Raw genomic sequence first — 72,089 nt, 5'->3', positions numbered from 1 at the left:
AAGAACCAAGATAGTCTACACTTTACTATTACCCTTTCTGTCTTACGTGGTGCGGCACAGCCGCACTTGAAGAGAGGATCGCTCGACCCTTTGGTCACGGGCTCTGGCTCTCTCGACCCCTCGATCGTGGGCTCTGGCTCGCCTGACCCTTTGGTCGTGTCCTTGTCTCGCCCGACCTCTTGGGTGTAGTGTCCATTGAGGGCTGGGGGAATATATACTTTTCCCTTTCCTTCCTGATGGCTATCTATGATTTTAGTGGCCGTTGGGGGCTGGGGGTATATATACCTTTCCCCTTCATTCCCAATGGTTACGAACCAGCTCTCTTCTTCCTCACTTCAGCATACCCAAAACAGAGCAAGAGCTCTCTCTCTCTCACTCCATTGTTGACCTCAAACCCTCAAGCAAATTCATTGATTTTCCCATCAATCCTTGAGAAAAAAGGGTCCCAAACTCGATTTGAGAGCAGCTCCATTGATTCCCAAACTCCAAAGAGCACTTGGTTCATATTTTGGTCGGTGGTTGTGTTTGTTACTCTTGGAGCTTGGCTCCTAGCCAGCTAAAGCATCGCCCATGGAGCTTGCCAACTTGTGTGGCAGCCCCGGGAGATTTATAACCATCTCTTGAAGCTACTAAACTCACCCCTCATCTCAAGAGTTAAGTCTCTTGACTTGAGAACAAGAAAGGGCTAGAAAGCTCTAAGTCTTAGTGGCTAACCTCAACAACGTGGAGGTAGGCAAGCCTTGGTGGTGAGCCGAACCATGGGATAAATCATTGTGTCACTTGTGCTTGATTTATATTACTTGCATGGCATATTGTTGATTGAGGTGATTTCTAGAGTTTGAGGATGATCTACTTATGTGTGGTGTTTCCACCACTTTCAGCTATCAATCTATGATCTACTACCCTGTAGGAAGCTAAGAAATATACCCAATCTAAATTTTGTTGGGAAGATTTTGAACTGTGAACTAATCTCTACTACAGGTGTCGTAGTGCCGCGCACACAGAGCGGCAGTCCCATGGGTGAATTTGACTTTGGTTTGAGTTAAATTTTTATAGGCCTATTCACCCCTCTAGGCGTACCAGAGATCCTACATTCCTCTTCTTCTTTCGATGAGCCTTGACGCCGCTTCCCTCACTGTAGCTTCGATCACTGCTTTGACCGCCATTTCTTCTCCTCGTTTTCCTTCTTCTTCCGCTGTTCATCCACGACATGGTTCGTCGCCCTCATGCCCGCATGCTCTGGCTGCGGCATGATGGAGTCTTAAAACACTAACCCTGCCAGTAGCACGATGAAGCCCATGTCCAGCCACATCATAGGATGCCCTGGGGTTGCAAACATGGCGTTGGCCTCCCTTGTGGCCTCCTTGATGAGCTGCGTGACCTCATTGTCATGGAGTGGCCCCTGGGCGAGCATCATCCCGATGAGCTATGCACCGGGCGTCATCCCGTACAGCGGGAGGACGCACGCCATCAGGGGTGCCACCCTCCTCGCGTGATACCCCCCGATGACGCTAGCCCGCAGAGGTCGTGGATCTTTAGGAACGCAATGGCCTCGAGGAGAAAGCGCATCCTCTTCTTCTCCTTGATGGGTGGCCCCCATGACCATGACGGCAGAACCTCCTTGATCAAACGCCCAAAGAAGACATGCAAGGGTGCAGCAGGGTCATCCTTCAGGTAGAACTAGTGTGAGTGCTACCCCTTGTTGGATCTAGAGAGCTGGTAGGGCATGTACTCGGCCGCCCGCTACCCCCAGAGGTGGTGGCCCACGCATCCCATCGGCACCGAGGTCTCCCGGCCTCTCTCCTTCTTCTTCATCAAGGAGATGGAGAAGAAATATCTCTAGAGCTTGAAGTGGGGCTCGATCCCTAGGTACCCCTCACAATCGTGATGAAGGCCGCGATGTGCTGGATCCCATTAGGGTTCAAGTGTTGTAGCTCGATCTGATAATGGTGCAGCAGAACCCAAAAAGAACGGGTGAGGAGGAACCATGAGTCCACGCTCGTGGAAGAGTGCGAAGGAGACAACGTAGTCGTCGGGTGGTGCCAGTGCCTCCTCGTTGCCGGGTACAAGCCACTCCACCGCATCGGTCCTCCCGTGGAGAAGACCACGCTTGACGAGGCCCTCCATCCACGCATAGGTAACATCAGAGCAATGCTATGAATCTATGGAGGATGGAGGTGGCTACGGAGAAGCAAAGGCGGTGGCGGAGGAGCGGGGGCTACAGATCTAGGGCTCCAATGGTGGACTAGCAAGCATGGTAGATCCAAATGGCAGTGGCGGAGAAACAGAGAAGGTAAAGCTGTGGTTTTGGTGTGCAGGAACGTGAAGGGGGAGGCCGCTATTTATAAGGTGGAGTGGGCGAGAAGACGAACCGTCCACCTAGATTCATGCGCCCACTGCGCCACATCACGTCACCTCCCTCTGAAGATCGTGCGCATGCAATCTCTGTTTGTGCCTTCAAAGGATACGTTGGATGACAGTTTGCCCATTCAATGGGGCAAGAACCGTCGTAGGTAAGGTGGGATACGGAGCTGGAAACACTCCTACGGCCCATTTAAGGCCCAAGAGTTCAAAGGCTGGCCCTCCGATGGGTTCACAGCTGCTCCGGGGCGCCCTTAGAGTGAGGGGTGGAAAGGGATGGGCCCATTAACGGCCAGTACCCGGGTGCGCGAGTGCCACGGGCATCCTGGCCCACATTCGAGTTATGGTCGGTTCCCAGTCCATGGTTTTTCCTCGAAGAAAGGCAACGAGCCCTCGTGATCGATCGAATGGACCCAAGAACTATATGGATTGGACACTGAGAATCTAGAGTCAGTCACCAGCTGACCCATGCTGGACCCCCACAAACGGGAAGCCGAGGCCCCACTCGGACTAGCCCGTTAACAGCTCACCAAGCACCATGTTTCGTCTGTTGAGGAAAAACATGGCATGGCTCAGCCCCTCTGATATATTGAAAAATGCTTGAGGGACGATGATCACAAAGACGAGCTGACCCTTGACCGGACCCATGCTGCGCGCGGGGGCTTGAGGAAAGTTGGACTCACAAGAAGACCAAACGCACTGTGGCAGTACGACGACGGAATGATCGGATCCTAGGGGACCGAAATCAAGAAAAATCTTTCTGACCACCCGAATCTTACGGTTGCATGCCCCCAAGAAGACCGGCCGCGACTAGAGGGAACCGCCGTCCTACTAGGACACGCCATGGGCTACAAAAAGAAGGCCAAGGCCCTTAGAGTCCTTCTGTTTGGAAAAGCCTCCAAAGGAGTATTCTACTCCTCCACAGGCTCAGGGGCTACTGTCAGGTATCGATATTAGGGATACCCAAAACAAGACAGTTAGCGCCCACGCTAACTTCCTTGGATGGAGCAAGATGTATTAAAAGGTCTCGCCCGACCCCTTGTGTTCGTGCTCCGTCTCACCCGACCCCAAGGATGCGGTTTCCATCTCGCCTGACCTCGAGGCCACAGGGGTCTCGCGCAAGGCCGTGGGCTCTGTCTCGCCCGACCCTAAGGCCGCGGGCTCTGTCTCGCCTGACCCCTTGGGTTCGCACTCCGTCTCGCCCGACCCCTCGGGTGAGAGCTTCGTCTTGCCTTACCCAAAGGCTGTGGCCTCCGTCTCACCCGATGGGGACCCATACCGCCGCCAACCACTCCAGATTCAAGCGTATAGGCTTGGGTCAAAACTCTGACACCAGAGAAGAGACTGGCACGCCTCGATATAACCCGTGGCCATAACATGCCATACCTAAGGGTTCACATCAAGAACAGCGTCGGGCGTGCCGGTGCTATTCTGCCTAACCTCCATACGAACGCTGACAGGCGCGTCAGTTCACCATGATGTCCGCTAGGACAGAATGGAACGCCACGACCGCCAGATGACGCCTACACATGGCGCCAGTGATGAATAGGGCCGTGATGTGGTGCCGTCCCTGTTGACATCTACAGGATCGGTGGGACCCGTATGAAGGAGAAAAAGGACCCGACGATCCTGGAAGCCTTCTTCTCTCTCTCGTTCTTCTCCTTTTCCTCCGCTGTAACCCACGCTTTTCCTTCGCCTATAAAAGAGAAAACAGGGCGCCCCATGAAAAGGGAATCCAGAGCCGAACCACGAGATAAAAACACAAGAGCAGGATACGAGCACACGGCTGAGCAGCGATCGAGCTCTCAGCACCCGTTCACTCATTCCATCAGAGACTTGGGATCCTTTCCCTCTCTTGCCTGTTTGTAACCCCTACTGCAAATCAAGTGCCGGTAACACGAGCAGCAGTAAACTAGACGTAGGGACATTTCGCCCGAACCAGTATAAACCCTTGTGTCCTCCGAGTACACCATCCGAGCCAGACGCGCAAATACAAATTTATTCGTCGGTGGTCCGAAAACACCGACACATTCCTACTGAGCACATTTAAAGAATGGATAAGATATTTTTGAATGGCAATTGGGTGGGATCTTGTAAAGATTCAGCTTCATTTGTATTTCGATTGAGGTGCATGAGACGCAGCAGTCTGATTGATTCTCAGGTTCCCTCTCTTTCCCATGGCTGCTCACTCTCTGCTTTAACTTATTTACAGCCTTTACTAAGATGCTTGGTGTGCAGGTTCCATATATGCATTGTTTTGTTTTAGAAGAGTCCCAATTTCCTGTCATTGATTTTACAAAAGTCAAATTTCATCTTTAGTATACATTGATCCATATAACTTGCTTATAAAGCCTGCTTGAATAATAATGGTTTTCCTTGGCTCCTTTGCAATCTTGATGCTCTGTCTTATATCTATTACCTATTTTTTGAGGATAAATGTTTTTTGCAATTTGATTAATGAGCGAGTATAAATAGGTTAAAACCATTTCCTTTGAAGTGACCAAGTTGTTATATTAGTTTGTTTATTACCAATTTCCCAAATTGTGTTGTCTTTCTTTTCTGTTTCAGTTAACTGCTGAACATTTCCTGCCTATCTCTAATGTTGTGTTTGAGATATGTAATTTTAGGTTGCATCCTTTTCTCAATGCATAAATGTGAGGATGTCGCCGTCGTGGGATGGCCCCGGTCGGGAGTTCGACTCCCGGCTGCCGCGGGCACAGCTGCGGTAATGCGCAGTTTGTGCAGAAAAAAAAACCATCGCCTGTCCTACGTCCTAAAGCACAGGTAAAAAGGTTCTGGCTCACTCACAAGATTACGGGCCCCTGTGTGAGGGCGAGGCATGGGGTTTGGGGGTTTCTCGGCCTGTGTGAGAGGTCTTCTTCCTAGCACAAAAACTGCAGGGGCTGTCTGCCCACCGCAGGGAAGTTTTTTTAAAAAAATGTGAGGATGTCGGTTGCTTTTAGTTGTTGACACCTTCTCAGTACTGTGTACTAATATTCCACACCAAGATGTTCTTTATAATGTTTCTTATGTTTCTCGTTTCATCTTATTAGGTTGAAATTAAATGGGACAAGTACAACAAGGAGGTTCGTGTTTTTTCTGATGCCGGGCGAATCCTCAGACCCCTTCTTGTGGTTGAGAACCTTAAAAAATCAGAAAACCAAAGGGGCGTTCATTCTCTTTCCAGGAACTAATGCAACAAGAAATAATTGAGTTCATTGGTGTTGAAGAGGAGGAAGATATACAATGTGCGTGGGGAATCAGGCATTTGTTTGAGAGTGAAGGAGGGATGTCTAATTATACTCACTGTGAACTGGATCCTTCCTTTCTTCTGGGATTAAGCTGTGGTATCATTCCTTTTGCAAACCATAATTTTGCTCGGAGGGTATTATACCAATCTGAAAAACACTCGAAACAAGCTATTGGTTACTCAACGACAAATCCACACATCAGAGTCGATACTCTTTCTCATCAACTATATTATCCTCAGAGGCCTCTTTCAAAACAGTTATAGCTGACTGTCTTGGCAGATCAGATTATAATACTTTTGGTAGAAAAGATGACTTTGCGAGACCAGAATATTTCAATGGACAAAATGCAATCGTAGCAGTCAATGTTCGTCAGGGGTTTAACCAGGAGGATTCCCTGGTTATGAATAGGGCTTCTCTTGAATGAGGTATGTTTAGGACTGAACACCTCAGGAGCTATAAGGCTGATGTAGAAAACAAGGATGGAACAAAACGACTGAAATTGAAGGAAAAGATAGACTTTGAAAAAACAGAAAGCAAAAGAGGACGTGTTGACAATCTTGATGATGATGGCTTACCTTACATTGGTGCAAGTCTTCAGACCAATGACATCGTTATTGGAAAAGTCTCAGAATCTGGAGAAGACCACAGTATTAAGCTGAAGCATACAGAAAAGGGAATGGTTCAGAAAGTATTGCTTTCAGCAAATGATGAAGGGAAGAATTTTGCTGTGGTTACTCTAAGACAGGTAAGGCCTTTTTTTGGCTACACCTCATTCCACATGTGCTGGGAACTTAGGATGAATTGGTGTGGAAAATTAACTAATTTTCCACCCCAATCTATCACAACACATGTGGAATGAGGTAGATACAGAGTGCATAAAAAAAAGACCTAAATGACATTTGTCTTAGCAAAAAGAAGTATTAACCATTAACCAATTAGTACATTCCTTGAATTTTGGCTTCACTTGCGAGCGTATGGACCTTATTTGACAATGGAATGCTGCACTCTTCTCTTGACTGTTCTACCGATTGACAGAAACCATCTGTAGCTGCATTGATTGTCAGTTAAGCCTGTTACCTGTTTTGTGTGCCTGGCATTGTTATTTAACCCAGTAGTTATCTTGCTCTTGAGCGATTATTGTTGGCCTTCTTGATATTCCTTTTTTAACCCAATAAGATTAATGAGTTATCTATGTCTATATTCTTGCCATGCAATTAAGAGGAGATCATGGTCTCATGGATGATTAGAAAGACAAGCATCAGTGTGCGCTCATGGGTTACTTTACTTCATCCTTTATGGTTAAAATAAAGCTTGTTTTGACTTTATTACCTCTCTTTTCTTTTGCAACACTTGGCACTATTAACTTTTAGGATGTAACTTCGACACATGCAAATATTTCTAAGTACATATATTCTTTGGGTACCATTGTTAGCAATTCTAAAAATGGTAATTTCACACTATTGAACCATATATCTAAAAAAGTACAGATAATTAGAAAATCAAAGCTGACAAGTATTATGAAACAGGGGTAGTACCTTTTTATGGGGTTCAGCACTTTACATGATTCCATTGATCGACCCCACGTCCCCATACCCCAAAAAAGTAATAATAAGAATTTGGCTTCTCCTTGTTCTTGACTTTTAGGAAATGGATGAGCCCAGATAGTCTGCTGGCTTGGTTGGGCCAGCAGTTCAACTCATCCTTTTCCATTTCACCACATATGTTACTTTTTATTGACCACTTAAAGTTTTCTTTGTTGATCTGATTTTAGGTTCGGACACCTTGCCTTGGAGATAAGTTTTCCAGCATGCATGGCCAAAAAGGTGTTGTTGGTTTTCTAGAATCTCAAGAGAACTTCTCATTTGTTAGCCTACAGGATCACCGACTCCGGTGAGTTGATCACTCACCAGTTTTGTCGAGCACCCGCCAGTGTTGCCAAGCACTCACTAGCTAAGCCGTCCACAAACAAGCGGTGTCCGACCACACACACTATGGCTAGAGGTTGAAGAAGAGGGAGAACAGAGCATACACACACAATACAAGTATCAGCGTTGGCCGGAGCCCTATATAGGAGATGGCAAAACTGAACTCTCTTTGTTGAGTTGTAGTGGCAAACTATATACACAACTCTATCCATCTAGTCCTAGTACAACTCCCATGCTGCAACATTGACTAGATAACACAGCAAGACTGACTTCTGCGCATGTCCCTGCATGTGGCTACAATACGGCAGGTGGGCCGTTCGGCGCCTGCCTCTACAGCGACTACAGTACAACAGCAGGGGGCCATTTCGGCGCCACCTTCCCTTGTTGTGTGTTCACACAAGGAAGCAGTAGATCATCTAACAATTCTTTCCCTAATCCTACTGGTATCCCTTGTACCATCTCCATGCCGATCATCTCCTTCAGCACCAAGACTCGAAGATGTCCGAGTGGCTTGGTGAGGACATCCACGAGTTGCCGACCAGTTTCGACGAACTCGATGACGATTTGCCCTCCATCGACACAGTCCCTAAGGAAGTGGAACTTCACGTCGATATGTTTGCTCCGGTCGTATAGAACCGGATTCTTCGCGAGGGCGATGGCGGGCTGGTTGTCCACCATCAGTGCTGGTGGGTGAGCTTTCACACCGATCAGCTCGTCCAGCAGCCAGCGCAGCCACACAACTTGGCACACCGCTGTGGCCACCGCTACGTACTCTGCCTCGCACGTAGATAGCGCCACCACCTTCTGTTTCAGCGACAGCCATGAAATTGGAGCCAGCCCAAGGAAGACGAGCACGCCAGAGGTGCTCCATCGTCCGTCGATGTCCCCCACCATGTCTGCATCGCTGAACACAGTGAGCTGCAGCCTACTCCCGCCGGTTTTGGGAAACATGATCCACTGATCCACCATCCCCTTGACATACCGCAGTAGCTGCTTCACCACAGCCCAGTGATCGTCTCTGGGATCCTCCATGAAGCGATTGACGTAGCCCACGGTGAATGCAATGTCCGACCTCGTGTGGATTAGGTAGCGCAGACCACCGACGATGCTCCGGTAAAGTGTTGCATCCACCTTCGCCGCGGTGCTGGCCTTCGTCACCTTCAGCCGCTCCTCCATCGGAGTCACGTATGGCTTGCACTCAGCCATGCTGCTCTGCTCCAACAGCTTTGAGGCATATGCGCTCTAACCGAGCGTGAGTTCCTCCTTCACCTGTCTCACCTCGATACCGAGGTAGTAGGAGAGTGCGCTGAGATCGCTCATTCAAAAACGAGCCGCCATCTCGCGCTTGAAGCTATTGATGTCTCCCATACACGCGTCAGTGACAATCAAGTCATCCACATACACGCCGACGATGAGCTTTTCCTTCCCCCATCGCCGCGCGTAGAACGCGTGCTCGGTTGCGCACCGCTGGAACCCAAGCTCGCCCAGTGTGGCATCAAGCTTGGCGTTCTATGCTCGTGGGGCCTACCACAACCCATAGAGCGTCTTGCGCAGTCGGAGCACCATGTGTTCCTTTCCCTTGACGGCGAAACCTGGAGGTTGCCTGACGAAGACCGTCTCCACCAGCTCGATGTTTAGGAAGGCCGATTTAACGTCCAAGTGATGGATGTGCTAGTCCTTTGCTGCTGCCAAGGCTAGTAGCAAATGGACAGACTCCATGCGCGCTACTAGTGCAAAGACTTCCTCAAAGTCTATGCCCTTGTGCTAAACAAAGCCTCGGGCGATGAGGCGCGCCTTATGCTTGACAATGGCACCGAGCTCATCCCGCTTGACCTTGTACACCCACTTCAGCCTGATCGGACGGCATCCTGGAGGTGGATCGACGAGCTACCATGTCTCGTTTTCCTCGATCGCCTTCATCTCCTCTAGCATCACCCATCGCCAGTTTCTGTCGCGCTCGACCAACGTGAACATGGGTGGTTCCTCTACGCTGACGAGCAGCAGCTCTTGGTCATTGAGTAGCCGACTAGCCAGTCCTAAAGGACCTGTACCACCAACGATGTCGTCTAGCCTATGGAACCACACCTCCTCACCTTCGTGGAAGGCATCCACGAACTCAGTGGTGTCACTTGGAGGTGACATGAACTCGATCGACATCGATGGAGTTCCCTGTTCCGCTGAAGTGCTTGGTACAGTACCTAGAGTGCTCGGCACCTTGGTTGTAGTGCTCGGCACTACTTCTGGATAGCTCGTCACTACTCCTACAGTGCTCAGCATCACTGTAGGAGTTCTCAGCCTTAGTCTTGGAGTGGTCGGCATCACTGCAAGACCTCTTGGCTCTGCTATGGGAGTGCTCAGCACCCGTCCTGGAGTGCTCGCCACCACAGCAGAACCTCCTGGCACCACTCCTGACGTGCTCGGCATCCCTCTAGGAGTGCTCGGCACTCCTCCTTGAGTGCTTGGCATCTCTCCTGAAGTGCTCAGCACCGCCCTAGGAGTGCTTGGCTCTATCGCTGGAGTGCTTGACACTCCTCCTTGAGTGCTTGGCACCTCTTCCCAAGTGTCTCCACCACCGTAGATGACCAGGTGCTCGACAATGAAAGTGCTGGTGAAGCCGCCAGCTTCCCCCATGCTCGAACTGTTCTAGTCCCAAGCCGTCTTCTCGTCGATCACGATGTCGCGCGAGACAAGCACCTTGTCGTCGCATGGGTCATAGAGCCGGTACACCTTGGTACCCTCTACGTAGCCTAGTAACACCATCGGTGTGCTCCTGTCCTCTAGCTTGGTGAGGATCAGCTTTGTCTTCTTGATGTGGCCGATGCAGCCGAATGTCTAGAGGACGGACATGCTTGGCTTGCGCCTAGACCAAGCTTCAAACGACATCTTGCCCATCAGGGCCTTGGTCAGAGCGTGGTTGAGGATGAACACCGCCGTGGTCACCGCCTCACCCTAGAACCTTATCGGCATGCCTTTGGCCTTCATCATGGATCGAGCCATGCCGACCACTATCTGGTTCCGCCTATCCACCACTCCATTTTGTTGTGGTGAGTATGGCGCGGTGTGGTGTCGCACCACACTCTGATCCGCACAGTACGCAGCAAACTCCACCAAAGTGAATTCACCGCCGCGATCAGTCCTTAGTATGTGGAGCTTCTTGCCGCTCTTGGCCTCCGCACGCATCTTGAACATCTTGATCACCGCCGTCGCTTCATCCTTGCTCGTTAGGAGTTGCAGCCACATGTAGCGACCATAATCATCCACGAGCAAGAGGAAGTACTGCCGACCACCATTTGTAGCTGGCATGATCGGCCCATAGAGGTCACCGTGGATGAGCTCAAGAGCGTCCTTCGCGTGATACTTGGTCCCCTTTGCAAATGGTAGCCTCCTCTGCTTCTCGGCTAGGCAGCAGTCACATAGCTCTCCTCCATGCTTGATGTAGGGTAGCTCTTAGACCATCTTCTCCATCAGGAACCGGGAGCAGCGACTTCTTGCCAAGGTGAAGAGGTCCCTAAACCGGTTGTACCTGCTCGACATGAAGGTAGAGCAGCCAGTGTGCCTGGCGGCAAGGCACTCTAAGGAACCATGGATGTGGCATGCCCGGTTTGGACATCTCAGCTTCGACGCGCTTGGTCGGCTGGAGAAGATGGTCTGAGGGCTACCCCACATCAAGCATGGAGGCAAGCTGTGTGACAGCTGCCTAGTCGAGAAGCAGAGGAGGCTACCTTTTCCAAAGGCAGCCAAGTATCACTTGAAGGATGCTCTCGAGCATGTCCACGGCGACCTCTGTGGGCCGATCACGCCTGCTACAAATAGTGGTCGGTGGTACTTCCTCCTGCTCATGGACGATTACAGTCGCTACATGTGGCTGCAACTCCTAACGAGCAAGGACGAAGTGTCGGCGGCGATCAAGAAGTTCAAGACGCGCGTGGAAGCCGAGAGCGGTAAGAAGCTCCGCGTGTTGAGGACTGATCACAGCAGTGAATTCACTTTGGTGGAGTTTGCTGCGTACTGCATGGATTAAGGTGTGGGAAAACACCACACCACGCCGTACTCGCCACAACAAAATGGCGTGGTGGAGAGGCAGAACCAGACAGTGGTTGGCATGGGTCGATCAATGATGAAGGTCAAAGGCATGCTGGTAAGGTTCTAAGGAGAGGCAGTGACCATGGCGGTGTTCATCCTCAACCGCGCTCTGACCAAAGCCCTGACGGGCAAGACACCGTTCGAAGCTTGGTATGGGCGGAAACCAAGCATGTCCTTCCTCTGGACATTCGGCTGCATCGGCCACGTTAGGAAGACAAAGCTGAACCTCACCAAACTAGAGGATAGGAGCACACCCATGGTGTTCCTAGGCTACACAGAGGGTACCAAGGCGTACTGGCTCTATGACTCATGCGGAGACAAGGTGCTTGTCTCGCGCGACGTCGTGTTCGACGAGGAGGCGGCTTGGGACTAGAGCAGTCTAAGCACGGGGGAAGCTGGCGACTTCACCAGCACCTTTATCCTTGAGCACTTGGTCATCCACGATGGCAGAAATGCTGAGGAAAGAGGTGCCAAGCACTCCGGGAGGAGTGTCGAGCACTTCGGCGGTAGAGCCGAGCACTCCTGGGGCAGTGCCGAGCACTTCGAGAGGGATGCCGAGTACTCTGGGAGGAGTGTTGAGCACTCCTGGAGGGCTGTCGAGCATGCTAGGACTAGTGCCAGAAGGTTCTATAGTGGTGGCGACCACTCCTAGACAGGTGCCGAGTACTCCCGTGGCGGAGCCAAGATATCTTGCAGTAGTGCCAACCACTCCAAGACTGAGGCTAGGCACTCCTACGGTGTGGCCGAACACTGCAGGAGTTATGACGAGAAGTCCATAAGAAGTGTCGAGCACTAAACCTAGGGTGCCGAGCACTCCAGGTGCTGTACCGAGCACTTTGGCGGAACAGGGAGCTCCATCGATGTCGATTGAGTTTGTCTCACCTCCAAGTGACATCACTGAGTTCGTGGATACCTTCCACGAAGGTGAGGAGGTGCGGTTCCATAGGTTGAACGATATTGGCGGCGGCACATGCCCTCAGGACCGGCTAGTCGGCTACTCAATTACGTAGAGCTGCTGCTAGTCAGTGCAGAGGAACCATCCACGTTCGCGCTGGCCGAGCAGGACAGAAACTGGCAATGGACAATGTTGGAGGAGATGAAGACGATCGGGGAAAATAAGACTTAGCAGCTCGTCGATCCACCTCTAGGATGTCGTCCGATCAGCCTGAAGTGGGTGTATAAGGTCATGCGGGATAAGCTTGGCGCCATTGTCAAGCACAAGATGCGCCTCATCGTCTGAGGCTTTGTTCAGCACGAGGGCATAGACTTCGAGGAGGTCTTTGCGCCAGTAACACGCATGGAGTCGGTTCGTTTGCTACTAGCCTTGGTAGCAGCAAAGGACTGGCGCGTCCATCACATGGATGTTAAATCTGCCTTCCTCAACGGCGAATTGGTGGAAACGGTCTTCGTTAGGCAACCTCCAGGTTTTGCCGTCAAGGGAGAGGAGCACAGGGTGCTTCGACTGCGTAAGGCGCTCTAGGGCTACGGTAGCCCCCCCCCCCCCCGAGCATGGAGAGCCACACTGGACAAGCTTAGGTTTCAGTGGTGCGCAACCGAGCACGCGCTCTACACACAACGATGGGGAAGGAGGAGCTCATCGTCGATGTGTATGTGGACGACTTGATCGTCACCGACGCGCGCACGGAGGACATCAACATCTTCAAGCTCAAGATGGCGACTCATTTTCGAATGAGCGATCTCGGCGCACTCTCCTACTACCCCAGCATCGAGGTGAGACAGGGGAAGGAGGAACTCACGCTAGGTCAGAGCGCGTATACCTCTAAGCCATTGGAGATGAGCGGCATGGTTGAGTGCAAGCCATGCGTGACTCCGATGGAGGAGCGGCTGAAGCTGACGAAGGCCAGCACCGCGGCGAAGGTGAATGCGACACTCTACCGGAGCATTGTCGACGTTCTGCGCTACCTAGTCCACACGAGGCTGGACATTGCGTTCGTCGTGGGCTACGTCAGTCGCTTCATGGAGGATCCCAGAGAGAATCACTGGGCTGCAGTGAAACGGCTACTACGCTACGTCAATGGGACGGTGGATCATGAGATCATCTTCCCAAAGACCGACGGAAGTAGGTTGCAGCTCACTGTGTTCAGCGATGCAGACATGGCGGGGGACATCGACAGACGACGGAGCACCTCTGGCATGCTCGTCTTCCTTGGGTCGACCCCAATTTCATGGTTGTCGCTGAAATAGAAGGTGGTGGCGCAATCTACGTGTGAGGTAGAGTACGTAGCGGCGGCCACAGCGGCGTGCCAAGTTGTGTGGCTACGCTGGCTGCTGGGCGAGCTGACCGGCATGGAAGCTCACCCACCAGCACTGATGGTGGACAATCAGCCCGCCATCGCCCTCGCGAAGAATCCAGTTCTGCACGACCGAAGCAAACACATCGACGTGAAGTTCCACTTTCTCAAGGACTGTGTCGATGGAGGGCAGATCATCTTTGAGTTCGTTGAAACTGGTCGGCAACTCGCGGACGTCCTCACCAAGCCGCTCGGACGTCTTCGACTCACGAAGCTGAAGGAGATGATCGACATGGAGGGGGTACAAGGGTTAACAGTAGGATTATAAGAAGATTATTAGATAATCTACTGTTACCTTGTGTGAACACAGTAAGGGAAGACGACGTCGAAAAGGCCCCATGCTATGATACTGTAGCCGATGCAGGTGCAGACGTCGTACGGCTCACCTGCAGCACTGTAGGCACATGCAGTGACCGACACAGAGTCAGCCCTGTATGTTATCTAGTTACTGTTACAGTATTTACGCTGTACTAGGACTAGATATATAGAGTTGTATAAATAGACTATCAAGGCAACTCAGTAAAGAGAGTTTAGATTTGTCATCTCACAGACAGAGCTTCGGCCAACGCTGGTATCTTGTATTGTGTGTGCATGCTCTGTTCTCCCTTCTTCCTCTAGTGTCAGCCATAGTGTGGGGACGGACAACGCTTGTTCGTGGTCGGCACGGCTAGTGGACGCTCAGCAACACTAGCGGGTGCTCGACAAGACTGATGAGTGGTTCACTCACCTGAGCCGATGATCCTGTGGACCAACACATGCACGAACGCCTCTTCATGCTTAGTGACTTCTCCCAGATGCACATCTGACAGACATGCGAGCGTGTGGCTAATGTTGTCACGAGGTCTGATCCCGGAGGCAAAAAGATCCGTGGCCCCTACTGCGGCTTCTGCAAGTCTTCGGAGAACATCTTCGGCGTGGGGAGAATCAATGTGCCCTATGGCGCGAAGCTGCTCTACCAGGAACTCTTCGGCATGGGGATCTGACTCAAGTTTGACTGAAGTCTGCTAGAACTTGTAGACCTGATTGTATCCAGACATCCAGTTATGTACATAAAATTACCCTATGAGGATATCGTACAGGCAGCTATGTGAAAACTCGTGCGATGTGTGCTGCTGGCATAGCAAGGATGGGCGAGTCTGATGGAGTGAAATGGCACTGGCAGGTGGGTATCTCCAAGCCGGTGTGGGGATCTACTTCTGTATTGAGAATAAACTCTGTTGAAACTAGAAACCCTGTAGCGTTTATGTGCTGTTTCTCCCTGCTCATGTGATAAGCTATGCTCAAGTGAATGAACACTCGTTTCCTGTTTCCTGCTTGAATTGCGCTGTTGCATGCTTTTTTTGTTTTAAGATTGTGATTTTGTGGAGCACCTGTATTGCTCCGTAGGGATCAGGGAATGTTGCTATTGGATCACAACCCTTGCCACCGGTGATGATCGACGATGTGAGCTAGGCAAATTGGATCATTGATACGATGACAAGGGAGGAGCAAGATATCCTTTCACACGATAATATTTCACAGGCTGGGCTTTAACATGCCGCAGCTGAGAGCTGACACTGACCACATGGCTCCACGCGCACAAACACAAGCTTCCATCCGTCCCACTCCTGCTTGACCAGATGTTGTGAGTTGTGGCACCTGTATTGCTCCGTAGCACTAGTGGAGAAACGGCCTGTATTTTCGGTTCTCAACCGCCTTCAGTTCCGGTTTTGAAACCGGGAGTACGAAATCGAAATTAAAGGTCCCCTCCTTTAGTCTCGGTTTCGCGTCCGGGACTAAAGGCGCACTTTTAGTCCCGGTTGGTAAGACCAACCGGGACTAAAGGGCCTCCTGGTCTGGCCACGTGGGGCGGCTCTTTAGTCCCGGTTGGTATTACTAACCGGGACTAAATGTTTTCTTTTTTTGTTTCTATTTTCAATTGATGATTCGTTTTGGTTTTTGAATAGGTTTTCGAATACGCATTCTACGCTGCTAATAATATACGTATTCTACACGTTTATAATGTTCGAACATTTTGTACAAACTAAAGTATGAAACTAACGTATATATTACATGCATATACATATATTGTACGTTATTTTATGTACATATAATATGTATGCGTGTGTGTGTGTGTATATATATATATATATATATATATATATATATATATATATATATATATATATATATATATATTACAAATAAAGGTTGCATTGTATATTCTATCATATCCTTGGGATAACAAAATCACTCCATCTAGTTTGGCTTCCATGTTTCGTTGACGTCATTGTAGAACTCGCCGGCGGGGTTGAGTATCTGGTCATTAAGAAATCCTGCTATGGTCTCTTGAATTGCTTTCAGTTGATCACGTCGTATGACTTTTTCCTTCAACCATAGAGTCTTCAATAAAAGTTAAAGAAAAGGTATTAATATATATATATATATGTGTGTGTTGATCACTTGATTACTTATATATATGAGCAACAAAAGAAATTATGAATATATGAATATATTTATATAACATACTTTGAGGATCTCTTCAGGAGTTCTTTTTGTGTACGCCCCGATAAACTCGCAAACATAGTATCCGCAGTAGTTGTTCCCTTGTTCTTGCCTCAGAACCCACTTTTACGAGAAAAAAGATCCGATGAATTGAGAGCATGCATGGTGTTAATTGAATTATATATATAAATGTAGATAGTACTTACTTTGTGTGCGATTACATCCAGTGGCGCTTTGCAATGTTTCATGTGGTGATTCTCAATGAAACTTTTCCAAACACTGCGTCCAATAAAATAAAACATTAATTTGGTCTTTAATAATTGTTGCAGTTAAGAGATCGGGGTATATATAGTTGCTAGAGAGACCATATTACCCTTGGATAATATCTATCATGTCTTGGTACTCTGTTTGCTCTTTTCTTAACGAGTCTAAGATTCTCAACCGACTATTGGCCACATCGATGACCATCAATATCCAGTGATTGCTGTATATGTTTTTATACACAAATATGATCGACATTAACTAGAGTCAACATATATGTATATATATGGGAGATAGCTTAGTTAGTAAGCAAATAATTGAACAAATGTCCATATGATCGACATTAATTATTTAACACTAACTTGAAGTTGTAGGGGAAGAGTATGCGCTTGTTTTGTTGGTTCACTAAGAACCTCATGAGATTTTTCTCGAGTTCAGCTTTCCATTGAGGCGAGGGATTAGGGTGTTTGAATACGATATTTGGATCAACGAAACCAACATCATTATTCTTTCTCTTTCTGAGTTCTGTCATCTCATATCTGCATATATAAAAATATAGTGTGAGGATATATAATGTATATATATACATGTAGCTTTATATATACACACTTTAATAGTAGAAAATAATCACACTTACAAACAATAGCAGCTAATGAGACTTTTGTTGAGAGAGTCCAGGTGACATAGTTGGTGTAATTCTTCAAACTCGACATATATAACATCATCGTCATGGAAGTAATGTTGGTTTCTAACTCTGACAGTAACAAAGGCCTCTCCCCGTTCACACGCCGCCACCGCCATGTACCACTTGTTTAGTAGGTACATTTGCGTACCCAGTTCACCTAAGGCCTCAGGGTTGTGTAGACTCTTTCCACGTTCAAATTTCTTCCAAGGATCCACTTTCAGAGCAGATGGTCCTTCAGCGAGCACTTGGGCAAGGTCCAAACCAGTTTCCTCGTAAAACCGAGCCAGCTCCTCAAAATCGACGTCTAAGTCTAAGTTCGAACCATATTCATTATGAACGACAAGAGGGGGGACAGATTGTTGCGATTGTTGTCCGAGTTGTGCAACACCTTTCCCTGGTCTAGTCTTTTTCTACGCCGCCTCAAACGACTTGGTGAGAGAGCGGCCGTAGTCCGATTTTGGCCGGGTCTTTTGAGATTCCCACTTTTTCTGGTCCACCTTCTTTCTTAGAAGATCTGGAGGTAGGTAGAAGTATGATTTCTCCGGGTTCTCCCTCTCTTCTGGTTGCTTTTTTACTTTTTCGAAGAAACTGTCCACATCTTTTTTTACTGTAGCTTTTAACTCCTTTTCACTTTTCTCGAAAGACAATTTTTGGAGAATAACTGGATTAGATGAGGCTTTCTTCTTTGCCAGCTGGTAGGACAACGACTTTGTTTGCGAGGCGGACCTCTTAGGAGCTGGCTTCCTCTTAGTCATCAAGGGAGGCGGGACAGCCATTGGAGGCGTTGGAGACCTCCTTGGAGGCGTTGGAGATCTCCTTGGAGGTGGCGGCGGTGGCGGCGTTGCCACCTGATTGCCCGGAGCACTATGATGATCTGGAGATTGAATAATTGGACTTAGGTAGGCGAAGGCCCTGCTGTGTGATTACAAAAAAGAATAATTAGGTATAAGAAATTGTTATTATTAATCATGCATGTCAATAGAAAGTTTGTGAAAAATTGTTTCGTTCACTTTTGTCCGCACCTATTGTCTGGTAGTTGAGGAAGCGACGGTGGACTAGAGACCCCAGGAATAATGATGTAGCGCTTGTGCCATAGTATGAATGTTTTCTCTGCTTTTCCTAGAGTCTTCTCCCCATCACCTCCTGGAATGTCAAGAGACGGATCACTAAAACCTTTGTTAACTCTATCCACTGAGATACTAACATATCCAGGTGGTATTATTGCCCCATAGATTCTTGGTATCTTGGTAGGATCTAGAGGAGAAAAAACACCGAGAGCCACCATGATTGTGGCATTCTCTTTTGGAATATATAGCTCATATGATGTAAACGGTGCAGTAATGTCATCCACGGGGAAACGTAGCATTGCGTTATCTTGATTTGGCAACTCCGTGGAAGCGCAGCTGCTTTTCAACTGATTAGAGGGGCTAATATTAATGTTCATTCCTAGATCTGATGCCTGCCTCTGGGTACTCATTGCTATTTGCACTTGCTTTATGATTTCGTCCTGCATTCTAGCTTGCATGTCTTTTTTGTGCTCCTGTGCTTGAAGCAACGCCTCCCGTGACTCACGAACCAATTCCTCCAACCTACTGATCCGCGCTGCATCCTCATCCTTCCTTCTCTACCGCCTTCTGTAGGTATCTCTGTCGTTAGGGAAACCATGCTCCCAAGAAATATTCCGTCCTAAACCTTTCGTTCGGCCACTGTGTTCAGCGGTCCCGAGGGCATACGTCAGTTCATCCTTCTCTCTATTGGGCCTGAATGCACCAATAGTTTTAGCTTGTAGAGCATAAGATAATCTTTGTGTTGCTCTTTTGAGTTTTGAGCCATGAACCAGCTTCCAGGTCTCTAGGTCCAGTCTTCCCCCATGAGCGAAAAACCAATTCTTTGCGCATTTGGGCCAATTGAGTGATTCACGCGTTTGGGCCAATTGAGTGATTCTGGTGTGATTCTAGGTCCAGTCTTCCCCCATGAGCGAAAAAACAATCCTTCTGTCGGGCATTCTCTTGGTTCCATCTCAACCGTTCCTCACCCTCTTCCGATGTCTTGTACTGTACAAAATCATTCCAGTAGGGTCTCAACTTCGCGAGCGGGCCACTAGTATTGAAATTGGGCGTTACGTTCTTCTTGACGTATTTCATGTATAGGGACTTCTTCCAAGTCTAAAATTGTGTGGCCATCTTCTTCATAGCCCACTTTCGAACTAGTTCCTTCAATTCATCATCGTTGATAGCATCATAATCATCCGCTTGCAACGTGAAATGTTGAAGAATATCATCCCAAATTAAATTCTTATCAACATTAGAGACAAAACTAACATGAGGCTCGTTGATCTTTTGCTTCCATTCATGGGCACCGATCGGAAGTCTGTCCCTTACAAGGCACCCATAGTGTTGCATGAATTTCCTTGCGTGTGGACCAAGTGGTTCGCCTGTCTCGATATTGAATTCCGATATTATGTAGCGCCCCTCCAATGACTTTTTTGGGCCTCAAATGTTTTTGCTTTTCGCCATTGTTGTTGTCGATCCAGAGGGCTACGTATAATAGATGATAGATATTCAAATATATATATAATATTCAAATATATATATAAATATATATACCTCGCCTGTATTTTCTTGCACAATATTTTCTTGGTTATCTTCAAGAGCCAGGTATTGACTCCCGTCATCTACATCCTGCTAGTCACCATCGGCAAATTGAGTGTTGGTGTTGATAATATTCATCATTTCTTCATCCATGTTGTCTCTCAGGGCAGCCATCTAGCTTTTACACAACCAGATATATCTATAAAAAATAAAAACTATATCTATAAAATGAACTCCTGCAAGACGTGCCACCTCAAGGATAGTAACATTTGTAAAAATCATTTTTGTATCTATACTAGTGATAGAATCTAGCATAAGCCTTATTTAAGTGCCTAGCTTGTTTGAAGGGGAAATCTTAACTGACAAAGTTTAAAGGTTTCCAGAGTGTTTAACACTACTCTGCTTGCCGAGAAAGTTGCTAGTGTTGTGTCGTTGGCATTTTTCATGGCCGTGGCCATGGTCATTGTGTTCTCGTCATTTATTGCGGCAGGTAAGTAATTCACATGATATTTCCGCAAATTAACAGAAGAATGGGAGTGTACACACATAACAATCGATTATCGTTTATATTTATATATATACTACGTTTGGGTACGGTGATTGATAGACTACTGCGATCATATCGGGACGTGTGAATAAATAACCATTCGTACTAGTTGACCTTGCTTACGTGATCATCTCGGCGAGCATTTCTCCACCGGACGGCACCGTACTTGGCCACGGAAGAGCTCCGATTCTACGAGGAAGGGAACACGGTCTTCCACGACCGTTGCTGCTCTCCCTCGTAGAATCAAAGCTCCTCCTTGATGTTCGTTACCGCTCGGCAGAGAACATGCTCGCCGAGATGAACACGGTCCACAAGTTCAACTAGTATGGATTTTCTACAATTTTCTAACTAATCGTCATACGCTACCGCACAAAAAGGAGGAAATGACGAGACACTAGGCGCGCCCGTGCTCCACTAAGCTCGATGGCTCAGCGCAAAATCGCATTACAAGATTGCCGGCATGAGGGCTCGGCACACGCATCCATCTGATTACAAAAGGTTGGAGCAATTAATCCATCATAAACGGATTATATATGGTGGCGGCGGTGGCTCACATCCAAGGTGTCAAACGCGAGGTCCAGCTCCTGCAGCCAAAAAACATGTTAGAGACTTAGACTTTACTAAAAAAACATGTTATAGAAGTATGCACCAAATTGATGAGCCAAATTGATACTAATGGAAATCAGCAGACTATTGTTTATAACAGCAAAATGTACAAAATAAATGCAAAAGCAAGCATCTCACTATATCTTCAAAAATGCTTCCATTGTCAATGCTGCTCTCATCAGCATAGAGATTTGTCACAAAAAGTTTCTACCACTCAGGTTCCAATCCAAACTTCAAAGATCATGCACAGATTCTAGATTCATACAGAAGCATCTTTTTTATGACTTGTAGAAATTGCAAAAGTTCATGATATCAGCCATAACTCCTACTAGATCAAAGTTAGCTCCTACCCAGATTCTAGATTCATACAAAAGCTCAGTTGCAACAAGTATGTACAAATGTATAAAATCATAATTGTAATAAACATGATCATCTAGTAGAGCTTTTAATTAAAGGATTTGTCATGCCGGAGCTCCATGGCCACGGCGGCGGCCTCCTTCTTCCCCTCCCACTCCCGCCGTCGCCAAGGCCATGGGCGCCCCGCCCCAACCTAGCCCAGCGATCTCCATCGTCGTCGAAACTCTAACGACGGCATCATCAAGGGAAGTGCAGAGGAAGAGGGAGACCGGGCCAAACCTAGAGAAGACATGCCATAGTTGTGGCCTGCTGCGGATCTTGGAGAAGACTGCTTGGGGCGAGGTGGGCCAGGGACGAGGACGAGGACGACGCGAGGCGTGCGCTGGCCGGCCGGTGACAGCGTGCGCGCGTGAGGCGAGGCTAGGGTGGCCTGGGGGCGGCGGCGCTGCTGGATCGATCTGGTGGAGAAGATGAGGCTTGGCGAAGACAGAGAGATTTTATAAAGGGAGACCTTTAGTCCCGGTTGCCGCTACGAACTGGGACTAAAGACCCTTTAGTCCCGGGTGATGATTAGAACCAGGACTAAAGGTCTGATCTTTAGTCCCGGGTGTAGCCACGGCCCGGGAGTAAAGGTCATTTTGGTGAGCTGCGAAAACGCAGCCCACCTTTAGTCCCGGGTGTAGCCACGGCCCGGGAGTAAAGGGCATTTTAGGCCCAGGAGTAAAGGTGGTCTGCAGTTGGCTTTCCCCGGTTTCCATAAGTTTTTTTCCTTTTTTATATACTTCTTTTATATAAAAATGCATAGAGTTATTAATTGCCTAATAAATAAAATATTACAAAAAAAATAAAAAAACTAGACTTGGTTTTGCATTATTATACACAACAAAAAATTGTAACCTAAACTCTTTTGTTTTACTGTATGAATATTTAACATAGTGTAAATAATAATTACAATTTGCACCATGCAAAAATATACTACTTAATTAAAATCATTAAAACTATTGCTTTTCGACAGGAAATTAGTTTTCACATCTTATTAATGTTGATCATTTGGTTTTTCATCACACATTCTCCACGGGAAATCCACCATCTAACAGAAAATTCATTTAAACCATAGAAAATATGAAAACACGACAAAAAATCTGAAGTCACAATTATTACATAATATGTCTAATACATCACAAAATATATCAAGCGGGCACAGTAGTGAACTTCTTCTTAACGTATATCCCTTGGTTATGATCGCGTCGTAACCATGGAGTGTCCTCATCATTTAGCTGGATGCTTGGGTCTTTGTTCACTGTGAAGGGTGGAATTCGGTCATCCTTTTCATAATCTTCTGATATGTCTAACTTGTCTTCAATTCCGATGATATTTCTTTTCCCTGAAAGAACTATGTGGCGCTTTGGCTCATAGATTGGGTCGTTGTTGTTTTTTCCTCTCTTTGGTTTTGTAGACATGTCCTTGACATAAAACACCTAATTCACATCCTTGGCAAGGACGAACGGTTCATCTTTGTACCCAATATTGTTGAGGTCCACAGTTGTCATTCCATACTGGTTGTCGACTGCTACCCCACCTCTAGTCGCCTTTACCTATTGGCACTTGAACAAAGGTACCTTAAAAGTAGGTGCATAGTTTAGTTCCCATATCTCCTCTATGCGGCCATAATATGTTTGCTTATTTCCATTAGGGTTGGTGGTATCTATGCGGACACCACTGTTTTAGTTGGTGCTCCTTTTATCTTGGGCTACTATGTAAAATATATTCCCATTTATCTTATACCCTTTGTATGTGAGGATATGCCACGATGGCTACCTAGCCAACAAATATAGTTGCTCATCAATACTCTCATCACCCTGACATTCTTTTCGCAACTAGTCGCTGAAAGTTTCCATGTGCTGACGCGTAATCCAAGCTTCAGACTTCCCTGGAAACTCTGATCGGAGCAACTCTTTATGTGTCTCAATATATAGATCCACCAAGGAGGAGTTTTGCAGAACTGTGTAGTGTGCTTTATTAAAATAATTATCCTGCATACCAATATATGTTTTCTTCCCTAGTGTCCCCTTTCCACTTAGTCTCCCCTCGTGTCGCGATTCAGGAACACCAATCGGGTCAAGGTCAAGAATAAAGTCAACACAAAACACAATGACCTCCTCTGTTCCATAGCCCTTGGCGATGCTTCCTTCTGGCCGAGCACGGTTGTGAACATATTTCTTTAGGACTCCCATGAACTTCTCAAAGGGGAACATGTTGTGCAGGAACACAGGACCGAGAATGCTAATCTCCTTGACCAGGTGAACTAGGAGGTGTGTCATGATATTAAAGAAGGAAGGAGGGAACACCAACTCAAAGCTGGCAAGACATTGAACCACATCATTCTGTAGTTTAGCTAGATCCATTGGATCGATTGCCTTCTAAGAAATTGCATTGAGGAATACACATAGCTTCACGGTGGCTAGACGTACATTTGGAGGTAGAATTCCTCTTAATGCAATTGGAAGCAATTGCGTCATGAGCACGTGGCAGTCATAGGACTTTAAGTTTAGGAATTTCTTCTCTAGCATATTTATTATATCCTTTATATTCGAGGAGAATCCAGATGGTACCTTGATGCTTGCTAGGCATTCAAACATGCTTTCCTTCTCTTCTTTGCTAAGAGTGTAGCTGGCAGGACTTAAGTAATGGCATCCATCATCTGTCTTCTCTAGATGTAGGTTGTCTCATTCTTTCAAACATCGTAGGTCCTGTTGTGCTTCAAGTGTGTCCTTAGGCTTCCCATACACACCCATGAAGCCTAGCAGGTTCACACAAAGATTCTTCGTCAGGTGCATCACGTCGATCATGCTACAGACCTCTAGGACTTACCAATAGGGTAGCTCCTAAAATATGGACTTCTTCTTCCACATGGGTGCGTGATCATCGGCGTCGTTCGGAATAGGTTCGCTGCCATGTGCCTTTACAAATACTACTTTCACATCCTTGATCATATTAAGTACATCCTCACCAGTTCGGTTGCCCGGCTTGGACTGGTGGTCTGCCTTACCTTTAAAATGCTTGCCTTTCTTTCTTAGGGGGTGATTCGTAGGAAGAAATCGACGATAGCCAAGGTACACGACCTTTCGATATTTTTTCAAGAATATACCTTTAATGTAATCGAAACAGTGCATGCATGCATTATATCCCTTGTTTGATTGTCCTGAAAGATTACTTAGAGCAGGCCAATCATTGATTGTTACGAACAACAATGCTCGCAGGTCAAAGTGCTCCTGTTTGTGCTCATCCCATACACGTACACCTGGTCTATTCCACAAAAGTAGAAGTTCTTCAACTAGTGGCCTTAGGTACACATCGATGTCGTTGCCAGGTTGCCTTGGACCTTGGATGAGCACTGGCATCATAATAAACTTACGCTTCATGCATAACCAGGGAGGTAGGTTGTAGATACATAGAGTAACAGGCCAAGTGCTATGACTACTGCTCTGCTCCCCGAAAGGATTCATACCATCCGTACTTAAAGCAAACCTTAAGTTTCTTGTGTCATTTGCAAACTCTAGAAATTCTCTATCGATTGCTCTCCACTAGGACCCATCAGTAGGGTGTCTCAACATATTATCTATCTTACGGTCTTCTTTGTGCCATCGCAATAACTTTGCATGGTCTTTGTTTTTGAACTGACATTTCAAGCATGGTATTATAGGAGCATACCACATAATCTTGGCAGGGATTTTCTTCATGGGACGTTTGCCCTCAACATCACCAGGGTCATCTCGCCTGATCTTATACCGCGATGCATGACATACCGGGCATGCATCTAACTTCTCGTACTCCTCGCCACGGTAGAGGATGCAGTCATTAGAACATGCATGTATCATCTGGATTTCTAATCCCAAAGGGTAGACTACCTATTTTGCTTCGTACGTAGTGATGGGCAATTCATTATCCTTTGGAAGCATCTTCTTTTGGATTTTCAGTAACTCCCCAAATCCCTTGTCAGATACACCATTCTTTGCCTTCCATTGCAGCAATTCCAGTGTGGTACCTAACTTTTTCTGTCCTGCATCACAAGTTGGGTATAGCAATTTCTTGGGATCCTCTAGCATGCGCTCGAACTTGATCTTCTCCTTTTTACTTTCGCATTCTCTTTGTGCGTCATAAATGGCCTGACCAAGATCATCAACGGGCTCATCTTCTGCCACTACCTCTTCTTCAGCTTCCCCCATTACAGTATCATTGAAGGCACCATATTCAGCAATAATGTCATCATCATCCCATTGTTCTTCTTCACCTTCTTCCATTACAACCCCAGTTTTTCTATGCTTCATCCAACAAATATAGTTTGACATGAAACCCGACTTCAACAAGTGTAAATGAAGACTCCTTGAGCTAGCATATTCCTTCAAATTCTTACATATGACACATGGGCAGCACATGAAACCATCGTGTTTGTTTGCCTCGGCCACACGTAAGAAAGAATGCACGCCCTCAATGAACTCTTGGGAGCGGCGATCAGCATTGTACATCCAATACCGGCTCATCTGCATTATATGACATACATACCATATTAAAACCTAGAACATAATTAGTTAATTATACGACATGCATGCCACCACACAAGGTATTAATTTATGAAAGTCTCGCTACAATGTAGATGATCCCAACTACCACTAAAAAAACTAAAGCTAAAATGCACTTCAGCAGCATAAGGATTTCGTGACCAATCCCAACTAAAATAGACAGATCATGCGTTTGTTCAACATCTATGGGCTTCTTCCGTAGGATCACTGCCTCATCAGCCACCGTAGCCACCTGTGCAAGAGAGTTTTGCATGTGTTCAACATACTCTTCCTCCCAGTATCAGCCTGAACATCCAGTGCCATCCCACTAAAATTAAAATAAAAAATTAGAACTTTAATTACAATCATCATGAAAATAAGTATAAATTAACCATAATCATCAAATGCGACAAAATAACTCACATTGCAATTTGGACACTTGTAGAAGATACGGCCCTTGTTGGGACACTCCTTCCTCACCCGGTACTCCATCACAATCTTCTCCTCACACTTGCCGCATGCAATGAGAGGAAGGTCCGACCTCAGTCGCTTTGTAACCCGATGAGAGGCCGAGGATCCGGAAGCAGTTGCCATCAATTCTCTATACTCATTTTTAATATAATATAAATTTCTCATTTTATAAACAAATAAAATTAAAAAACTCTAAAATTCTCTATATCTCTAAAGCATGAAGTGTGCTATGCATGTTAGAAATGAAAGCTCAATACTAGTTTTGAATAACTACTTTAACCTTCCTTCATCCAAATACGCAAACTTTAAAGTGATTTTGAGCTTAAATGGCTTACAAATAATAAAAAATCTACCATAAAAACCACATATATCTAGTCCATAAAATAAAATAAGCTACAGATGAAACACGAGAGTATAAAGTTGGTAACCTTTAGAACCGATGGAGGAATGGAAGAAATCTTGTGATACACTGGTGATGAGGAAGAAGAGAGGCCGGCGATAGCAAGAGAACACTGAGCTCGAAGTGGCTCGGGCTCGAGGAGGAACAAGGGCTATATAGGTGGGTACCTTTAGTCCTGGTTGGAGACAGAAACTGGGACTAAAGGTCCCTTTCTAGTCCTAGACGGAGCCTCTAGCCGAGAGTAGACTTTTACTCCGGTTGGAGGCACCAACCGGGAGTAAAAGTTAACCTTTAGTCCCGGTTGGTAGTTCCAACCGGGACTAAAGGTCCCCTCTAGTAAAAGCCTGGCGCAGTAGCCGTTGGGCAGGGACCTTTAGTTCCGGTTGGATCTACAAACCGGGACTAAAGGTCTCTCTAGTCCCGGACGCGAAAAATACCGGGACTAAAGCCAAATTTCAAGCTGGATCAAAGGTCGTTTCTCTACTAGTGTAGGGGCTAGGGAATGTCTCAATTGGAGTACCGACTGCTGATTTGTGCAATGTTTCCTAGATTATCATGAATCGAGATACTCTGATTATTGAGGGCCCATAGGAATTTCGTAGGATCCATACAACAATTTTATACCAATCAGTTCAATTTTAAAGAAAAAACGTAGAATTTAGAGAGAAAAAATTCTGCAATCCAAAAGGGGGCCTAAAATATTAGAAGCATTGTGCCACTTGTCCAATGGCATGTTTCAAGTTTGATAAGTTCATACAAAAAAACAATGTTTATGATACCAAATAATAATTTTGGATTTATCATGAAATATGTTTTTATATATTATATCTATTTGGTGTTATAAATGCTGATGTTATTTCCTATAAATTTAGTTAAAATTAAATTGGTATGAATTAGGACAAATATAAAACATCCCGATAATAATTTTGAGAGTGGGGAGTAGTTTATAGATGTTTTAGGAACCGTGCCTTTACGGTGCTTTGGATCTTTGATCAGGGGACCCATTTTGTTTATCATAACCTTAGTAATTAATAGAGCTTATAAAAATTACAGAAATTTTACAGCATCGACAGTAAATCTTTGATCTAATGTGGGTTCTTGTCGGTGTTTTGTAAACCGGACCAGTAAATTTATACGATTGACGCACCGCTCTAGGAAGACGATGGTAGCATCCAAAAGACACGATAATTTCTACTGGTTCAGGCCAGAGCCCTACGTCCAGTCTCAGAGATGATCGAGTGCATGTTCCTCACTTGAATACTCTGAAGTTCTTACAATGGAGGGTGCAAGAACAGTGGAAGAGGTAGGAGAGCTAGAGCTAAGAGATGAATTGCCTGAAGCTTCCAGTGGTGTGAAGAAAAATGAGAATGTGTCCCTTGAGATGGTGCTCTGGCTACCTTTATATAGAGTTTGGCATTACGTGTGGCAGAACCGCCTAATCTAATGCCTCCCAAGAGTACTTGTCTTCTATTAGACACTAAGTACTCAAGGGAGGACACTAAATTACGTAATTCCGTCGAGCACACCCCAAGGGAGAACCCGAAAATCCATATTTTTCCATCAGGATCACAAATGAGAGAATAAAACTTACAGCATTCTTAAGATATTTCTTACATCACTTTCCATGCAACATCAGAGCATAATATTTATTATTTATAACAGCGGAATATAACCATGCTATAAGAGTTTCAGCGGTAATAAAACCATTTAATGACAAGTTAAACCTTAACACGATGATCCATTATATACATCATAACAGGTTATAGGTTTTTCATTGTAAAACATTTTGGGTGGATGTTTCAAATAAACTCTATGTTCACAACGTTAAGAAAATCATCGCTGAGCCCACCAGGAGATTTCCACACACAAGTGTCAGCTCCACATGTTCCTATCACCTGCAACAGGGTAGAACAAACCCTAAGTACTCAATTGTACTCCGCAAGACTTACCCGCCAAGAGAAAAGAAAAGACTTCAAGGATATGCAAGGCTATCTGGCTAGTGGTTTATTGCATCTGCAGGAAGCATTACTAAATGTGCGTCCTTATATTCAATTTCATTAGCAGTCATCATTAGTTCATTAACTAACCATTTTATGTAAGCACTTGTGCTACTTTCAAGCAGGTGGTAAGCAATCAGAACTATTTTCCATCTTTTATATTCTAGTTTTTATTGCGATGCCAGATTGTAGACAAGCCGTACCGGATTACCCTGCAATTTGTGAATCAATGTGACCAGTTGGGTACCCCAAAACACACGCCCCGCTTGTACCCTAGGCACAAGCAGGACCAACCCACCACTCTCCTATCAAGGGGTCCAGGTCCTCGTCTAAACTTGGACTCCAAGCCCCTACTCCTGAGTCCCGAACTCAGTGTGGTGCTTAGACCTCCACCATCCCTGCCTCCAATCAATCGGTCTGGAAAGAGCTAAAACCCATGATAAGAGAGCAACGAGCCTTCTCTACTCTCATAAACAAGTATGTGCTCAGGATAATAAGTCTGTGACCTAACTAGAATCCAATGCAATGGTCGGTCCTTAACTGACACAGGCGGAACAAGTGCAATCTGAGCCGCGCCCGAATGCCAAACCTAGTCCAGATCCAAAGTACCATTCCGCCCGGTCTCCAATTATCATTCATATATATTCCATGTGATAGTAATATAATAACAACAGTAATAACTTTCCTATCTCTCACGAGTGATAGACAATCACTTCACTTCTACCGGATCCTATAGCATATCAATCTATATGATCCTGACATACTAGTAGGACTTATAGGGTATATATATATATATATATATATATATATATATATATGTAAATGGTTTTCATTCAACTCCTTAAAACTTAATGCATAAGCATAAAATAAAATGTAGAATAATAGGGGGTTATGCACCGGGGCTTGTCTAGGTAAAATATAACCAAGTTAGCTTTCCATCATGGTGGCACGATCATCAAGTCACCATCTACTTCTGCTACTCCAGACGACTTTGCGATTCAACAATCGCTCCTATCATGAATTACGTGGATGCAACGCAAGGACGTAAATAATCCACGGCAACCGCAACTCTAAAATACGACTACATCTTGCAAGCTAACGAGCTAGCTCTAATGACAAACGTACTAAGTCATGTATCCACGTTGTCAAGTGAGGCTTGTTTTCAGAAAATGTTTTCGTTCCACAAACCCTCAATTATTTTGACATTTGATTGATTAAATATATATTTTCTAAGTAGGGTTCATTTAGTTACCTTAACAACTAATCCCTATTGAGCTACAAAAATTACAGTGAGCACCTAATAATGTTAGGAATTTACTATAAAAATTTTAGAGCCAACACTACTACCCATTCATCACAACAATTTCTACGAGTTTATGCTTTAACAATATTAAGCATCTCGAATTAATTAGATTACTCCTGAAAATTCTATGAAACTATGTGAATAAAATACACTAGAATATGGATCATGATTTTAGGAACCTAACAAAATAAGTTTCATAATTTTTGGTTAGCTACACAATTTGGTATTGAATTTACAAGTTTGGCTTAGAAATTAAATTAGCAAATACTTAGAAAAAGAAAAGGGTCGACCTTAACCCATCTGGCCTGCCAACCCAGCACGGGGCGTGGGCGCGTGCGCGCCGCGGCGGGCCAATACGGCCCAAGGCGGGGGAAAGCCCGCGCGCGTGGCACTTTGCAAAAGAGGAATCGGTTTTTAGGATAATTAGGCAGAGCAACAGAGCACTATTATTGCAGACTCATGTTTTGTATGAAGTCCCTGGAATGTGTTGCCTTCGCAATGGGGGGGGGGTCCTCGGCACGCCCGCGTGTGGCGGCACGGCACAACGGCGACGATAGCGGTTACGTCGGACGCGCTAGACCTACTGCGATGGCACTAACGGATTGACCACCATCTATGATTAAACCCGCAACGATGGGCGGCGGTTGGGCACTCGGCGACGCCCTGTCGCGGTCTGCCGTAGTGGGCGGCGATCCGCATCGGCGGCAAACCTGTTCCGACGAAACTACGTGCTGACGATATGGTAGAGCTTGCAAGTGAGCAACAAGGACTTACCCCGAAGCCAACCGAGCAACCGGTTGTGAAGGGGAGAGTCAGAAAAACCCTGGCCACGTGCACCCACACCACGCGGTGGCGCTCCGGGCATGGCACCAGCACGTCACCACACCGATGATGAGCACCCTATCCAAAACAGTGCAAGCACCGAGTTGAGGGAGTCAAGACGAGCATAGGGCCACGAGCAATTTAACTATCGCCCTTCCTACTAGACTCACCTCCCAATCTACCGGTTCGACGGCATCTATGACCGACGGCGAGAAGAAATCAAAATTCGATCGCGATAGGCGACGACTGGACCTGGTGCAAAATGGGGCGCCTAGCTAGCTCCCTCTACTACACGCTGATGCTAGGAATTGGACTGGAAAACCTCGAGCCGGTGAATAAGAAAGGGGAAAGGATAAAGCGGTGCACTACCACCACCACGGCGCAGGGAGCGGCCTAGGCCGGGGCAACCCGACCAAGACCGACAAGGCATGGCGGCATGTGGCACACTCGCACGAGGGAGGACAAGGATCACGCTTCCAAGTGCTCGCGGGGAGCCTTTAGAGAGTACCTGCTCGGCCATGTGCACGCGGTAGCGTGGCCCCACGATGCAGCAAGGCGCGTCACAACGCCGAGAGTAAGGCGGGGTAGGTGGATTGAGTGGCGGAGAGCGAGCGTTGCAGTGACCGAATGGCAACGGACAAGGGCACCTCCCTGTACACGCGCGCGGACGGCATTACGGTCGACATCAGCTCCCGCAGGGGCAGCGGTGGCCGAAGGGAGCGCCGAGGCCATCGGCCCGCAGCAGGTGCCGCAGATAGGGTAGCCAAGGCACGGCCAGACCAAGTGCAGCTCCCGCCAGCCTGTGGCCATGCGCACGCGCCAACGCGGTGACCGCGCACTCCCGGCCGAACGGTCCGACCGGGAGCTACGCATGAGTTTTAAAGCGAACGAAAAGCTGTCAACGATCAAGTTTGAGGCTCAATCAACTCTCCTATCCCTAGGCCCGTAGTACCAAAATTCCAAAGAAATGATCGACACGTGAAGAGGATAGCCAGAAGGGAAGATAGAAGCATGCCAATCTGGGTTAGTCGCGCTTAACGCTGGTTCATGAACGAGCACCAGATTATAATTCGCAGCGCGTTCTTAGCGAAGTTCGAAGAATTTTTGGGAGAGTATCGCAACACCTAACATGACTATAACCTACACTATGCTCAAGCGCTCACCTTGGGGCAACCAATAGTGCTCCAACATATAAAAATTCCTTAATTATTTTTGTTGGAATTTAAATATCGAAATGGCATCATCGATTATCGTTACAGACTTAGAAAGAATGAGAGTCCCGTTTGAACTAAACAACCATTAACACCTTTGATTGAATTTTTAAAAGGTTGGAACTTTGTCAATTTCAACTAGACAGCATGTCATGACCTAGTCCATACTTCGTACTAACTCGTGGGAACAAAATATTAAAGCACTATTTAAGTATTTTGCACACTATAATTCTTCAAAAATGGCACTTTCTAATTATAAGCTATGTCACATTTTCATTTACAAAAACTGTTTTTCATGCCGAACATCTAAAACAACTTATCCTATTGTTCTTATTAGAATTTCATAAGCATGTTTACACATTAATTGAACTCACTCACAATATCCCGTTTGCTTCTCTTCTCATAAAAATAAGACCTATAATTTAATTATCATTCCTTGTGAGTTTTAAAAAAATTTAACACCCAAACACTTGTTTTGTTAATTTCTATTAGGCTTTAATCTAAGCACTAAGCAAGATCGTAACGCTAGAGGTGTTACACCAGGGCATGTACAGAGAAGAAGGTTCTCCCGACCGATGGATCGTGAGCCTGAGGGAGGAGCCTAGCTAACTTGGCTTCCAAGTTACGCCATCTTGTGGTGCACATCTGGGCGTGCTTGTCGTCATGGTGTTGTGCCCACGTCGCGGAAAGGTGTGGTGTGGTGCCATTGTGCCGGCCATGGCAGCACTGTAGGCACGGCAATGGTTCGCCAGCCGTCCTATGCGACGTGGTCTCCGCTGTGGTCTTCGTCATCGCCTCCTGGTTTCCTGGGGGCATCGTACAAGAGTTGGTAGCCGCCCGTAGGTTGTCGGTCGCCTGGTCGTCTTGTGGAGTTGGTGGCCACGATCCCAAACTCTGGGGTCATGGCTTCCGCCGGTCTGGATGGCCTCCAAGTCAAGGCCTCCGTCGTGGATCCCATCCCGTAGTGGGTAGAATCGTACATGCGTTTTGTCTGGCTGTATCTGGAAGGTGGGCACCGTACCTGGCCGTCACCGCCGTGCGGTGTTGTCTTGTCCGTGCTGCGTGGCGTAGGGATGACGTCTAACCGGACCGAGGTGACCGTTGTCCTCTCGGTCCTTGCGGGGTCAGTGCGGCAGGCTCACTCCTGTCAGAGCAGGCACACTTAACTGGGTCCGACCTCTCCTCGTTCCTCTCAGGGGTCGGGACGGTGGAGAGGTCGTGAGTTTCTTGTACGTCGTGCGGCTAAGTCTGATGAAGGGGTCGTGGCCGACTTTGGCCTTAGCGCTTGGCCTGGTTTTCTTGGATCAGCTGGGCCTCGGTCGTTCGGGCCCTTGCTAGCTGATGCATCGTGGGCCGCTCGGCCTGTTAACTAGTCAATGTCTTGAGACACCCGGGGATCATAACCCCGACAGTTCTAAAATAATTCACTCAAAATCTACTGGTCAGCACCATCCTCTTGTTCTAATTTGAAAATACGAGTTTTCCTATGCTTCCCATTTGCCACTAACTGAAAATATTTCGTATTCGCATCGCCCTCTAATAAGTTCTTTACCTTTGTCCTTTCGTACCATTTCAGATCCTCCTCTCTCGAGTTCCGTAAGTCCCGAACTCAACACAATTGATTGGCTATCATTAGGGACGATGATTAGTCTACCAAATTAAAGTCAGGTGTTTTTTTATCATTGAAGAATTTTTAGAATTTATCTTTTTGGAACTTGACTTGTGAGAATCAGCCTATACTCAGTAACAGTAACAGTAACACTCTCGTCTCTAGTTGTCGGCTGCAAATCGCATCACATTATTCACAACATCCTGAATAAATGTTTGCACACATGCGATCGATAGCCTATCTAGTGGCAGCAATATTGTCATCCGAGGTAGTACATCTGTGAATATAACGGCATACTACGAGCTGAGGGCACATCTCTCAATGGCCCATCCTGATTAATATTGACATGACCAAACGTCCAAACCTCATCGCACCTTGCACTTGCACGACGAGACATTCACAGAATTTCCACTCGCTTTCATGCATTTACCACCTTGTAGAAGGGCTTGAATGCACATACATACACCCAACTCAATCACTGCAATTTCTGGCTGTTTTTAACGTGAGCCAGAAAAGAGGTGTCGGGCATGGGGAAACCTAGATAAAGGTAGAAAAAGGGGGACATCTGGTAGGGTCTCCCTCTCCCATGGGGCCAATGGTAGGAACCAAAAGAAGCAGCTAGCAAGTAGCTAGCCAGGGACGGACAAGCGATGATTTGTTAGTACCAAACGAACACCATCATCGCCGAAAGGACGCGATAGATTATTCCATCTCGTGCATGCTTAAACTAGATTACCTGCTGCAACTTAGTTCCCGGACCGACAAGCTAGGCATAATCCTCTTTTGCAAGAGATCTTTTCCATGGAGGAGGGCCCCTCCACCTCCTCCTCGACGTTGCATGCCTCATCAATTCAAGGGACTAGCTCGATCCTGCGAGCAACTTTTGCTGCGATCAGAATTCAGAAAGAATGAGAGAGGTAGGACCAGCGCAAAATTGAAGCTCTCTGCAGCCTTCTTTTGTCTGGCCAAACGCAATTGATTTGGCATGCATGGACCCTCGCTCTCAGTTCATCAGTAGTACGTTGTACGCAGGGCATGCATGATCTAAAGCTTTGCATGCATACGAATCAAATCCTCTTGTGGTTAGGATCGGCATGCAGAAGTGGGCCTCCATTTGCATTGGTACGTACTGATAGCTTTATTATGGCTACAGGAGCACGACGATCTGCTACAGTAACTCACTTGCCAAACATGCTAAGTATGCACACCTGTAAAGGGCAAGTATGGTTTAATGTCATGGATCATGGACTTTTCAACATATGCGAGTACCTGCGGCTTGTGCATAAGATGTAAAATCAATGGGTAAGTTATGCAACTCATAACCAGCTGATCTTCCAATGAGGAACTGTGGCACAGGTACCACTTCTTATGGAAAAACAGGAGTATTCATTATTTCTGAATGAAGCGCACTGAATGGCACAAGGTACAGCGTCTTGTGTGGACCTAAACTACTTTAATTTGCTCTAACTCTCATCTTTAGATGGAGTACATGACATTTCTCTCTGATTTTCCTTAATCTTTTGTATGTTCGTTATTTCATTATTTGCACCTCAGTGCCTTTTTGCAAGATATGATGGTGTGTTATTCTCTCTGTTTTGCAGTGCAGCTATAACTAATGTTTGTATATTGAGGACACCAAGCAGTTACTCCCTCCGTACTAAAAAAATGAAGTCGTTTTGAACAATGCTCGGGTCAAACATTGGGAATATAAATCATGAATAACTTTTAAGTTGTTGAGTTTGAAAATATGAAAACCATATGTATAGATTTTTCTTGAAAAATACTTTTACAAAAATTTACATATATCACTTTTTGATAAATATCTTTATAAAAATAAGTAGTCAAAGTTATGCTTTGGAGACCGTGTCGCTGTCCAAAACGACTTCATTTTTTAGTATGGAGGGAGTATTGTTTATGTTTCCACTTATTTTCTTAGGGCCCTTCTGAATATAGGAATTTTACTCTGCTAAAAAATATAGGAATTTTACGGGAATTTCGTAGAAACTAGTTCGTTTTCATAGGAAAACACACAGAAAACATGAAAACTTCACACATTCTAAAGAGAGCCTCGTGGGTATATGTGTGGTCATTTGACATTTTCTTAACTGGTATTTCCTTTGTTATTATGCATGGTATACTATGGTCAAACATAACAAAGTATGTTTTAGTTCTAAACCTAAAATTGTTTTTTTTTTGGATAACGGTGGTATGTATATTTACCTAACTGTTGTATGTGGGTTGCTAGATTAGTCGTGTAAATGGTGCGATAATAAATATAGAACCAGAGGTTGGCTCTATTATTAGTCATGCTCTAAGAAACGCCAAGATAATATTTGCATTGGAGGTGTTGTCTCAAGATGTCATTTAATGATGTTTCTGTGATGTATTAGGAACCGTAGTCTTTGATAACAACAACATGATACTGCATTATTTCAGTCTCTACATGAGTTATACGCCCAACCAATCTTCAAGGTTTGTCCAGCTTCATGAGTATTTCATGAAAGCATTTCACTGCAAATCCAAAGGTGGAGCCAGAGGCAATGCCAAAAGAAGTTGCATATAACAAGAAAAAGAAGCAGACAAATGCTCTTTCCTCTCTCCGGCAATTGCGTGCTCTGATCTCCCTCCTAAAATCCAAGCAAGCTGCATGGAATCAGAATTGCTGGGAGGTCTTGAAAAGCCACCCTGGTTGGCTTTTATCACGCCCACAGGGGCCCTTTGGCTCATCATTCCCGGAACATATGTCAGGGCAGCGGCCAGCGGCAGGCCATCAAGACCCACACAGCACACAGCACACAGCACAGACCTTCTCTGTCTGCAGGAGCTGCCTTGCCCTCGCCTGTGTTCGTTTGACCGATGCCCGGCCGGCTAGAAAAACAAACAGGAGCTCGTTTCTTGCCATGGGCATATGCATGCAAGTTTTCTTTTTTTTTCCCCAGCCTTTTGGCGCAGCGCAGCGAATCCTACACTATATGATCGTTTGATCATATCAGTCATACTTATCAGCTATGATATAGTATTTTTCTCAAATAACAAAACAGTATCAAGCCACACAAACGGCCGGGCGTCGACGCATCGGTATCAGCTCAAGTGTGCGGCGTCGTTTTCCAGCCCTTTTCTGAGCTCGGTCCTATGCGAGCTAAGCGCTTGTTTTGGCGTAGCACTTGGCTAGCTAAGATGGGGGTGGTACTAGGGATTTTACTATGAGTTGGTTCGTTCGCATTTGCAACACTGCAGTGCGGCTCAGAGACGATACTGTTTGCGAAGTGTCTGCCGCTTGCGTGCAGGTGCAGCAGCTGTCCTGCGCTTTGAACAAATGTGTTTGGCACAAGCAGCGGCAGCAGCCTTGTGCCGTTGTGCCTTGGTTCGACCACCTAGGAGCTGCTCCTAGGTCTAGACATCTACAGTCATCTACTACCCCTCTCTCAGTCTCTCGTTCCAGATGCATTCTCGCTTAGAGTGTATAAAATATTAATAAATATATAAAGAGAAATATTAATATTTTTTACATCAAGTAAGTACATTGTGAAAATATATCTAATGTTAAATCGCATAACACTTATTCGATGACATAACTATTTATACCTTTTTATATATAATTGGCCAAATTTAAGATATTTTAATTTGATAGTATGCTAAAATTGTGCTCTTTTGTGACGGAGGGAGTACTCTCTTGCCCTAAAATAACTACTCGCTGCATCCCAAAATATTTCACCTTTTAGGTTTAAACACAGGAACTAAAGAGAAGTGAAAACGAGAGATAGATATGTATTGAAAAAAGAAAAAAGATATATTAGAAGAAAAAAGGTATATTAAAAGTGAGAATGTCACACATTTTGAGTCAAAATTTAAATCCTATATTAGAAGAAAAAAAGATATATTAAAAGTATTTTGGAATGGAAGGAGTACACGTCTCATTTGAGTAGAGAAGTTGTCCATGAATTAATACTGATACATAAGCATCAAACAAGACTAAAGGGGCGTGTATGTATCGATTTTTTATTATTTTAAACACATTTTGTAAACTAATTTTAAATCTAATACTATTTTATTTATTTTTTCCCAAAACTAACACTTTTGCTCACGCCTATTTCCCTGGCGCGGCGAAACGCCTGTGTCGCGCCATGCATGGTGGCGCGGCGAGAGGGATGACGTGGCGACGACCGGAGCGCTGACCGGTGACGTGGCAGGGTCTGCCGCGCCACCGATCTTGGCACGACAGAGACGCGTCCTGATCGGTGGCACGGCAGAGTCGACTAAAGGCACGCAGCCTAGCCCCGCCGCGCCACGCCCTGCCCACCGCACGCACGCCCGCGCCTGCCCGCCGCGCCTGCCCGCCGCGCGCGCCTACCGCCGGCAGCGCCTGCCCACCGCGCCCGCACGTCGGCGTGCCACCCCCTCTGATCGCACGTCGCGCCCTCCGGCCACGCACGACGGCTGCCCGCCGCGCTCGCCACCGCCCTCACTGTCGCGCTGCCGCCCTCACTACAATTCAACCCTCGCTGAGGTAAAATTTGGTGCAAACCCACATACCTTCTTGGTTGGTTGAGTTTTTATGATTTAAATTGTTATATGCTTGTTTTGTTACATGGAAACATTAATCCAAATGATCATTTTACTCAAGCAAATATTGAAAGCACTAGAACCTCCAAAATCATGCACAACATTGTCGATATCGTACTGCTATCAGCATACACAAATCGTAAAACTTAGTGACCAAGGAGGTAAAATTGTGATTGTCCAAGCTATCTCATATTTCTTACAGTAATCTTAACAACATTCTAGTCTTGTGCGAAAAAAGTAGACAGCTTGTATTTTTAGACATATTAGTATAGAGTATAGGACTAAGTATGACACACATGATAGTTCTCAACCAATTCATCTTATACTGGGCTACTCTTTCCTAGGTTAAAATTATAATGAGCTGCTCTAGTAGATTTAGACAAGCTATTGTAATAATTTAATAAGAAACACTGGTGGACAGTTGGTCCATACATAGAAGTTGCTTATTTTTCTAGTGAAGTTGTTTAATATATATGTTAATGTTACTTTGAATATATACATGTGCTTTCATATTGTGTTCGTATTGCAGAACAAGTAGTTCAAATTTTGCAATACTACATAATGTTATTTTGAATATTGTTAATTTGAATACTCTAACCCTTTATTTATCAATTTGTAACATGATGGCCTCTTCCACGCAGCATCAGTTGTACCCCTTCTTGAGGTGGAGTACGACGACCCACACCGAGCACACTTCTTGACTGACACCGACGCAGAGGTGCCCTTGCATCCTTTGAGGCCCCGCAGGCACACCAGGGTGCACCAGCAGGACGAGCGTTACGCGTCGTACATACGACGTGCTGGCTTTCTCGAGCTTGTCCGTGTTGTCAACTATGGTCTTTCGCCCCTTGACCCAGCACTACTTACTGCAGATATAGACAGGTGCAAGTGCCTTCATTGTATGTAAACATTCTTATAACAAATTTAAGGTAACTAACAGTCGTTCTATTCTTATAATAGGTGGAGGTCTGAGACCCACACATTCTACCTACCTTGCGGCGAGATGACCTTGACCATGCAGGATGTGAAGGCTATCTTTGGTCTTTAGTTGGGGGACTTCCAGTGACAGATATAGTTGACAACGATCACTGGAGGGAGCTGGTGGCTTAGTTCACTGGCTTTCTTCCACCGGACGATTAGGTTTCCAAGAAAAATAAGTGAGCAATACAAGCCTATTTAATACATGCATTGCTTTTCTGTAGCCATCGGGTCTCATTTTCTTTAGTGAATTTCAGGAAAAGATTCGGTGTTTCGTCGTCATGGATCACAGAGCGCTTTGATTACTTGGACCCACAGGTTGATGAGGCTCAGATCGACATGTTCGCTAGAGTGTGGCTCTGGCACTTTCTTGGTGCTTTCCTATTTCTAGATGCCTCGGGCAACACCATCAATTGGATCTTTCTTGACATACTACGCCAGTCATGGGATAACATAGCAGCGTATAGCTAGGGCAGCGCAGTCCTAGCTAGACGTATCGATAGCTATGTGTTGCCTACCGTCGCACCTCAGGGTATGCAAACCTTGGGGATTGCTCCTACCTACTCCAGGTTTAGTGTTGGGAACGATGGCCCGTTGAAAGGCCCCTTGTTACTGGTTTCCTTGTAAGTACTTTGGTTCACTATATTCTTCTAGACAGTTACATATGATGAAATTATTAATGGCTAATTTATTATCGTGTTCAATGTAGCATTGGAACAGGCAGGATACACTGCCTACAGCTCTGTATATCTGTACACAAGCAGAGTTAGTTAGAGGGAATGCGAGGTGCAAATACAGGGAGTACACGGACTGTCTCGACGTCCTGACATAGCATCAGGTTACGCTCTCTTTACTATCATATATGTGTCTTATTTTATATACACTATATCACAATATAACTCAATTATGAAATATTCAGGTGCATTGGTGTCCTTGGGATGCTCTGGAGCTCCAGGACTATCTGAGTCCTATCACTAGGGATGAGTCACACGAGTATTGTTGCAACATCCCTTTTATTTTCTTTCATGTGGTCGAGATTCACTTGCCCATCAGGGTTTGCAGGCAGTTTAGAAGAATAACAGGCTATCCACCATCGATTTATTCCACCAACCAAGAATTGCACGGGTGCGTTATCGATTAATAACAAAACTACAATTGAGAGGTGTGTATGGTACAACTAACAATCGTTTTGTTGTAGGTATGACCGCAGGAAGAGGTACAAGACCAAGAATTGGCGCGTGACTTACAACGCGTACATCCAGTTGTGGTAGACCAAGGACCGGCAGCCGGTCGATGCGGGTCCCCCACATGACCAGCACACCTTCGACGAGTACCTGCGGTGGCTTCATAGGTCTACGAGGACATATATCAAGCCCCCGTACACTGAGGAGGCGATTGACGAGGACAACGAGGAAGATGTGATCGAAGATGTGTATGTCGTTGCCACTAGGGACGACACACAACTACAGAGAGCCCCGCTTCAAAGATACATGGTAAGATACTCGAATGGTATAATTTGTTATCCATTTGGTATTACGTATGTGTACTAAAACTATCCAACCGCGTTTCTGTACCTAGGCGACACAATTGTCAAGGCTGTCCAATGAAGCAGCGTTTTGGCTTCACGAGTCTAAAGGGCAGGGGCCAGGCGTTCTCGAGGCTTTTGTGGAGATAAACATAAACTTATTCATTTCAAAAATGTTTCTTTAGTGTATATGCGTTTAGAAAATGCACTAACTTTAACGTCTATTCATGCAGAAGGTGAAGCGGAGCTGCAGGAAGCTAGCTCAGAAGTTGAGCTGCATGGACACTCCTTGGGTGGAACCTGATTACCTGGCGCGGTCGGGTGCCACATCTTCTAGATCTTTGAGGACACTAGCCGGCTCTTCTCAGCCAGTGATAGGTGCTGCTTCCGCTGTATGTACACCACCACATTATAGCGCTAGGAAGGACCCTGCAAACGAGGACGACGATGACCCTCCGGGCTTCCGCATACAGCACCACCAGTGGGACCCTTAGCAGCAGAACGAGATCGGCATGTCTTAGCTAGGTGGTGCCCCGTTTTGTACCCAAGGAGCCTCACAGGTAGTAACAAAGGTAGTTTCTTTAAATACGTAGGCTCCATGAACTAACGATCGTAAAGATTATAAGTAATCGTGTATATCATATATTTGCAGGGTACGAGTCGTAACCACCGGCAACGCGACCACACCGACATTGGCTACACTTCCAATGTGTTGCCTATAAATCCAAAGAGACAGAGACGTCCGAGGGATCCTTACACTCCTAGGACTTAGTTGGTTATGTCGAACGAATATTGTCGTCCGAAACTTGCAGACTCATGAACCAATGAAAATGTTATGTGTCAACTTGCGCACGGACTCTATTTATTTACTTCATATTCATTTCAATGCGTGGCGGCAACACTTGTAATTGTTTACAGCACCGACAACGGCTCTCGTTCAATTGCAATTGAGGTTGCTCGGCTTCTGTCTGCGTCCAAGTCCTGCTGCGCTATGGGCCTTGGCGCGTCACTATCGCGCCGTGGGCTATGGCGCGGTAGACCCGGTCATGTCACCGGCCAGCGCCCCAGTTGTTGCCATGTCATCTCTCTCGTCGTGCCACCATGCATGTGCACGGCACAGACGTTTCGCCGCGGCAGGAAAATAGACACGGATAAAATGTTAGTTTTGAAAAAAAAACAGTGTTAGATTTTAAATTAATTTATAAAAAGTGTTAAAAATAAAAAAATTGATATAAACACACCCCTTTAGTCTTGTTTGATGCTCATGTATCAGTATTAATTCATGGGCAACTTCTCTACTCAAACGAGACGTGTCCTCCTTCCATTCTAAAATACTTTTAATATATCTTTTAAAGCAGCTTGGAGCCATGATTAGTTTGTTTGTTTGGTCGTATTTGGCTTATAAGTCATGATTTATCAATCAATAAATAATATTTTTCTCTTACATCCAACCAGCTAACGATACTTATAAGCCAAACAAGCCGAGACGAGTGGGGCTATTGTTTACCTGGACTCTTCGCCAGCCTGGTGCGCACGGTGATTAAAGCAGCCTGGAGACTGCATCCCAGGAACGGCCTGGTTCGCTGCGTTCGCACGTGCCTGATGCGGTTACCTTCGGTGTCTTTTCTCCCTCACCCCTCCGGCTCTACCAGCGACTGTTCTTCTCCATGAGCGTGACGACCACCATGGCGGAGATGGAGAGGACGAGGCCCGTCCCAACGCGCTGCAGCGAGGATAGCCCATGCGGAGCCCCCCGAGCGGAGGCGTCCATGGCAGCGACGGCCGCTGCCTGCTCCACGTGCCACCCGTCGCGCCTGCAGATCTCGCCGTCGCGTGCTACTTGGCGGCGCTCCTCTCCATCCCCATCTGCGACACCGGGCTTGACGCGGGGCGGGCCTCGTCGAGATCGACGGCCACGTCGGACGCGTCCGCTCGATTGGGCCTGCGCTGGGTTCGTTGCCCGCCATTGCTATGCTGTAGTTGGGGGCGCACGGTGGCGGGTGGGAGGTGGCGGTGCTGCTGGTGTAGGGGAAGAGCTGCAGGAGTGAGCGTGCTCTTCAGACGAGGACCGGCGTCCTCCGCTGGGGAACCGGGGAAGGCGGGGGAGTGGGGAATGAGAGTGCTCTTCCATGGACGCCAACCAGGTGCTCGATGGAATGTCTCAGAAATTAACTCTTCCATATACTTGTCCTTGTCCAAGGTCACCACATCCAGCAGTCCAGGCAAACAAACAAGAACCGGCGCGAGACGGGGTTTGCTGGAAAATTAGCCAAACAAGCACCTGTTGCACCCGCTAGGCCTGGCCTCCACTATCTTGGTTCTCCTGGTCCGACCAGGCTGAGAAGGTCGCCCAAGAAGACTGGGGGGATGCATGACAGACGGAAAGAGAGGAGAATAGGAGAGAGGACAAAAGCTGGCACGGCCACCCCCCCCACGTCCCATCCAACAGCAGCTTCACAATTCAATTCTTGCATCTCCATATGGGCTAGTTTGTGTGAGTGAGTTTTGGATGGCATGGGGCTAAGGGACTCAGGCGTGTTTGGTTGTTTACGTCACATCAAATATTTAGATACTAATAAAGAACATTAAATATAAATTAATTATAAAACTAATTATATAAATGGAGAACTCAGGGGTATTTAGTTGTTTAGTAACTTTTTAGATTCACGTCACATCAAATGTTTAGATACTAATAAAGAATATTAAATATAGGTTAATTATAAAACTAATTACATAGATGTAGGCTAATTTACGAGATGATTTTTTAAGCCTAATTAATCTGGCATTAGCACATATTTACTGTAGCACCATGTTGTCAAATCATGGACTAATTAGGCTTAAAAGATTCATCTCGCAAATTAGTTGCAAGTTGTGCAATTAGTTTCGTAATTAGTCTATATTTAATACTCCATGCATGTGTCTAAACATTCGATGTGACAGGAATTTTAGAAGGGACCGCAGCAACCAAACAGGACCTCATTAATGCGACGAGTAAATTTTGGTCATCTAAAATTCAAAAAGGTGGATTTATAGTTTATTTATTTATTTTTGTAGTCACTAGCAAACATGCTCATTGCATGGAATGTAGTATAGTTTTATTGCAAAGATATTTGGATGGCCTACAGCTCAATGCAACGATTGTGTCTTCTATTTTAATACATTTTATAATTAGACTTCATGCTAAACACACGGTGTACTACGAAATATAATCTCATGTTGGATTTGGATTGCGCTGGTTTAGATTGAAAACAAGATCTGATATTAGATTTGGATTAAAAAACATGTACACGGAGTGAGTGTGAAGAGAAAGAATAAGATACACAGTGGGATAGGTTGAGGTGTCTTCTAATCCTTGCAAATATGTTCATGGGTTAAAACTAAAGGAGCGTACAACTTGTGTTATCTATTTGAAATACATCTTGAAATCAAACTATATAATGCTATTGGACGCATGTTATTTTTAACTCCTACAAGTATGGATCACGAGTTCAAATCACAGACTGGACAATATATGAACGAATTATGACTCTTATCTCTTATCCATCACGTACTAGTACCCTTGTAATAGAACCGGACATAGGGGCGAAGAGATACTCAGGGGGAGCGAATTATGCAAATTTGAAGGAGAGATATTTCGCTATTTAATATTCTATTTATTCCAAATTGTAAGCTATTTCTTTTAGATACATAGCTTTGTTATAACTACATGTGTTCCAAAAAGAATGCAACTCTACAACAGTGTTGTGTCAAAGTATGTAAAGTTTGTCTAAACTTGCATAAAAATTTACTAATATTCATGGTACTAAAAACATACTATTAGATTCATCTTGAAATATATTTTTATAATATACTTATTTATCGTCATAAGCATTAACATTTCTATCTATATATTTGGTCAAACTTTAGACACTTTAACCGAGAATATAAAGAATTGCATTATTTTTGAACAGAGGTAGTTTAATGTCTTAGATACATAGTAATAAAATCTATGAATATAGAAAACCAGAATCACTTAAATTTGGAATGAAATGAGTACCAGATATACATTTAGGCCAGTCTCAAACTCTCAATGCAAGTTTTATGAGAGTTTCACATATAAGTTTAGGTCAGTCTCAATGTATGTTTTATGAGAGTTTCATTGACATTAAATAAACTGATATGGCATAGTTTAATTGAAAGAGAGATGATAAAAGTTTCATGGGATAAAATGAGTTTAATGGCATGAAGCTTTTTTTTTAAAGAAATGGCATGAAACTTGTTTGCACTGTTTTAAAATCTGTGTCTTGGAAACGATGACATGAAATCTCCACCGAGACTGGCTTAGATATTAAAAAAAACAATAATATATTGTTTGGATGCATGTATATCCACTTAGCCCTTGTTTAGTTCGCGAAATTTAGAATTTGCGGCTACTGTAGCATCTTCGTTTTTATTTGGTAAATAGTGTCCAAACATTGACTAATTAGGCTTAAAACGTTCGTCTCGCAATTTCCCACCAAACTGTGCAATTAGTTTTTCTTTTCGTCTACATTTAATGCTTCATGCATGAGCCGCAAACATTCGATGTGACAGGTACTGTAGCAACTTTTTGAACTTTGGGGTCTAACTAAACAAGGCGTTAGATCCAAATGGATTAGAATAGAACTTAGTTTAATTTTAGTCCGATTCATTTTAACACATATAGATTAAGGTACGTACGCATCAAACAAGGCCAGGAGGTACGTACAGATTATCCACCAATTTGCTACGCCCCTCTCATAACTCTTACATGGTTTCACTGCCTGGGGCCTTCTCGGTTCACCTGGTAGCTATCACATTTGTGGCAGCAGCATTGGACAGACTAGTTGTGCTAGCGCTAGCGCACACAAAGGAGAGCGAGCTCGAGAGCAACAAGCTAAGGGCTTGCGTGTGCATGGTTGGTGGGGGAAATGGCTAGTGGCAGCAACTGGCTAGGCTTCTCCCTCACCCCGCAAACGGCCATGGAGGTGCCCTCCGCTTCTGAACCCGCTCGTGCCCATCACGCTCCACCTCCTTCCAGTACTATGATCTCCTCTTACAGTACTACCAACGCCACCACTTCCAACTTCCTCTTCTCACCGATGGCCGCTCCCTATCCTGGTTACTACTGTGTGGGCGGCGCGTATGGCGATGGCACCAGTACTGCCGGCGTCTACTACTCCCATTTGCCTGCCATGCCCATCAAGTCCGACGGCACCCTCTGCAACATGGAAGGTCTCTGCTGTGCCCTTCTCTCTCACACACACAATCGTAGTCTTTCCACCTCTAACGTTATGGTCTTCTTGTCTTGGCATGAAGTAGGCATGATGCCGTCGTCCCCACCGAAGCTAGAGGACTTCTTGGGTGGTGGCAATGTCGGTGGGCAAGAGGCGGCCACCTACTACAGCCACCAGCAGGGCCAGGAAGAGGGGGCGAGCAGGGATTACCGCCAGTACCAGCACCACCAGCTCGTCCCCTACAACTTTCAGCCTCTGACGGAAGCAGAGATGCTCCAAGAAGACGCGGCGCCAACGGAGGAGGCGATAGCGGCGGCCAAGAACTTCCTCCTAACGAGCTACGGCGCTTGCTACAGCAACGGGGAGATGCACCCTCTGAGCCTGTCGATGACGAGCCCCGGGTCCCAGTCGAGCAGCTGCGTCAGTGCGGCTCCGCAGCAGCAGCAGCAGCAACAGATGCCCGCTGTAGCCACTGCTGCCGCTGCCCTGGGCCGCAGTAATGGCGATGGTGAGCAGTGCGTCGGGAGGAAGAGAGGCACCGGCAAGGGAGGCCACAAGCAGCAGCCGGTGCACCGCAAGTCCATCGACACGTTTGGGCAGAGAACCTCCCGTTATAGGGGAGTCACCAGGTAATCTGCTTACGCAGATTTTCGCTTTTCCTTGTGTCGTATCTCTTGTTGCGTCGTTTGTTTCATCATCAGTAGTATGTTTGTATGCTTTGCAACTCTTCAGTACACTCTGACGTTGTCTCCTTCTCTTCGGCACTGATCATCTGGTATGTATTTGCACACTTCTGAGCTTGTGAAAGCCAATTTACTCCTGGTTCCTAATTTGGAGGTTTCGACTTATGTTCTACTAGTACCCTTGTTAGTTTCCAGCATTGATGTGGCTGCGATGTAGAGAAAGTAAATGCTCTGCTGTTCTTGTTGTTCAGTTGGCCAGCAACTCATGCTTGACTCCAAATCTTTTTAATGCCTGATCTTAGTAGTAGAATACTTCAGTTCGATTAAAGCTGGGTGCTCTGATCCTTTATGGCCCCCCTGCAGTTCCACCTATTAATGTGGCAGCTATTCTCTTGTTATGGGCCAAACAGTTTTCTTTGTTTGAACCGCACTGTTTTGTATTGAATGATGAAGGGTTTTGTTTGTGTTTGATTCACTGGAGCAGGCACAGGTGGACTGGGAGATATGAAGCCCACCTCTGGGACAACAGCTGCAGAAAGGATGGGCAGACTAGGAAAGGCAGACAAGGTTGATAGCTAAGAACCCAAAAGAACCCAAAATAAACGATGTAGCAAATCTTATCCATCACCTTATGACTCCTTTCTGACATTTTGATTCCTTTTTTTTTATTTTTGAAATGGTGATTCTGGGGTTTGCCATGACTGAATGTGATTGGCCGTGCATCGCAGTATATCTAGGTAAGAAGAATCGTTTCTTATCCAATCGTGCTTTCTATTGTTCAGTAAGCTGTTTCGAGCTGCGTCTAGTAGATCCGTAAACAGGAAATGTTATTTCTTTTATCTGATTATTAGGTGGCTACGACACTGAAGACAAGGCCGCGAGGGCTTATGATCTGGCTGCTCTGAAATATTGGGGTCCAGCTACTAGCATCAATTTCCCCGTAAGTGTGTGTCATGGAGATGAGTTTCATTGAAGAAAATTGAAGCTTGTATGTTCATTTATGTAATAGGCCTAGCGCACTTTGTTTGGCAGGTAGAAAACTATCGAGATGAACTTGAGGAGACGAAAGGCATGACAAGACAAGAATATGTTGCGCATTTGAGAAGGTTAGTGCTTTGAGTGCATTGTAACTACATTGTTTCATTGATGTCTTCCTGCATTTCCTAAGTTGCTATTGATCACAGGAGAAGCAGTGGATTTTCTCGAGGCGCTTCCATCTACCGAGGAGTGACAAGGTTCGTTTGGGAAGATTACGCCACCACATTTTGCTTCCTTAGTGCGGACCACAACCAAAGTACAAGAAGAAATCATCTCAATGTACATGCTAACTGCATTACAGGCATCACCAGCAAGGAAGATGGCAGTCTCGGATTGGACGGGTTGCTGGAAACAAGGATCTATACCTCGGCACTTTCAGTAAGAAAGATCTGTCTATTTGACTGCAGATTTGTAGGGCCAAAATTCTTCTATCTATAAAGTAATGTGTTAAGTAAACTCATAAAAGAAACTTTTAGCACTAATCCTTTGGTGGTGTCTGTTGTACTATGTTAATTGTCTCGTCAAAGTACATTTGCTGTAGAAGAAGGTAGGCATGGAACATAAGCTTTTACTGCTTGTGTCAAGTTTTGTGCATGGCTTCTGCGTTCACTGTAATCCGTGGGGTGCACATTGGATGATCATTCTTTGCTTTTTCAGATAGTTATGCTTTTCCTAAGGCTGTGACCCCTGACCAAAGCAACCTGTTGACTGTTTTGAATACTCCACTGAACACTTGAACTAAAATATGGTATTAGCACGACACGAAAGTAATCTGATCGAAAACTGTACTTCACATTAGGATCTTATCTTGGTTTCACAATGTACTGACTAGATTAGTTGATCGAAAATTGTACTTTGCATTAGGATCTTATCTTGGTTTCCCAATGTACTAACTAGATTAGTTGGTAGTAGATGATATTTTTTTCATAGGTCACACCTACAGCTGAGTTTGTTCTTACATCGCTTACTGAATATGCTGCAGCCACTCAAGAAGAAGCAGCTGAGGCGTACGACATAGCTGCCATCAAGTTCCGTGGCTTGAACGCGGTGACAAACTTTAACATAACAAGATACGACGTCGACAAGATCATGGAGAGCAGCACGCTGCTGCCCGCGGAGGAAGCACGCAAGGTCAAGGCGATCGAGGCAGCGAACAATGCTCCTATGATGCACAACGGTGGCAGGGAGCTCAACCCAGCTGAGGAGACAGGCGCTGGCTGGAGGATGGTGCTCCATGGTTCTCTCCAGGAAGCTGTGCATTGCCCAGAAGCAGTTGATCTCCAGAGGGGCATCATGAGCGAGTCTCATCCCTCCCTGCATGGCGTCGTTGGACTTGACATCGAGTGTGCAGTGCATGATCATCACCTCGACGTTCCTGGCAAGACGACTGGGAGCATCAACTTCTCCAACTCGTCCTCGCAGGTGACAAGCCTGGGAAACTCCAGGGAGGGGAGCCCCGAGAGGCTGGGCCTGGCCATGCTGTACGGTAAGCAGCCGAGCGCCGTGGCCACCATGAGCCCCTGGACGCCGATGACGGCACAAACAGTGGCCCAGGTGCTGAAGCAGCCGAACGCCGTCTCTCATCTGCCTGTCTTTGCCGCTTGGGCGGATGCCTAGTTGACGAGTTGGACCATAGTAGCTGCTCAATCTTGCTCGCCATTGCTGTTTTTTGTAGACTGAAGCAAGGATTAGCAGCACCAAGTTAGGTAAAACTAGCTGGAAGAACAAGGTTCGTTAGTTACCACGATAGCTGGTCTAGTGGAATGCAGTAGAAGATAGGCCTTAATTAGTTTACAGCTTATGCACAATCTTAGTAGTAGTGGACTAGTGGCGGTGGTAGCGTTCTTTTGAGCCATTTTTGGGTGACAAAATTGGTTAGAATGTACTAGTATGGCTTCCTTTGAACGTTACATGAAACAAGGCTGCTGCTGTTGCGAGAAAAAGGAAAAGGTTCACGAAATGAGATGGCTCGTCTTTGTTTGTACGATCATTCAGGTTTTTCTTCTGTGGTCAGTGGGGTCGTTGTCTTGGCTATGCACACAGATGAAGATCTTTTGACCGCTGCTGCTTCAGAGTCAGGTCCAATTGCCTCACGTTCTTTTTTGCTTTCTCTGCATGGCATGGCATCTGTCTTCTTCATGATGGCAATGGGTATCATAAACATTTCCCTTCCCATACGAGGGGAGCTTTGCCGCAAGGCTACCTACAATCCGACTCCAATCATTCCAAAAGAGGCCGATAGATAGAGATTCCTGGTTTGGGCTGATTGGTGCTGGTTTATTGTGAGAGTGGTTGGTTTCTGGGCTGGTTTGGACTGACTGATGCTAGTTTATTGTGAGAGGAAAACACCGTTGGATGGGTTTGGGCTGGCTGAAACCCAAGCGAACAGTCGCCAATTCTTCCAGGCCCCAACCAACTTGCGGCTTCATGATGGCGCGTCCTGTGATGAACATCTTGGCTCCTGAATCCTGATGAACGGATGCCGCTGTAGATGCGGTCAGTCAATCAGTCATTGTCACGCTTACAAGGGCACCTAGCTACCTAAGGCCTTCTGCAGTGTGGTCAGAGAGTGATGCCCAAAAGAGGAGAGAGAGTGTTTGGGCATCACTCCCAACACTGCAACAAGTGGTGCTTGTTTTGATTGGGGCCAGAAAAGTTGGAAGCGGTGAATCTTCATTCACCCGGTGCCAAAACATAAACAATAATTGTTCACTGTAGCGCTGTCAGAACAGTTACAAAGCCGTTGGCACACAGACCTTCACAAGGCCGTTGGCCACACACGCACACAGACCTTCGAAGTTCAAAACACATAGACGCTGGGCACACAGGCCTTCAATATTCAACGTTCACATGGACTGGCACACAGGCCTTGAAGTAAACATGACCGTTGTCAAATATCTATAAATACAAGTAACTACCTGTACATGAACACATAGATCTCTCTCTATTCCCTCCCTCTGTAGCCATGGAGAACACAGCTTCATCTCTGACAAATATTTTGAACTCTGCAATACAAAGTGGTGAGCCACAAAATCCAAGTGGTGAGCCACAAAATCTAGCTAGGCAGCAACATCATTTTCCTTCACCCCAATACCCCATGAACTATCCACCACAATTTCCTACCCCTTTCCACCCCCAGTATTCACACATGTTCGGTCCCTTTGGATCCCAAACAAACTACCCACAATTCCCATTCCCATCACAAGGAAGCTACCAAGGTACCTCTTACCAAGGGATGGAACAATACCCACAAGGGGTTGGTCATGCATCACAAGTTGGATCCATGGGTTTCTTCCAAGGTTTCCGAGGGGCTAATTCACGGGTTGATGAGAGCAGCCCCATTGGTTCATCTTCTCCAGTGTCCCAAGAGCAACAACAGACTGGTGTTCCTCCTGCAAACACACCAGTTTGGAGTGACAATGAAAGCAGCCCTGAAGAAAGTGAAAAGAAGGAAGGTCGTTTGTTCTGGAGTCCGGAGGACAACCTTCGGTTAGTTAGTGCTTGGCTGAAACATTCCACTGATCCAATTGTTGGAATTGATAGAAGAGGAGATAGGTACTGGAAGGATGTTGCAGCAGAGTACAATTTGACTGCACCCAAAGATCGAAGAAAAACAGGTGCTCAATTGAAAAATCATTGGACCAAGACTATCCCTTTCATTACCATTTTCAATTCATGCTATGAAAAGGAGAAGAGAGACCATGCTAGTGGTGAATCCGATGATCAAGTTATGGAAAGGGCTCGTGCTGCGTATAAAGTAGCTGCCAAGAAAAAGAGGCCTTTTGCACTTGAATATTGGTGGAAAGCAGTGAAGGATCAACCAAAGTGGAGTAAAGCTTACCCAATTGAAGAAATGATGAACAAGAGAAGCAAGGTAAATGCATCAGGTGCTTATACTTCTTCAAATCAAGATAGTGAAGATATAGATCCTGTCATTAGGTGTCGACCTCCAGGACGAAATGCAGCCAAAGCTCAACAAAAAGGCAAAGGCAAGTCAGTACAGTCACAAGACAGCATCTCAAATGAAAATGCGAATCTGTTCAATGAACTTCAGTTGAGAAAAACTATTGCTGCTGAAAAACTAGCTGAAGCAACACTTATTAAAGCTGAAGCTATTAAAGCTAAAGCTGAAGCTGAAAATAAGATTGCAGACAATGAGAAGGAAAAGGCAAAGCTACAGACATTGGGTATGTACATGGCCCTGTTAGATAAAGACACTTCAAGCTACGATGAAGAAGCCATGGAAAGGCACAAAAAAATGTTGGCATACTTATCTGAAAAGCTTTTTAGTTGAGGCTATGTAGCAATGTAATACCTTTCTAAATTCAGGATATGTAGCAATGTATTAGCTTTTTTTCAAATATTTTGTGCTATCTATGTACAAGACTTGTAAGTTTCAATGTGCTACCTTGTATCAATGAATTAACTTGCTGGTTCTGCATGCACTATTGCCATATATTGCCTGTAACAAACAAGATACAAATACATCACACATCAGAGATAAAAAATAGCTAGCCAAAATTAATACAAAAGAAAGAATAGTTGTTCTGACAATACATATAGATGTTGTAGAAAAGAAAAGTGGGTCTGACAATAGATCTGTTGTAAAAAGGACAGTTGGTCTGACAATGTGGCTGTTGTAAAAGCAAAAGTTGGTCTGACAACTAATATAGCTGTTGTAAAAACAACCTGTTGCAATGAACTAGCCGTTGTGAGCTCCCTTGTATAAAATGAGGACCCTGCATTGCACCATGCACAGACCATATCTTCCACCAGACAGTTTGTCTTGCATCGAGCAAACCAACATCAGTACAGAAGTTCCATGGACCCAAACATGTCCATGAAAATTGACAAAGAGTCTGATAGTGAAGATGAAGTTGACCAATTCATTTGGGACTTCATGAATGATCCAGTGGAGGCTCAAATTGAGGCACAAATCAGAGCTCAGATAGAGTCACAACATATCGGTATGTCTACTCCAAACCAAAGGTTTCATAGAAGGTACATTGAAAGAGGGCGTGAAGGTGCTAGGGATCGTTTAATGTCTGATTACTTCTCAGAAAATCCAGTATACAATGATTTCCAATTTAGACGGAGGTATAGGATGAAGCGACACCTGTTTCTGAAAATTGTGCAGACCCTTAGTGAGTGGTCTCCTTATTTTGTCCAACGGAGCGATGCATTTGGAAAGGTGGGCTTTTCACCTTTACACAAATGTACCGTTGCTATGAGGATGTTAGCATATGGAACACCTGCAGATTTGTGGGATGAAAATCTACGAATTGCTGAAAGTACAGTTATCGAGTGCATGAATACTTTCTGTAGAGGGATCATTGAGTGTTTTGGTCCTACATATTTAAGAAAACCAACTACAGAAGACATCCAAAGGTTACTTCATATAGGTGAAGCGCGTGGATTTCCAGGCATGCTGGGTAGTGTGGATTGCATGCATTGGCAATGGAGGAACTGTCCAGTGGCATGGAAGGGACAGTACACTCGTGGAGATCAATGTGGACCAACTGTCATGTTAGAGGCAGTTGCCTCACACGACCTGTGGATATGGCATGCATTTTTTGGTGTTGCTGGGTCAAACAATGATATCAATGTCCTTAATCGATCACCTTTGTTCACTGATGTGGTACAAGGAAGAGCTCCAGAGGTTCATTTCACAGTCAATGGCCATGAGTACAACATGGGATACTACCTAGCAGATGGTATTTATCCAGAGTGGGCAACATTTGTGAAAACAATTCATTTGCCTCAGTGTGGAAAAGACAAATTATTTGCAGAACATCAAGAGGGAGCAAGAAAAGATGTGGAGCGTGCCTTCGGAGTTTTGCAAGCTCGATTTGCCATTCTACGAAGCCCAGCACGCATGTGGCAAGTGCGGTCACTCGCTGAAATTATTTATGCATGTATTATATTGCATAATATGATTGTGGAGGATGAAAGGGATTCTTTCAGAGTTCGATATGATGACAACTACGAGCATGAGTACCATGAAAGCAGCTCATCTGCACCATTGTTAGGATATGGACATGGGCCCATTCATGGATTTACTAGGGCTCTAGAGATACAAGAAGACATACGTGATCGAGATATGCATCGTCGTCTGAAGGCGGACTTGATTGAGCATATATTTCAGCGCTTTGGAGGCGGCCAAGCTTAGATTTATTCTCTCTTATCAAAATGTTTGTACTAGTATATGTAGTTTTTCATTAAATAATTGTGCTGTTATGTATGAACTCTATCAGGGTCAAAGTGTACTAACTAAATGTACTATGTTACTTTACATTTCTATTGGTAATTCTTGTAAAAAAAATTCTATTGTAATCTGAAGCACACCATTTGGATTGCGTTGTGTACAGATTCAAAAGTATTCATTTTTCTTGGTTCGCAATAAACAAAACAAAGCACAATCACTTGATGTCAAGATCTTTCGCGAGATAAAGTAGTACCTGCAACATCACACGAATCAAGGCAGCAGCACCTGCGTGCCTTCCTCCTCCACTATGAAGCAAGGCAGCAGCAGTAGTCTGCGTGCCTTCCTCCTCCAGCCTCCGCTTCTGCAGCAGAGGCCTCACCTGAAGCTCCATCCGCCATGGCATTCACGCCCACTGCGGCCTGCTGCAAGCCTTCCCTGGCGCTGGCACCGCGGGCGTCGTCCCGCGGCTCGGCGGCCCGCGCACAGGCGGCGCTCCTCTACACGCCCTCCACCTCCGCGTTCTGTGGCCTCCGGGCGCCCGCATCCGGCGCGCCGGTGGCCCCGCGCTGGCGCCGCTCGGCGGCGTCCACGGCCATCGTCTGCGGCAAGGTACGCAGCGGGCTTCGTAGCTCTGGATCGGCCCCGACGGCGACGCCTTCGACCAGATCGGCAGCTGCTCGCGCCTCTGGAGAAGCTGGATTTGGAAGAGCATGGTTGGATTTGAGGGAGATCCATGGCACGAATTGGGAGATCAGAGGAACGGGAGAAAGGGGAATTTTCCATCGCGCGAACGAAGAAGGCAACGAGAGTATTTTATTGGAACTGGGTCCCAACCGTAGCAGACGGCATCGCTCCCAAAAATTTTCCACACTACAGCTGAGTGGGCAGCGGTGCCTATTACTGTACAACGGGCCCATTTATTTTGGGGCACCGCTCCCACACTACAGACGGCCTAAGATTCCAAATTAGTCGCTTTCACTTTTTTTTCATCCGTGTCTTAGATACATATCAAAATAAACGAAACTTATAATTTCAAAATAAATGAAACTTATAATTTCAAACAGAGAGAGTATATTATTTCATATTTTAATGAACAAGAGAGAAAAATTATTTCTTAATCAAGAGCTCGTCTCATATATAGATCATGTGAGGTTGAGAGCAATGTTAATAATACAGTTGGCTTGTTGACTGCAAGGTTTTTTGTAACCTTCTTTTAACCAACTCATATATTATTTAGCTTTTCACTTTTAATACATGACTCACTTGTCACTCTCACAAAGTTTCTTAGGTCTTGTGTCCAAGCCAACTATAAATTTACAGCCCGCTTCTCTTCTCTCTCTTTTCATCTCTTATCCACCTCAGTATTTAGCCAGCTTATAGTCTGGTACTATACTTGCTCTAAGCCAACATATACAAAGTTATTTTTGCAATAGGGTCTGAAAATTTGGCGGGGAAACCGAGACTAAGTATGGCAGAAAAATTCAAAAGTTTAAACAGGATTTCAGTGGCGCTTCGGTTTAAGCAGAACTGACCTTTTGGAGTGGAGAGTGTTTGGCTTAAAAAAAATTAGGAGTGAATATGTTTTTTATATTAGAGCTGGTGGGAGCTGTTCCGGCTGGGGCGTTGCCCGCGTGCCGTGCGTAATGCGGCTACCGTGCTGGAGCATTGATGCGCCTAATGGCCAGCGATTTGCCGGCACAGGAAACCGGAAGTGACGGTTTGACCCGTCCACATTGGCGGCATAGGCCAAGGGGGCTATGCACCCACAGTGCGTCCACAGTGGAAGCGTTGTTTGCCTGCGGGCTGCGGCCGCCCCCGCCTACCAGGCTAGGCTACCACCGCGCGCGAGCGAGCCCTGGCTTTTGCCTCTCCAGATTCGACAGCACGGTCCGCTGGACCGCTGTGCCAGCGAGCTAGTGAGCGTAGCCGTAGCGAAGCAATGCGCTAGCTCCCCGTAGATTCGCCGCTCTGCTCGTGCTCGATGCTTGGCCAGTCCCATGTGCCCGCCGGAAGCCCGGAACTGGCGCGCAGGAGGTAGAGCCCGTCAGGCGGGCGGCGGGCGCGGGCGGGGCGGACCCCGCGCCCATGCGGCGCGTTGAAGCCTGAAGGAAGCCGTCGGCCGAGGTGGCGCAGCGCACGCGGCATGCAGGCGGCAGGCCCGCAAGGGGTCTCCTCGTTCCGTGTCACCGTGTGGCGCTGGCATCTCTCGGCTAGTGGGCACTGTGGACGGACGTGCATGTGCATGGTGATCGAGCCGCCTGCCGCGTGCGTGCGTCAGTGCGCCGCGCCGGCGACCCGGCCGTAGCCGTCTGCGGACTGCGTGAGCCTGTGACGCGCCGCGCGGAGCCGTGCTGCGCTCGTTTCTTCCGTCCGCGCGCTGGGCGACGCGCGGGAAGCGACTCAAGGGCGGCCTGGGCTGGCTGCCCGATTTTTTTATTTTTTTAGCTTTTTTTTAAAAAAATCACAAATATATCCTTAGAGGTAAAAAATTAAAATCTAAACCCTTATCTCGGCTTACACGTCTCGGTGCCATCGTTGCTGGCGCCGAACTCTTGGGCTCAACGCAGACGTGACGGTGACATGACAGGTAGCTTGACGCCATGATTACTGGCGCCAAGCCTGTCTTATGTATGGGCTCTCATTTCCTTTCTCTCTTGCTCTCCCTCTCTCCCACCGTCAGCGCCCCACCGAACCAATGCACCGTCGCCGCTGCCGTCCGTGCCCTCTCCCGCCCCCGGCCATCCGCGCCCACGCGCCCTCGCCCACGCCCGGCCGCCCTTCCTCGCGTGTGGGGGTATGGCCCCCGGTATCCACAAGATAAGATATGGGCCGCACCATCAGAGGTGGCACAACCCACAAGATCAAGGCGTGCCCGACGCTGCTCGGCGTGCACTGCAAGATGTTGTATAGTACCAAATATGATACTTTCCTTATAACCATACATCTCCAAACTATATAAGGAGAGGTAGGGGTCCTCTAGCGGACAAGATAGATACATCTGCAGTCACGCGATATCATACGATAGGTAATACAAACCAACAGACCACAGGAGTAGGGTATTACGTTATACTGACGGACTGAACCTGTCTAACTCGTGTGTCTCTGTTACCTTCTTGTTCTTGTTCTCACGCTCCTCTGCCGATCAATCTACCTTCGTGGGATACTCCTCGGAGGACTGTTGACGATATTCTATCGACAGTTGGCGCGCCAGGTAGAGGATTGCGTGATGTTTCCTTGTTGAACAAGATGGCTTTTTCCGCATGCTCTTCGTCCCTCCCGCAGCCCGGCCAGATCTTCACGGTCGAATCGATCTCGTGGATCATCAACGCTGACGGAGTCGGAGAGCTCATTGAGCTGGTGCAGATCGATTCTGCGTCGATCACCCCAACACCTACGACTGCAGATCCAATCTCGAAATCGCTTTCGAGGTCGCCTTCATTGACAACTCGCCATCCGCTTCCTCGCTACCAGAGGAGACATATCAACAACGACGGTCTGATCGCATCCATCGATCAGGTTGGTCAGAAGCTCGCCGATTGCCTCTCCATCGTCGAATCGGCTCTGGACACGCTCGTTCAGCGCCAACCACCCTCCGATCTAGATCTATCGGAGGTTACTCAGGAAACTCTAGGGGTTACGACCCTACCCTTCGGGTTCACCAACGTCGTCGCCATCTACCAAGATGCCCTGAGGGGCTGATTTGCCGACCAGGTTGGAGACGGTCATCCTCTCGCTGACCAGATAACGCCCTACGCCACCTGCTTCCACACCAACCAGATGTTCTGTCTAAAACTAAGTCACGCTTTAATATTTTTCTAAATATTCTCCAATCTTCGTTAATCGCCATAATGTTTCTCCGGGCTGTTTTCTTCAAGTTTGCTCTTCAAACGATTTTCTGAACCCCCGAAACAGTCCTGTTGATGCTCGGACACCTCTAGAGACGGCCATGTCTCAGGCTCCTCCCTACACATGCACGAGTGTCTACTCTCTATGTTATGGGTGGTCGGCAACGGCTCCTTAGCGACGCATGTTCCTCCTACACGTGCACGGACTCCGCGCTCCGCATTATGGTTAACATGCTAGCTAGGGCTGGAGATTCAGCTACACACTAACTGTTCGGACGGTTTATATTAAATACATCTTCACACTAACTAATCGCCGAGCTACTTACGCTATTTCATCGCCATTGCTGATTTTTCTTCGGAGTTCATATATTTGTACATCATGTACTACCCGTTCTACATATTTGTATTGCAGGATCATCGGACCACCTGGTGCTCGGGCTTCTCCACCGATCAACTAGTCGAACCGCTAGGTCCATAGACTTCGTCGCCGACCAGTTGATCAGACTGTTCGCCAGTCGTTTCTACTCAATTGCTCACTTTATAGTCGATCAGTTGATCAGACTGTTCGTCGCTTGTGCTTCATTGCTAGCTACGTTGGGGGCTCCTCGGTGCTCGGACATCGCCAGATACGCCGGAGACTCCTCGGTGCTCGGACATCGCTAGCTACGCCAGGGACTCCTTGGTGCTCGGATATCGCCAGATACACACGGTGACTCCTTGGTGCTCGGACATCGTCAGCTACGTCGGTTACTCCTCATGGCTCAGATTCTTCATGCTCGGAGACTAAATGGGCACACTTCACCTTGCGGTGAATGTGCGCTTTTCTCATCTCGAGGCTACGCCCGGGGACTGGTGCCTGCTTGGCTGGTCTTATACTTTCTGACCTTGGCACCATGTGACTACGTCACCTACTATCAGGCTTGGGGACTAGCTGTGGGGGTATGGCCCCCGGTATCCATAAGACAAGACATGGGCCGCACCGTCAGAGGTGGCCCAGCCCACAAGATCAAGATATGCACGGCGCTGCTCAGCGTGCACCGCAAGATATTGTATAGTATCAAATATGATACTTTTCTTGTAACCCTACCCCTCCAGACTATATAAGGAGAGGTAGGGATCCCCTAGCGGACAAGATAGATACATCTGTAGTCACGCGATATCATACGATAGCTAATACAAATCAACAGACCACAGGAGTAGAGTATTACGTCATACTGACGGCCTGAACCTGTCTAACGCATGTGTCTCTATTGCCTTCTTGTTCTTGATATCACGCTCCTCTACCGATCAATCTACCTTCATGGGATACCCCTCGAAGGACTGCCAGCGATATTTTGTCGACACCGCGCCCTTCCCCCGTCCTTGGCCATGGTCGCGGTAGTCATCGCGCTAGCGTCGCGCGTCGCGCCCGCGCCCTAGCCTGTGTCGGACCCCACACCCACCCACTGTGCCGTGCCACAAGCGCCCCGCCTCACCAGCGTCGTGCCACCCGCGCCAGCGCCCGACATGCCCACGCCGCGCCGCGCCCGCGCCGTGCCGTGACCGTGTCGTGGCCACATTGCGCCCGCGCCGTGCCGTGCCGCCCACACCCAGCCTCACTCGCCGTGCCACCCATGCCCATCGTGCCGCCCACCCCTACCGTGCTGGCCTCACCGCGCGCAGCGCCGGCCATCTGTGAGGTCGAGATGGTGGACTAGAGGGGGGTAAATAGTCTTTTTCTAAAATTAATCGTGTCGGCTAACCAAAACAAGTGTAGAATTAAAACTATCGGTCTAGCCAAGACTACACCCCTCTATCAATGTTCTCTAACACCGTCCAAAGATACTAATTAAGCAACAAAGGTGTCGGACTAGCTAAAGCTCACCTAACTAATTCTAGAAGCAAGGTCACAAAAACCTATGTCACTAGTACTTTAAGCAACAAGAGAGCTCCTACACTTGCTTAATAAGCAAAAACATAAAGCCACATAAGCTCACTAGCAATGCTTAATAATAAGGCAACCAATGCCAAATTAGAGAGCGCAAATACTTAGCTACACAAACTAAGCAATGTAACTAACAAGGTTACACAAACTAAATTAGCCATGCAAGGGAGCTACTTCTATGCTACACAAGCAAGAAGGTAACTAGCGAGCTACATAAGCTAACTAAATACAAGAGCAACTACACAAGCACAATGTATATGAAAGTAATTATAAGCTTGTGTAATGAGGATGCAAACCAACAGGAAGAACATGGTTGACACGAGGATTTTTCTCCTGAGGTTCACATGCTTGCCAACACGCTAGTCCCTGTTGTGTCGACCGCTCATTTGGTGGTTCGGTGGCTAATTGGCATCACCCGCCAAGCCCGTATGTCGGGCACCGCAAGAACCTACCCCAAAAGTGAGGGTAGCTCAATGACACGCTTTACTAGAGTTGCTCTTCGTGGCTCTCGCGGGATGAGCACAATGCCCCTCACAAAGCTCTTCTTCGGAGCACCGCACAAGCTTCTCGTGGGCTTCGATGGAGACCACCACCAAACCGTTTAGGAGATGGCAACCTCTAAGAGTAACAAGCACCACCGCCTTATAACTCGATCACCTAGTACCACTCGATGTAACCTCACGATGCAATCGCACTAGAATCACTCTCTCACATAATCGAATGATCACTATCAAGTATATGTGAGATGGAGGGCTTCCAAGCACTCACAAGCATGGACACAAAGTCCCCTAAGGTGCTCAGCACCGGCCATGCTCGAGACCCACTTCTATTTATAGCCCCATGGGCTAAACTAGCCGTTACCCCTTCACTGGGCAAAACTCAGGATGATCGAACGCTCCGATCAGATCGACCGAACGCACCCTGCCAGCGTCCGGTCACTCTATGCCGTCCACGTGTTGCTCTACGTTCAACTAGAGCCGCCCGATCTCAATGGTTAAGTTACAACCAGACGCTGCACACTGAATGACCGGACGTTGCTGCGCCTGAGTTCGGTCGTTTCCAGAGAGCTCCCTGAGCCTCTATTTTGTGACCGGACGCATCTGGTCCACCATGACTGGACACAGACCAGCGTTCGACCATGCTGTGCCTGCGCGCCTAACTCTAGTGCCGCCTATGTCACCATAGGTCAGCACTGACCGGACGTAGACCCTAAGCGTCCGGTCACTCTTTGTGCCCATGTTCGGTCACGAGACCGAGACTACGCGCACAATGCGTCGGTCCTACCGAGGCCAGCGTCTGATCAGTTTTGCAAAACCCTATCTTTTCTGTACAGGGCGCCGATGACACCGTCGAACTGTCCGCACTCTATGGGCAGACACTCCGTCGGTGAAGTTTCAAACCCTTCTCGCCTCCGTTTCATCACTGAGTTGATCCACATCAACTCCAACTTCATCTCCTTTGTAAATGTGCCAACACCACCAAGTGTACACCACCATATGTATATGTGTTTGCATTTTAAAAATCATTTCCCAAAAGATTAGACACTCAACTTGCCATGCCACTTGACCCTAGCGATGATGCAAAGTTAGATCACATGAGTGGCACTAGATGACCGATATGCAAACAAGTTTGCCCCAATTGATAGTACGATCATCTATCTGAAACCCGGTCACCAACTTCTCTACACACCTATGACTAGTAAAATGAATTGCCCTAGTGTCGGGGACCTAATACCGGGATACCCAATGAGGTGGAGCTAATAACCATCGAACGTTAATGCTTTCGGTTAGACAAGAACGCTACTACACTTCTTGCCCAAACGATGAAAGATTGGCTTCTCCTCGCCTGACCCCTAAGGGCTAGACTCCGCCTCGCCCAATAGTCGAGGGCTAGCTCCGCCTCACCCGATGTCTGAGGGCAGGCTCCACCTCGCCCGATGGTTGTGGGCAGGCTCTGCCTCGCCCAATGGCTGAGGGCAGGCTCCGCCTCGCTCGATGCCTACGCCCTGCTCCTTCATGATGACGAGCATGAGGTAAGACAAGACATTCGAGTCAACCACAGTACCGAGGACCATACCCTGCACGTCTGCAAAAAAGTACCATCAGGATACGACGGGACGGGCATGTTAGGCCCTTTTAGGCATGGCAGAGCCTGAACAGTATTGTAGGCGCCGACTTTGGTCTTACAGTATTGTGGGTGCCGCCATCAGCCCTCGGGCGTAGATCCTAACATGAGCATACAACAACCACTACAATCCAAGAAGGAACTCATATCATCAACAGTAATAGGCGTATAGTCATTTCCTCGTCTACTCCTCGTAGAGTCACAGCTTGGTGACCTGACACACCGCACCGTCCGCCGGGGGGGGATGGGACGTGACCACTCACTAAAACGAAGCTAGAGCCCAGGCCCATTAGGATTAGCAAAACATGCTATCCCTGGCGTGGTCTACCATGTCAGCAGGGCAAGCTCAAGGGAAAAGGAAGACCCAGCACTTTCGAAGGACCCTCTCTATCTTTGGTTTTTTCCTCTCTCCCATCTATGACCCCTGCTCCCCCCTTAGTCTATAAAAAGGAGGGCAGGACACCCCACTAAGGGGACGGATCGATTCCACACACAAACATAGCCAAGCAGCAATCGAGCTCTTGGTATCCTTTCGACCCTTTCATCAGAAACTTGGGACCTGTCCCTCTCTCGGCCGTTTGTACCCCCTACTACGAACCTTTTTTGGTACTAATAACATGAGCAACAGCAAACTGGACGTAGGGACATTCTACCCGAACCAGTATAAACCTTGTATCCTTTAGTACACCATTCGAGCCTAACGCGCGTCAAATATAAATTTACTAGTTGGTGTTTGTTTAAAATACCGACACCTAGGTTATACCTTTGCCTTACGTATTTCATTCCACCTTCTCCAATGTCGATGCAACACATGCACCAACATGATCAACAATGATATGATCCACTTCATATCATCACATGATTATATTGGTTCATTCATCTTGACTTCACTTGCTTTTCACCTTTGCCTTCGTCCATCGGCGCCAAGTCTTGCTCAAGCTTCACCGCCACACGGTCCATCGCTCCAAAGCCTTCGACTTACCCTTCACGCTTGCAACCGGTCCATCAAGCTAAGTCTTGTCTTGATCTTCTCCACCTTGATCATATGACTCAATGTCATATCTCATGTGCAATAAGCTCCTTCATCATCGCATGTGTGAGCTTTGCAACATCTCCAAACCATTTTCACCTTCATAGCATATGTTGCTCACACACATGTACTTGTAGACTAATCACCTGTGTATCTCACATAAACACAATTAGTCCACCTAAAGTTATCACTCAATTATCAAAACCACACAAGGACCTTTCACCATCCCGCGCTCGCCGCACGCCACCGCTGGCCTCGGCCCTTGCAGTGCCCGACTGTTCCACCGTCGGCCTAGCTCATCGGCCTCACCCACGCCCGACGTCCGCGACTCCATCGTCGGACATGTAAAAATTGTGAATATGCAATGTACGTACTTAGTTAGCTTTGATTGTAGTGTAGTACTTCTGGCATTTGTTATTTACTAGTTAATGTGATGACTCATATAGTTGATTTAGTTAGTGATCTCGTGAGATAGATATGTAGATAGATAGAAACATAGATACATAGGTACATACATATAGTTAGATAGCTACTTAGATAGGTAGTTATATATTTAGTTAACTAAATAGGATCTAGCTATTTAGTGAGTACACTGTATATATATACATAGTTATAATCTTATTTACTTAGTTTGTAGTTATAAAGTACTTGTTAGGTACTATCATAATTCACGTAGTTGCCATTGGTAGATTAGTAAGGTGCGACTATTGGTTGTTTTCATTATTTCATATTTATCGTATTTATTTAATTAATTATGCATGTCTCAATTTATGTATGTAATTGTATCAATTACTTGTACATTTCTAAGTTCATGTTTCATTGTATATTGAATTTCTAATTCATGGACTTTTTTGTAGGATTGCGCAATTCCACCTGCTCGACCCGACATATGAGGACGTCTCATAGCGGAGGGGCAGGTAATAATCTATACGTTTTGTTTAAATTTTTGTGAGCGTACATGTGTTCGTGAAGTAACATGAGACTATATTTTATTCCATGCAGGACCTTTCGCTCCTTCGTTCTAGAACCCACAATGGGTTCTTGGACATGCAGTACGACGATTGGTACACACCTTTCCTACAAAGAGCTGACCTAGATGTCATCTCTTTTTAGGTTCATCGTGGGTTGCTCAAGTTCAACACAGCGGCCATAATTGTGTTGGTTGATAGGTTTTATCTTCAATCATTGCCTCTATTCATGGCCATTTGTTCATGCGCTTGCCTTTTTGACATGTAATCTTGCTTTGTCTAAAATGTAGATGGCGGCCGGAGACTCACAGCTTCCGCCTACCTTTAGGGGAGATGATAGTCATGCTCCAGGACTGTCAGAAGATGCTAGGCCTAAGGATTCATGGCAATGCAGTCATGGGGCAGTGCAGGTCAGAAGGCTGGAGAGCACGAGTAGAGGCCTTCCTTGGGCGTGAGGTTGGCGATCAAGGGGCTCGTACTTCTGGAGTTCTAATCTCCTGGCTCCGGCAAGAGTTCGCACAGTGCCCTGAGGAGGCAAATAAGGAGACAGTTGGGTACTACTATAGGGCGTGGATCCTACACCTATTTGCCTGTGTTCTCTTCCCCGACGCCATGGGTGACACTGCGTCATGGATGTGGGTCCACTGTCTTAGTGAATGGGACAAGGTGGGTTAGCACAGCTAGGGCTCTACAGTCTTGGGTTATCTTTATCGGTAGCTGTGCGAGGGGTGTCGTCGGACTTCGTCCACAACGTCACTTGGTGAATGCGTGTACCTACTTTCAGTTGTGGATGTGGGCTCATCTACCAGTTGGTCGTCCTGAGGTTCTGACTCATCATGAGTGGTTCCCAGGTCAGCCTCCACGTCAGCAACCGTCGTGGGTGTACCTTTGAGACCAGGTTAGGGTTCTACACGCGAGGTTATAGTAGGCCTACATTGAGTTTAGGAACGAGGTAGACACGCTCACGACGTCTAGTGTAAGTAAATTTTATTTTCCATGCTGATTTGAAATGGTTTAGTATACCATCTAACATCTTGTTTGGACATATTGCAGGTGTCATGGGAGTCGTACGATGGAAAGGGGGCACTTCGTTTTCATTTGAGCAACATGTGTGGGTTCGACGATGACTTCTATAGGATGAGATGCCCTCTAATCTGTTTCTATGCTGTCGAGTTCCACCTGCCAAATAGAGTTGCATGCCAATTTGGAGTGAGACAGCTTTGGCCAATGGCTCTGTTCTCGACTGGCGTTGACTTACACAAGTAAGTGTTTTGCTATTTTAAATGTCTCATGATGGTCCATTTTTATCAATATGGTGACATTTATATGGATTCAAGTAACGATGACATACGTGCAGGTTGGATCGTCAGAAGAATAGAAATATTTTTGATCGGGAGAAGCACCACTAGAACTACATTGAGCAATGGAAGGAGGTGCACGACAACATGGACGAGAACAATGAGCCGCACACGAACCGTAAGTTCTGGCGGTACCAAGCTTGGTACCAACGTGCGACACGTTGCAGGCTGTGGCAACAATGGACAGAAGATGACTACACTGACATCGAGTCCTCCGACGATGAAGACACGGCGTACGACCAATCTACTCGTATAGGAAGACAGGTGCAGACAGGACCAATCTTGGATAGAGTGGTAAGTCAATCGTCTTATTTTTCTACGTTTAGTTGTATACCATTACATTATACGTTAGAGGTATCTATTTTTGTTATTGCCACCTTCAAGCCATAGCATCTTTATATTACGTTAGATTCTTGTACAAAAGAAAATAAAACATGTTGCTATCTGATCAGAAGTATTATTACTGAGAACTTTGCTGCAGGATAATACCCTCAAATGCTCCATTGAAGATATTGAGCACTTTCGTCCAAGAGTCAGGGACGACGACACGCGTAGCTTCTGAAGATTTAAAATATTCTTTCAAACATATTATTAATATGTTAGATTATTTTAGTTAAATTAATTTTGTACAACAGAGGTTGTCACGTTGGCTACGCCGTACGGCTGCTCGTTGTGGTTGCAGGATAGATACGACGCAAGACGTGTACGTTCCTTCCGTAGGCAGAGGAGGCTTAGGTTCCTCTAGCCAAGCAGCTACAGGGGACGAGGAGGACGACGACGACGACGTGGACTAGAGGCACGAGGAGCTTGGCCCCTCTCAGCTCCAGGACGCTCCCTCGACTCAGCCTACATAGCCTCCAGACACTAGGCGACGTCGTCCACCCGACCCTTACACTCCAGGTACCAGCGCTCTTGGTCATAAGGGTAAGGGTAAGACTAGGAGACAGTGAGGGTTTTTAGTAGATGTTAGTATATAACATTATGGATTTTGTAGTTACTTTTCTGTAATTATTTAGGACTATATGAACATTGTGGACTATTTAGACTATGGAGGACATGTTATGTTGATTGTGATGTTCGTTGTGGTTGCATTGTGCTCGTTGGATGATTAAATGTTTGGATTATATAATGATGTCTATGTTCGTAACTGTGGATGCTCCTGATACAAAGAAAACTCTTACGAATTTTTTTCGTGAATCATTAATTATAATACACTGCTAAAAAGGCACAAATATAGTACACAGATTAAATGTAAATTCATTAGAACGTGTATAGTCCAATCGTATCGTACAGACGCTTTGTAGATGAATCTAGGCTTTTCAGTAAGAGTGAACGAATCTAGACTTTTCAGACAATAAAAATAGACTTTCCGTCGGGCGCAGACAGCCACCAGCAAAAATCCAGGTGTCGGGACTCCCGACTTGGGTCGGGAGATCCGACTCACGTTGGGACTTTCGACGGCCACAGTCACTGACGGTGAGAGAGAGAGGGAGAGCAATAGAGAAAGAAAAGGACGGCTCATACGTAAGACAGGCTTGGGCGCCAGTAATCATGGCTCCAAGCTCGGCGCCAAGATCTACGGCGCCGAGTTGCCTGCTACGTCACCGCCACGTTTGCGTCGAGCCCAAGAGCTCGGCGGCAGCAACGTTGGCGCCGAGACGTGTCAGCTCGGCGTCAGCAACGATTGCGCCGAGCTAAGGGTCCAGATTTTAAAATCTTACCTCCAGGAGTATATTTATGATTTTTTTTAAAAAAATGGGTTAAAAAATAAAAAATTCGGGCTGGCCGCTGCGGAACGGGGTGGCAAGAGGGAAGCCTGCTCCGCCATCGGCAGACCTCAGCAGACAGGGCAGCGCGTGCTGTGTCGTTTTGCGCCTTCCGGCTGCGTTTCCGCCGCCCGCGGACGAGGCGAGCTGCGCCCCTGCTGCCTGCGTCTGCGTGAGCGTGTCTTGTTTTCTTCTGGAGAAGAGAAAGAAAAACCGTAGCGCTGTCGTCGTGTATCAGTCTGCTGCGTCATGTCGAGGGTGTATCCATGCATAATCCGTTCTACGTTACTGTACAGTTCACGTGCATCGTCAGTTCATCGCTACTCCTCCGTAAAAAAAACACAGTTCTAGCTTTAAACATGGAAGCTCGAATTACGTTTTTTTTTTACAGAGGAAGTACACACTACTTTGCGTAAACCTAGCTGTCTGCGCCTCCGTGGTCCGCCGCAGGCGGCTGCTGACGCAACCGACAGATCGATGCGCGCTAACAGTAGAACGTGGCAAGGACGGATACAGAAGATGTGAATTGAAGCTGACTAGCTGAGGCCTAATTTTGAGAACTCCGATCTCTTTGGGATCCCGAACTTTTTCGAGAAAATTCCTTCGTTGTCATCAAAAGCTATAACAATCCCTACATTGTCATTCAAAATGACATGTTTCCTTCGTTGCCATCGGATTTAGATTTTCTGTTCACTCATTGCCACTGCTGTCACAGAGCAGTCACAGCGTGACTTCTCTCCCTTCCTCTGTGACCGTGACGAAGCGCGCTCGCAGGCGCAGGCGCAAAGAGACACAGCGCACACACACACTAATGAAGTGATGAGTGATGACTAATCAGCGAGATGAGCTGAACTGAGCTTGCTGTGCAGCTGGCCCCCATGTGACTCTGTGTGACGAGCCTGCGCTGCGCTTGCCTTCATCAGTCACACACACGCGCCCGTCCTAGCCCCATGTGCCTGCTCTGAATGCCACTGCCTGCTCCACGTTTCCCTCTCCCCTCTCTCTCTCTCTAGATCACAAGACCCACCCGCCGTCCGGCTCGCATTCCCTGCCTCTCCTCTGGCCGGATCGCACCGCGCCTTCGCGTTGCTGTTGCTGCTCGTCTGCCCCTCGACGGCGCAGCAGGAGGGGGCCGTGTCTGAGTCGTACGCGTCCTCGCTCGCGTCCCGCTTCGACGCGCCGCCGTCGTGGGCGTTCCCGAACCCTCGCCTCCGGGCGTCCTACGCCGCGCTGCAGGCGTGGAAGCGCACCGCCATCTTCTTCGACCCTTCCAACGTCACCGCCAACTAGGTGGGGCCCAATGTCTGCGCCTACAACGGCGTCTTCTGCGCGCCCCTTCCCGGCAGCACCTCCCACGACATCGTGGTCGCCGGGATCGACCTCAACCACGCCGACATCGCGGGGTACCTTCCCGCGTCGCTGCTGCTGGGCGCCCCGGACATGGCGCTGTTCCACATCAACTCCAACCGCTTCTGCGGCGTCGTCCCGCGCACGTTCACGCACCTCCACCTCCTCCACGAGCTCGACCTCAGCAACAATCGCTTCGTGGGCGGGTTCCCGGAGGTGGTGCTGTCGTTGCCGGCGCTGCGGTACCTGGACCTCCGCTTCAACGACTTCGAGGGCAGCATCCCGATGGCGCTCTTCGACCGCCCGCTCGACGCCATCTTCCTGAACTCCAACCGCCTCCGCAACCCGATCCCGGCCAACCTCGGCAACTCCCCGGCCTCCGTCGTCGTGCTCGCGCACAACCGCCTCGGTGGGTGCATCCCGCCCAGCATCGGACGGATGGCCGACATGCTCAACGAGATCCTGCTCATCACCGACGAGCTCACGGGATGCATCCCGCCGCAGGTCGGCCTGCTCCGGAAGCTCACCGTCTTTGACGTCAGCGTCAACCACCTGCAGGGACAGCTCCCCGCCAGCATCGCTAACATTGCTGCTGTCGAGGAGCTCGACGTCGCCCGCAACCGCCTCGAGGGCGCCATGCCGGCGGGAGTCTGCGCGCTCGCTAGCCTCAGGAACTTCACCTACACCGACAACTTCTCCACTTCGCGCCCGCCCTGCGCCAAGGCCACCGCCGACGGCGCTTGGAACTGCATCCCCGGCGCGCCGGCCCAGCGCCCGCCGTCGCAGTGCGCGGCCGCCGCGGCACACCCATTCGACTGCAGCAAGGCGCAATTCTAGGAAGCCCCGGGCTACACCCCGACGCCGGGCGGTGGCCACGCACGCGGCGACCGCGGCAGCCAGCCGCCCACGCCGGTGTCGTCGACTCCCAGAGGCAGAATCGCAGGGAACCCGCCGCCATCGTCTGCTACTCCCACTCCCGCGGGAGCGAAGTCACGCCGTGACTCCTCTGTAACAGCAGTGGCAACGAGGGAACGGAAAATCTAAATTCGATGGCAACGAAGGGAACATGTAATTTTGAATGGCAACTAAGGGATTGTTATAGTTTTCAATGACAATGAAGGAATTTTCTTAACTTTTTCTTAGATAGGTAATTCATAGGAATATGATTTTAATTGTCATTCGAATTTTTAGTAGGGGTTTTCCGTTCCTGAGTTTTGCTTCCTTGATTCCAAAAGAGGCCTGAGGAGTGAGGACCAGATCCTGACCTAGCTTCATCACTAACACAAGCTAGTAGTGGTAAATGATCACGGCCTCACGGGTACTATACAGATGATGCCGTGATGGTGGTACCGAAATGATTGTAGTACTACTTGGACGCGTGCACCTGTTTCGTACTCCTACTCCAGTTCGTATTACGCGCACGCAGCCCAGAGCAGTTCGCGAAATGGACGAGTCCATAGCACTGCAGTCTACCGGTATTGCTTTCTTTGCAGTCGCAAGCTTTGGAGCCCGGTCGGTCTCGGTCAACTGCTTGCTTTGATCAGGGCTGCTTTCGCCTGCTCGGGAAAAACGACGTTCATGTTCGTCGTATCCCTCACTGGTCTCGCATCAATTATCACCAGGCATGATCTGCAGCGCCAGGATATATAGAGTAGCTCTTTGATTGCCTTGATCTACACTTGCGTCTATATTGCGATTCTCTCGCACGCTGCCCGCACGAGACAGGCCGTCCAAAAATCCCGCGGCCAGGCTGCAGGGCGTTGTGCACGCATCGAGCCTGGCTCCAGAAAGAACTCAGCCAATCAAATGACTTGAGCTTGCATCAAGATTCAAGAGGGCAGATGATCGGCCAACCAAACAGCCCTTATGCACTCGCATGCCTCTGTCCTCCAGACTCGCGCCGTCCCGCCCCGCGCATCTCCGTTGCCGAGCTGCCGTGCATCGGAAATCTCGGCTTGTCACTTCGTTATTGAAAACCCGCCGGTAACAGCAAGTTTCCTTTCGCGGTGAGCTTGGTCTGTTGTCATGACTCCCCGTCAGGCGTTGGAACTGTAACAGCAGCCAGCAGGAAAAGAAATGCCCGTGCAGACTGCAGAGGAAAGGGCGCCAGATAGTACAGTACTCTATACTTGTACTAGTAGTACTACTACGTGTACTGTATAGCTTTGCCTAGGCACGCCTGATCTAGCAAACGTGCAGGAGGCCAGGAGCTAGCAGACGTCTCGGCACTGGGCAGTCGGGGTGGGTTACACATGGGATCAAAGTTTAGGCTCCGTTTGGTTGCGTACAGTGCCTTCTAAAATTTCTGTCCTATCGAATGTTTAGACACGTGCATTGCATATTAAATATAGACTAATTACGAAATTAATTACATAACTTGCGACTAATTTACGAGACGAATCTTTTAAGCCTAATTAGTCTATGATTTGACAACGTGGTGCTACAGTAATTATGTTGCTGACAAAATAATTAGGCTTAAAAAATTGTCTCGCAAATTAGCCCCCATCTATGTAATTGGTTTTGTAATTAATCTATATTTAATGCTCCTTATCAGTATCTAAATATTTTATGTGACATGAATTTTATGAGCGACTAAAGAACCAAACATCCCCTAGTGGCATGGGCACTACCCAACTCCAATCTTGCCAGGTCGCCAGGATATGCAGCTTGTTCGCTTGATCGTAAACGATCGTAAATTTCCAACCAGAACAGTATTTTTCTCTCATACCAATGTTGGTTTGATCTCCCAACCACAGTGGCCCAACGGCCACTTGGGCCTTGACCTCGCGCCCTGATCGGGGGCGCCCAGTCCATTTATGGCTAGCGGGCCTCCGTCACACTGTGCATTAAATAGAGGTGGGGCCGACGGCTCTAGGTACGAGGTTCGCCTGAGCCGTACGCCCTACCTAGAAACCCTACTCCGATCTAACAGAGGGGCGCAGCCAGTGACGGGAAGCACCGCCGCCGCCACAGCACTGCGCCACCACGGTCTTCACTGCGTCGCTCTCTCTTCTCCGACCGTCGCTGCCTAGCGCAGAACTTCACCGATGAACCCGATGGCCGGATCCGCTTCCTCAATGCCTACCGATGGTCAGTGCCTAACCCTAACTCTCCCTCTCCCTCTCTGTCCTTCTCCGTACACACTATTTCTATGAGAAACTCAATGAAACCCCACTGATCTACGCCACGGATGGTCCTAAAGATACTAACATTGGTATCAAAGCCGGTTTCCCTAGGCGTGGATAGTGTCAGGGCAAGAAACCGATTTAAAAAGAAAAGATAGACTAGATCCGTTCGGATATAGACAGAGAAGGGGTCAGCCGAACCCTAACCCTACGAAGAAGCACGTGGGGAAGAAGAATAGTCTCTAACGCTAACTGGGTAAAGTTGGAAGGTGCTCGGCTTCAAGACCGCTTGATCCGAACCCTAAACCCGCGACCAGATCTCGAGGAAAGAAATAGAAAAAAAAGAGAGAAGAAGGTGATTCGAAATTTCACCAAACTCTAACCCTAGAAGGGAAAAGAAATGGACGGCGCGGGATATTCACTAGAGCTCCTCACCGCTGTCACCACCGCCACCGCGCGGGAAGATTGACCGCACCGCTGCTTCACCGGCGTGTGGGAAGTCATCATGGTCCCGCTTTGGGCTCAGGGCAAAGGGCGCCAC

At 47.0% G+C, this 72,089-nt stretch overlaps 3 protein-coding genes, 1 long non-coding RNA gene and 2 pseudogenes across 4 annotated transcripts; 5 read left to right on the top strand and 1 right to left on the bottom strand.

Moving 5' to 3' along the window:
- Positions 1–4,414: 4,414 nt before the first annotated feature.
- LOC136467608 (DNA-directed RNA polymerase D subunit 2b-like) lies at positions 4,415–7,506 on the top strand (annotated as a pseudogene).
- A 5,803-nt stretch (positions 7,507–13,309) lies between these two features.
- On the top strand, positions 13,310–13,825 carry LOC136467601 (uncharacterized mitochondrial protein AtMg00810-like). Its single transcript, XM_066466365.1, has one exon. The coding sequence runs from the start codon at positions 13,310–13,312 to the stop codon at positions 13,823–13,825; it is 516 nt and encodes a 171-aa protein (XP_066322462.1).
- Positions 13,826–45,826: 32,001 nt separating this feature from the next.
- Positions 45,827–49,695, top strand: LOC136503642 (AP2-like ethylene-responsive transcription factor CRL5). The gene is made up of 9 exons (XM_066498652.1): positions 45,827–46,133; positions 46,221–46,764; positions 47,303–47,385; positions 47,547–47,555; positions 47,670–47,758; positions 47,851–47,924; positions 48,003–48,053; positions 48,158–48,234; positions 48,839–49,695. The coding sequence occupies exons 1-9, from the start codon at positions 45,830–45,832 to the stop codon at positions 49,471–49,473; spliced, it is 1,866 nt and encodes a 621-aa protein (XP_066354749.1). The 5' UTR covers positions 45,827–45,829; the 3' UTR covers positions 49,474–49,695.
- A 708-nt stretch (positions 49,696–50,403) lies between these two features.
- Positions 50,404–54,975, bottom strand: LOC136549693 (uncharacterized). The gene is made up of 4 exons (XR_010781996.1): positions 54,315–54,975; positions 51,698–52,318; positions 51,341–51,617; positions 50,404–51,248 (listed from the first exon to the last, which is right to left on the bottom strand). It is a non-coding gene; the product is annotated as an uncharacterized lncRNA (long non-coding RNA).
- Positions 52,679–54,025, top strand: LOC136510750 (uncharacterized). The gene has a single exon (XM_066505100.1). It carries the CDS (start codon positions 52,679–52,681, stop codon positions 54,023–54,025), a length of 1,347 nt encoding a protein of 448 aa, XP_066361197.1.
- Positions 54,976–65,397: 10,422 nt separating the features above from the next.
- Positions 65,398–69,537, top strand: LOC136467593 (leucine-rich repeat extensin-like protein 7; annotated as a pseudogene).
- The last annotated feature ends 2,552 nt before the right edge of the window (positions 69,538–72,089 follow it).

Source organism: Miscanthus floridulus, chromosome 1 (assembly GCF_019320115.1).
Source record: "Miscanthus floridulus cultivar M001 chromosome 1, ASM1932011v1, whole genome shotgun sequence".
Lineage (NCBI taxonomy): Eukaryota > Viridiplantae > Streptophyta > Magnoliopsida > Poales > Poaceae > Miscanthus > Miscanthus floridulus.
The sequence above is the reverse complement of the archived record's forward strand: the minus strand, read 5'-3'. Positions and strand labels throughout refer to the sequence as shown.

What these genes read in the sequence shown, in the direction of transcription:
- LOC136467601 (XM_066466365.1), top strand. Translation starts at nt 13,310, where the DNA reads ATGAGCGATCTCGGCGCACTCTCCTACTACCCCAGCATCGAGGTGAGA.
- LOC136503642 (XM_066498652.1), top strand. Translation starts at nt 45,830, where the DNA reads ATGGCTAGTGGCAGCAACTGGCTAGGCTTCTCCCTCACCCCGCAAACG. An exon ending in ATCTACCGAGGAGTGACAAG is followed by an intron (nt 48,054 to 48,157) that starts GTTCGTTTGGGA and finishes ACTGCATTACAG; the next exon opens with GCATCACCAGCAAGGAAGAT. An exon ending in TCTATACCTCGGCACTTTCA is followed by an intron (nt 48,235 to 48,838) that starts GTAAGAAAGATC and finishes AATATGCTGCAG; the next exon opens with CCACTCAAGAAGAAGCAGCT.
- LOC136510750 (XM_066505100.1), top strand. Translation starts at nt 52,679, where the DNA reads ATGGACCCAAACATGTCCATGAAAATTGACAAAGAGTCTGATAGTGAA.